Below are 72,089 nucleotides of genomic sequence, written 5' to 3'. Positions count from 1 at the left end.
TTGGGCCGTACAGGAGTGGGTCGTGGATGACGTCGAGGCTAGCGTGGCTACAGTGCCGAGCCGCACGGGAGACGTCCATCCCGTACGGCCTCCTGTAGCCATGCCCGCCTCGGGCTTCGGGGGTCGTGGGCCGCACTGTGGCCACACCCCGTCACGTCGCCGTTATGTAGGAGTGGTTGCGGTCTTGGCCGGCTCCTAGGAGTCGGCGTCCTTCTTGGCCGGCTTCTTGGAGTCGGCCACCCCGTAGTCACCCTAGGGAGGAGTCGGTGAGGCTGGGTCGCCTTCCGGGAGTCGGCTTTAGTGGTAGCCGGCCAGGGAAGACGGCCCAAATGCTTGGAGTGCTTGAAGGCCCAAAGGCTTGATAAATTTTCCGAAGAGCCAGGGGTAGTCGGTTAGGCTACCCGTGGCCATTTACTCCGACATTGGGTTTCTTCTCCTGAACAGCAACTTGCTTGCTGTTCTTCTTGAAGTTCCCCTTCTTCTTCCCTTTGCCCTTTTTCTTGAAACTAGTGGTCTTACTGACCATCAACACTTGATGCTCCTTTTTGATTTCTACCTCCGCTGCCTTTAGCATTGCGAAGAGCTCGGGAATTGTCTTATTCATCCCTTGCATATTGTAGTTCATCACGAAGCTCTTGTAGCTTGGTGGCAGTGATTGAAGAATTCTGTCAGTGACGCTATCATCTGGAAGATTAACTCCCAGTTGAATCAAGTGATTATTATACACAGACATTTTGAGTATATGCTCACTGACAGAACTATTCTCTTCCATCTTGCAGTTGTAGAACTTATTGGAGACTTCATATCTCTCAATCCGGGCATTTGCTTGAAATATTAACTTCAACTCCTGGAACATCTCATATGCTCCATGACGTTCAAAACGTCGTTGAAGACCCGGTTCTAAGCCGTAAAGCATGGCACACTGAACTATCGAGTAGTCATCAGCTTTGCTCTGCCAGACGTTCATAACTTCTGGTGTTGCTCTTGCAGGAGGCCTGGCACCCAACGGTGCTTCTAGGACGTAATTCTTCTGTGCAGCAATGAGGATAATCCTCAAGTTACGGACCCAGTCCGTGTAATTGCTACCATCATCTTTCAACTTTGCTTTCTCAAGGAACGCATTAAAATTCAACGGAACAACAACACGGGCCATTTATCTACAATTAACATAGACAAGCAAGATACTATCAGGTACTAAGTTCATGATAAATTTAAGTTCTATTAATCATATTACTTAAGAACTCCCACTTAGATAGACATCCCTCTAATCATCTAAGTGATTACGTGATCCAAATCAACTAAACCATGTCCGATCATCACGTGAGATGGAGTAGTTTCAATGGTGAACATCACTATGTTGATCATATCTACTAGATGATTCACGCTCGACCTTTCGGTCTCCGTGTTCCGAGGCCATATCTGCATATGCTAGGCTCGTCAAGTTTAACCTGAGTATTCCGCGTGTGCAACTGTTTTGCACCCGTTGTATTTGAACGTAGAGCCTATCACACCCGATCATCACGTGGTGTCTCAGCACGAAGAACTTTCGCAACGGTGCATACTCAGAGAGAACACTTTTATCTTGAAATTTTAGTGAGAGATCATCTTATAATGCTACCGTCAATCAAAGCAAGATAAGATGCATAAAAGATAAACATCACATGCAATCAATATAAGTGATATGATATGGCCATCATCATCTTGTGCTTGTGATCTCCATCTCCGAAGCACCGTCATGATCACCATCGTCACCGGCGCGACACCTTGATCTCCATCGTAGCATCGTTGTCGTCTCGCCAAATATTGCTTTTACGACTATCGCTACCGCTTAGTGATAAAGTAAAACAATTACATGGCGATTGCATTTCATACAATAAAGCGACAACCATATGGCTCCTGCCAGTTGCCGATAACTCGGTTACAAAACATGATCATCTCATACAATAAAATATAGCATCATGTCTTGACCATATCACATCACAACATGCCCTGCAAAAACAAGTTAGACGTCCTCTACTTTGTTGTTGCAAGTTTTACGTGGCTGCTACGGGCTTAGCAAGAACCGTTATTACCTACGCATCAAAACCACAATGATAGTTTGTCAAGTTGGTGTTGTTTTAACCTTCGCAAGGACCGGGCGTAGCCACACTTGGTTCAACTAAAGTGAGAGAGACAGACACCCGCCAGTCACCTTTAAGCAACGAGTGCTCGCAACGGTGAAACCAGTCTCGCGTAAGCGTACGCGTAATGTCGGTCCGGGCCGCTTCATCTCACAATACCGCCGAACCAAAATATGACATGCTGGTAAGCAGTATGACTTATATCGCCCACAACTCACTTGTGTTCTACTCGTGCATATAACATCAACGCATAAAACCTGGCTCTGATACCACTGTTGGGGAACGTAGTAATTTCAAAAAAATTCTACGCACACGCAAGATCATGGTGATGCATAGCAACGAGAGGGGAGAGTGTTGTCCACGTACCCTCGTAGACCGAAAGCGGAAGCGTTAACACAACGCGGTTAATGTAGTCGTACGTCTTCACGATCCGACCGATCAAGTACCGAACGCACGGCACCTCCAAGTTCAGAACACGTTCAGCTCGATGACGTCCCTCGAACTCCGATCCAGCCGAGTGTTGAGGGAGAGGTTCGTCAGCACGACGGCGTGGTGACGATGATGATGTTCTACCGACACAGGGCTTCGCCTAAGCTCTGCTACGATATTATCGAGGTGTAATATGGTGGAGGGAGCACCGCACACGGCTAAAAGATCGTTGATCAATTGTGTGTAGAGAGGTGCCCCCCTGCCCCCGTATATAAAGGAGCAAGGGGGAGGCCGCCGGCCAAGGAGGAGAGGCGCGCCTAGGAGGAGTCCTACTCCTACCGGGAGTAGGACTCCCCCCTTTTCCATGTTGGACTAGGAGAGAGGGGGAAGAGGTGGAGGGGAGGAAGGAAGGGGGGGCGCCGCCCCCCCTCTCCTTGTCCTATTAGGACTGGGGGGGGGGAGGGGCGCGCGGCCCTGCCCTGGCCTCCTCTCCTCTCTTCCACCTAGGCCCACTAAGGCCCATTAAGTTACCGGGGGGTTCCGGTAACCTCCCGGTACTCCGGAAAAATCCCGATTTCACCCGGAACACTTCCGATGTCCAAACATAGGCTTCCAATATATCAATCTTTATGTCTCGACCATTTCGAGACTCCTCGTCATGTCCGTGATCACATCCGGGACTCCGAACAACCTTCGGTACATCAAAACATATAAACTCATAATATAGCTGTCATCGTAACGTTAAGCGTGCGGACCCTACGGGTTCGAGAACTATGTAGACATGACCGAGACACCTCTCCGGTCAATAACCAATAGCGGAACCTGGATGCTCATATTGGTTCCCACATATTCTACGAAGATCTTTATCGGTCAGACCGCATAACAACATACGTTGTTCCCTTTGTCATCGGTATGTTACTTGCCCGAGATTCGATCGTCGGTATCTCGATACCTAGTTCAATCTTGTTACCGGCAAGTCTCTTTACTCGTTCCATAATACATCATCCCGCAACTAACTCATTAGTCACAATGCTTGCAAGGCTTATAGTGATCTGTATTACTGAGTGGGCCCAGAGATACCTCTCCGACAATCGGAGTGACAAATCCTAATCTCAAAATACGCCAACCCAACAAGTACCTTTGGAGACACCTGTAGAGCACCTTTATAATCACCCAGTTATGTTGTGACGTTTGGTAGCACACAAAGTGTTCCTCCGGTAAATGGGAGTTGCATAATCTCATAGTCATAGGAACATGTATAAGTCATGAAGAAAGCAATAGCAACATACTAAACGATCGAGTTCTAAGCTAATGGAATGGGTCAAGTCAATCACATCATTCTCCTAATGATGTGATCCCGTTAATCAAATGACAACTCATGTCTATGGCTAGGAAACATAACCATCTTTGATCAACGAGCTAGTCAAGTAGAGGCATACTAGTGACACTCTGTTTGTCTATGTATTCACACATGTATTATGTTTCCGGTTAATACAATTCTAGCATGAATAATAAACATTTATCATGATATAAGGAAATAAATAATAACTTTATTATTGCCTCTAGGGCATATTTCCTTCAGAGAGGTGTTCTTGAGCTCGGTGAGCTTGTGCGCTGAGGATGGTCTGAATGATCCGTCCTCTACTATGGTGGTGGCTAGTCCTATTTATAGAGGCTTTGGTCCTCTTCCCAAATATTAGGGAAGGGATCCCACAATGGCCAATTTGAAGGGGGACAACTAGTACAAGCTATCCTGACAAAAGGTGGTCTTCGCCTACCAAAGGCTCTGATCGTGACGCCGTCGTGGGCTCCATGGTGACCTCCGTCCTTCCTCGTGCTGGTCTTGGTCTCATTGCACCGATATGGAAATCTTTGCTTGATGCCTCGGGACTCCACGCCTGCGCCTGCCCCTTTAGCACCAAAGAGGCAACGAGTACTCTGCGCCCGCTGGCGCCCGCCTGGCCTTGGTCATCATGGCTCACGTCATGCGAACCTCGCGAGGTGCCCCTTGCATAGATCTTTCCGCTCCTCGCGAGCTAGCCTAGGGAGGCCTCCCTTGAGGAGGTCTTGCGTCGTCTGCCTCACGAGGGTCTTGAGTGGTTGTTGATGAAGATGGGCCGTACTAGGCCGCTGGATGAGCCACACCCTGGGCTGCAGGCAGGCAAGTCTGGGTACCCCCGTTCCCAGGACGCCGACATTGCGCCCCGATATGAAATAATGTGGGTGCGCCATCCGGCCCTCCCGAATATGATAGCAGATACTTGGAATAAATCAAAGCTGGATGGAAATCTTGGCAGTGTGTGTGTGTCATTGAAAGAGATGATGGATAGTTTATGAGATTAGAGCAAGGAGCACTTTGGTAATGTGACCAGGGACATAGAGCGTCTCCGTGGGGAGCTGGCAGCTCTACAAATTAATAATGCCGATCCTCATGTGATCCGACAGAAGATGAACCAGCTTGATGAACTATTATATCGCGAGGAGATGCTCTGGTTACAGCGTTTTAGGATTACGTGGCTAAAAGAGGGTGAGCGGAATACAAAATATTTTTTTAGGCGTGCTGTTTGGAGAGCGAGATGGAATTATATCCGAAGGCTGCGTAAGGTGGATGGTTCATGGTGCAACGTCCCTACTGAGATGGAACGGATGGCATCATCATATTTTCAGGAACTTTATACAAAGGACCCCACCCTCAATCCTGGGCCAGTATTGGATTGTATTGAGTCCAGGGTCACTGCTGACATGAATGAATCTTTATGTGCCCCGTTTTCTGAGAAGGAGATTTCAGATGCACTTTTTTAGATCGGTCCGTTAAAAGCACCTGGTGCGGATGGTTTTTCGGGAAGGCTCTATCAGCGTAACTGGGCGGTGCTGAAACAGGAAATTGTTGCTGCAATACTGGATTTTTTGCTACAGGTATTATGCCAGAAGGAGTTAATGATACGGCTATTGTTTTAATTCCCAAGCTTTCCCATCCTAGTGACTTGAAGGAATTCAGACCAATAAGCTTATGTAACGTCGTGTATAAGATTGTATCTAAGTGCTTGGTTAACCGGTTGCGGTCCATTCTCACGGATATTATATCGGAGAACCAGAGTGCTTTTATTCCTGGCAGACTTATTACAGGTAATTCAGTTATTGCCTTTGAGTGCATTCACTATATTCAATCACTAAAGGTAAACTCTCCGGCTGTTTGTGCTTATAAATTGGACCTGTCCAAGGCGTATGATCGTGTGGATTGGGATTTTCTGGAAAAGGCACTTCAGAAGTGGGGTTTTTCGTCACTATGGATTTCTCGTGTTATGGCTTGGGTGACATCGGTTAAGTACTCGGTGAAGTTTAATGGAAAATTATTACAATCTTTTTCTCCAACATGTGGGTTGCGTCAAGGCGACCCTTTGTCCCCGTTTTTATTTTTATTTGTTGCTGATGCGCTTTCTGCTCTAATCAACAATCAGTTGTCGAGGAGGGACTAGAAGGGGCCAAAATTTGCCGGAATGCCCCGGTGATTTCTCACCTACCGATTGCGGATGATTCCATGTTATTTTTTCGAGCTTCTAGTCAACAGGAAAATATTGTGAAAGGTTTGTTGAACATCTATGCATCGGCGACGGGTCTGTTAGGTTGATCTCTCTCCCGTTCGAACCAAACGGGTCGAACGGGCCCCTGACTCGCGCCCTGATCGGGGGCGCCCAACCAAACCATGGTTGGTGGGCCCCTGTGACCCGCGCTATATAAACAGAGGTGGGGGCCAGGGCACGACTCACGAGGTTAATCGCTGCCACAATCCCCACCTACAATCCCTACCGATCTAGGGTTAGCGCGGTGCTCACGGGAAGCTCCACCACCTCGCCCACTCTCCGCCATCGCCGTGCGCCCCAGCACCACGATGGCCTCCGGCTCGAGTTCATCCACTGCCGGAGAAGGTAGGTTCACCGGATCTACTAGCCTACTCCGATCCAAGGTCTATCAATGGTATCAGCCAGATCGGGCTAGTGGATTTTGGTACAAAGAAACAACAACAGAAAAAGAAAAAGAAAAAGAGATCCCCTCCCCCAAAGAACCCTAGAAGGGCAAAGAAATCTAAAAGAAAAGTTGTGCCGCCGTCATGGCCGCACCTGTTCCTCTCGATCCGGACGCGCATCGGCAAGCCGAGGCGTCGGACGAAGAACCACCCCGAAAGGGGCAAAGGGCACCGCAGCCTAACCGCTCGACGGCGGCGCGCTCACCGCGAGGTGGACGCATAGCCGGCGAAGGGGAAGGCAACGGCGCATGCTTCGTCGAAATCCATCAGGCGCAGAGGAGGAGAGGTGGTTCTCCCGTGTCTCTCTCTCTCTCTGTTGCAGTGGAGATGAAAAAGAAAATCAAGGGGGAAGATGAAATTGAGGGTCGCGCGCGTGGCGCGGTGGCTTCAGGTCGCCATCGCGGGCGGCCAAACCTAGCTCGCCGGTGGCCTCTGGCCCCGGCCGCGGAGACAGATCAGAGGACTGGCTCCGCCCTCTCTGCAACAGGAAGAAAAGGAAGGAGAGAAGGGGGAAGGGAGAGGAGGCGCGCGCGGCGCGGTGGCTTCTGGCGCCGCCGCCGGCGGCCGGGGCACAGCCCCGTGCTCACGCCAGCGGGAGCGGAGACAACGAGGCGAGCGGCGCGCGGGGGAGGAAATGAACTAGGGTTTCCCCCCGCTGCGAACTGATCTGTTTTGACCATGCGAGGGTCACGCTCGGGCGTCGGATCCGGCCTGCCCGCATCGGGCGGCTGGGATGAGCTCTGGCTCCCCACAGCCCGCGGCTGGGCTTTTCGGGCCGAAATTGTGGGCGGACCAGGCCGAGGCCAGGCTGCCTTGTGAGGCGCGGCGCGCCGAGTAGGCCGGGCCAGCTGCAATTTTCTCCGCTGCAGCTAATTCTGTTTATTCAGAAAATAGAATAGTAAACAGGAAAAAGTTTCTGGAAATGCAAAGAGAAAATTTTCAGAAAAGAAATGTTCATGAATTTTATAAAGAAAATTAAAAAGTTCATGATTTATTATTCGGTCAAGAAAAGTTTTTGTAAATAGTAAAAGTTCGTGAATTTTTATTCATGATTTTCCGCTGCGTAAATAATTAATGCTCTTTTACAAAGAAAATAAAAGTTTAAATAGAATTATTTTTAAGGGCATGTTAAAGTGATTATTAAAACGAATATGATTATGTTATTTTTATGACCAACGTTGTTAATACCATGATCATGTTTTATTATTGAAATTTAAAGGTGCATTTATTTCTAATTTTTTGCCCAACGGTAATATAGATTTAATTGCTTAGACAATTATATGTTTAATGTGACCAACGTTAGATTAATGCATATGATTGTTATATTGATGTCACTTAAATTGTGATTTCAGGAGGCTTTCACTTGATGAGTTGCCTAAAAGAAGTTCCGACACTCAGAGGTGACAACCACACTGAGTGGAGGAAGATAGTTGAATTGGCATTTGTTTGTGCTGATCTTGACTGGGTTGTGGAGAAACCACAGCCGGTCAGACCCACAGAGCCAGTAAGAGAGGCCACTGATGATGATGCTGCATGGGCTAAAAAGAAAGGGGACTATGCTCCTTTGGAGTAGTCCTACCTCATAGATAACCAAAAATGGGTCAATGCAAACAAAAAGTGCATGGCCTTTATAAAGAACACAATTGAGAGCGCCATTGTGGGCTCCATTGCAGAGTGCACTTCCGCAAGGGAGTTGCTTTCAAAGATAAAGAGCCAGTTCACTGGCTCTTCAAAGATATATGCCACCCAGGTGTTAGAGCAACTGGTGACAGAACGCTACACAGGTGGTAGTCATGGCATAAGAGAGCACATCCTCAGGATGAGCAATATGGCAGCAAAGCTCAAGCCCATGGATGGGGATCTGGAGATCAAACCAGCGCTCCTGGTCCACCTTGTCATGGCTTCACTGCCGAAGGAGTTTGAAGCTTTTGTTGTGAACTACAATATGTCACCTGGAACATGGGACATTGAAAAGACAATAGCAATGTGTGTCCAAGAAGAGGAGAGACTCAAAGCCTCACATGGTGGTACACTCAACTATGTGCAGGGTCACAAGAGAAAGAATTACAATCAAAACAAAAAAGTTCTCCTTCAAAGCCACAAGGAAAAGCTTCCTATCAGCATCAGCGTCAGCAACAGCCTTTCTAAGTGGACAAAGACACTTGTCTCCACTGTAAGAAGACCGGGCATTACAAGAAAGACTGTCCTGCTTGGCTAAAGTCGATCATGGCAAAAAGAGGTAACAATATAGTTTCATTTGTAAATGAATCCCTGTATGCACAGTTTTCAAAATCCACTTGGTGGATTGACTCAGGAGCAACTGTTCATGTTGCAAATTCTTTACAGGGATTCCATTCGACGCGGACTACGCTAAGAAGCGAAAGACGCATTAAAGTGGCGAACGGAGTTGAAGCAGAAGTTGAAGCTGTCGGTGATATCTCCTTGGAGTTAGCTGATGGATTCAATCTTCTACTTAGAGATGTTTTATTTGTTCCATCATGTCATAGAAACTTAATAAGTGTTTCTTGTTTGGACAAAGATAATTATGAATGTTATTTTGGACATGGCATGTGTGCCATTTGGTTAAATAATGCTTATGTGGGTGATGCTTTACTACATGATGAGCTTTATTTGTTATCACTTCGTGAAAAAGTTTATTCCGTTTGCAATGTGAAAGAACATGTTTCCGCGTCGAATAAAGAACAAAAGAAAAGAAAAAGAACATTTGACTCATCGAAATTATGGCACTGTCGCTTGGGCCATATTTCGAAGGGGAGAATAGAAAGATTAGTCAAAAGTGAAATTCTTCCTCCGTTAGAATTTTCAGACTTAGAACAATGCATAGATTGCGTAAAAGGGAAGTACGTAAAACAAATCAAAAAAGGTGCAATCCATAGCACAGGCACACTAGAAATCATTCACACTGATATTTGTGGACCATTTCCGGTGAAAAGTGTGGATGGATATGACTCGTTCATAACATTCATAGATGATTACTCTCGCTATGGTTATATTTATCCAATCAAAGAAAGATCGGAAGCGTTGGATAAATTTAAAATATTCAAAGCTGAAGTTGAAAATCAGCACGATAAAAGAATAAAGATAGTAAGGTCCGACCGTGGGGGAGAGTACTACGGTCGACACACTACATATGGCCAAGTCCCTGGACCTTTTGCGAAGTTCTTGCAGGAGACTGGCATAGTAGCCCAGTATTCAATGCCAGGAGAACCTCAGCAAAATGGAGTAGCTGAAAGGCGCAACCGCACCCTTATGGATATGGTGCGCAACATGATGAGTTATTCCAACTTGCCATTGGGATTATGGATGGAGGCGCTCAAAACCGCCATTCACATTCTCAATAGAGTACCAAGCAAGTCGGTGCCCAAAACACCGTACGAGCTATGGACAGGAAGGATGCCCTCCCTACAACACTTCAGGGTGTGGGGGTGCCATGCTGAGGCCAAAATGTTTAATCCAAACATTGCAAAGTTAGATCCCAAAACAGTAAATTGCCACTTCATTGGCTGTCCAGACAAATCAAAAGGTTTTCGTTTCTACTGCCCTAACAGATATACAAAGTTTGTAGAAACGAGACATGCAGTCTTCTTAGAGGACGAAATGATGAGGGGGAGCTTGGTAGCTCGGAAAATTGATCTTGAGGAGAAGAGGGTGCATGCACCTAATCCGATGATTCAGGAGCCATTTTTCTCACTACCAGTTGCAACTCCACCCATGAAAGCTATGGGGGAAGACCCGGAACCTGTCCGTCAGGAGCCGACTAAACCCGTTGTTGAGCATGAAAGGGAGGTGCAACAGCAAATTTTAGAAGAAGTGCTAGAAGTTGAGGCACAAAATGTGCCAGAAACTGAGGCCCTTAGAAGGTCTACAAGACCAAGAAAGTCAGCTATTTCTACTGACTTTAAAGTTTATAACACAGAAATGGTTCATATGGAAAAAGATCCCACCTCATATGAAGAAGCCATGAGAAGCCCTCATTCATCAAAGTGGATGAAGGCAATGGAAGACGAGATGAAATCGATGAGTTCCAAAGATGTTTGGGACTTAGAGGAAATTCCCAAAGGAGCCAAAACAGTAGGCTGTAAATGGGTCTACAAAATTAAGTATGACTCTAAAGGGAATATAGAAAAGTATAAAGCACGACTCGTGGCAAAAGGATTTACACAAAGAGAAGGGATAGATTACAATGAGACATTTTCTCCAGTCTCATGTAAGGATTCCTTCAGAATCATAATGGCATTAGTTGCTCTTTTTGATTTAGAGTTACATCAAATGGATGTTAAGACGACATTTCTAAATGGTGATTTAAAAGAAAAGGTCTAGATGAAACAACCCAAGGGTTTTATCATGGAAGGCAAGGAAAATATGGGATGCCGCCTGAAGAAATCCATTTATGGATTAAGACAAGCCTCTCGGCAGTGGTATCTAAAGTTTAATCAAACGATTAAAAGTTTTGGATTTAAAGAAAATATTGAGGATAATTGCATTTATGCAATGTTTAAAAATGGGAAATATATTTTCCTAATTTTGTATGTGGATGATATCCTGCTTGCTAGTAGTGATGTTAGTCTACTACAAGAAACAAAGAAATACTTATCCTCAAATTTTGACATAACAGATCTTGGTGAAGCATCATATGTTTTGGGCATAGAAATTCACCGAGATAGGAACAATGGAGTCTTAGGACTATCTCAGAAAGCATATTTAGAAAAGATTCTTAAAAAGTATAATATGCATGCGAGTAAAGCCACACCTGCTCCAATAGTCAAGGGCGATAGTTTTGGGAAATTCCAATATCCCAAGAACCAGTTTGAGATCGATCAAATGAAAGCAGTACCATATGCTTCGGCAGTTGGCAGCTTACAGTATGCACAAGTGTGCACTCGCCCTGACTTAGCTTTTATCACCGGGGTACTCGGTAGATATCAAGAGAATCCAGGCCTAGAGCACTGGAAGATGGTAAAGAAAGCATTGCGTTATGCGCAAGGCACGAAGGACTACATGCTAATATACATGAGAAGTGATCCCTAGAGATAAAAGGGTATTCAGACGCAGATTTTGCGGGGGACAGAGATGATAGAAAATCCACGTCAGGATACATATTCACCCTCGCTGGGGGAGCTATTTCGTGGAAAAGCTCCAAACAGTCAATAGTTGCATCATCCACGATGTATGCAGAATTCATAGCATGCTTCGAAGCCACGGGGCAGGCGATATGGCTAAAGAAATTTGTACCCGACTTGAAAGTGGTAGATTGCATTCACAAACCACTAAAGATGTACTGTGATAACCAGCCCGCAGTATTCTATGCTCACAACAACAAGTCGAGTAATGCTGCCAAAACAATAGAGATAAGGTATTATGTTGTGAAAGATAAAATCCAGGATCAAACTATAAGTCTCGAGCATATAAGGACAAAGGATATCCTTGCGGATCCGCTAACGAAAGGCTTACCACCCAATGTGTTCAAGGAACACTTAGCCGGCATGGGTTTAAGGGAAAGCCTTATGATTCCTGGATAGGCCCAAAAGGAACAGAATTTGTTTCTGAACATAACGTATGTTGTAGCTGTATGATTTAACGGCAATTAAGCCGTGACGATGAAACATGCTCTATGTACCAATATGTGATGAAACAGATAAACTAGAAAGTATAAAGTTAAAAGTAAAGTTGAGATCAAGGGGGAGAATGTTAGGTTGATCTCTCTCCCGTTCGAACCCAACGGGTCGAACGGGCCCCTGACTCACGCCCTGATCGGGGCGCCCAACCAAACCATGGTTGGTGGGCCCCTGTGACCCGCGCTATATAAACAGAGGTGGGGGCCGGGGCACGACTCACGAGGTTAATCGCTGCCACAATCCCCACCTACAATCCCTACCGATCTAGGGTTAGCGTGGTGCTCACGGGAAGCTCCACCACCTCGCCCACTCTCCGCCATCGCCGTGCGCCCCAGCACCACGATGGCCTCCGGCTCGAGTTCATCCACTGCCGGTGAAGGTAGGTTCACCGGATCTACTAGCCTACTCCGATCCAAGGTCTATCAGGGTCAACTCATTAATCCCGACAAGTGTTCCATCCTTTTTTCTGGTAATTGTCAGGAAGCTGTTGCGGATGAGGTAAAAAATGTTCTGGGAATTTCGCAGGTGGTCTTTGAGCCTAAGTATTTGGGTCTTCTGGTTCCTGATGGAAGAACGCATAAAGGAAAATTTGAATCTATTCAAGAACGTTTACGTAAGCGCCTCATTGACTGGAGTGAGCGTTACATGTCTTCTGGGAGTAAGGAGCTATTAATTAAGGTTGTGGCACAGGCAATACCGACATATGTTATGAGTGTGTTCAAATTACCAGCATCAGTCTATGATGATCTTACACGGATGGTGCGGCAGTATTGGTGGGGCGTTGAAAAAGGAAAGAGGAAGATGGCTTGGTTAAGCTGGGATAAGATGATGCTGCCAAAGGCTAGAGGTGGTATTGGATTTCGTGATATGAGAGCCTTTAACCAAGCTCTGCTGGCAAAGCAGGCTTGGAGATTGATTGACTGTCCTGACAGTTTATGTGCGAGGCTACTTCGGGCAAAGTACTACCCACATGGAAATATTTTGGACACTGTATTCTCAGGTAACGCTTCGACGGTATGGAGGGGAATCGAGCATGGTTTGGACCTTGTTAAACAAGGTATTATTTGGAGAGTCGGTGACGGATCGAGTATCAGAGTGTGGCGTGACCCATGGATCCCGCGCGGCCCTGGCTTCCGCTCCATTACGCCGAAGCAGAATTGTCGGTTTAACAAGGTGTCAGACTTCTTGGATGAGCACGGAGCGTGGAATCTGCAACGTCTTAATGATCATTTTTGGAATATGGATATTCATGAGATTGTCAAAATCCGGACTTCCCCAAGGAACAGGGAAGATTTCTTTGCTTGGTTCCCAGAGAAGGGCCGGATTTTCTCGGTGAAAAGTGCCTATAGGTTGGCAACAAGTGTGCATGATGAGGTGTTTGGCGGTGGGGCATCCAGTACCCACCCTGATGGTGCTAGACCAACATGGCGTTCAGTTTGGAATTCTTCTGTTCCACAAAAGATGAAGATCTCTGCTTGGAAATCAATTGCAAGTGCTTTAGCTACAAATAAATGCAAACTACATAGGCACATCTCACGTACAGACCTATGCCCCTTGTGTGGCTCTATGGTGGATGATTCTTTCCATGCGTTGGTGACTTGTGATTATGCTGCGCGTTTATGGAATCGTATGCGTGAGTGTTGGGTATTACCTGGTAATTCAATCCTTGTTAATTCTGGTGATGATTGGCTATTGAACGTACTGGCTGCATGTTCTGAAGTGGAACGCAACAACGTCCTAATGTTGACTTGACGTGTGTGGCAATTGCGGTCGGACGCTGTGCGCGGAAAGGAAATTGCGACTATTGAGGCATCAACGTTTGAAGAGTTACATGCAATCAATTACTCAGACTAAGTATTACGGTGTCGATGAAATAATTAAAGGAAAAATGCCCGTGGAGGGTCCTATCACTAGTAGAAAACAGGGCTTTGGTTCGGCCAGAAAAGAGCATTAATCCCGGTTGCATTACGAACCGGAACTAATGTGAGCATTAGTCCCGGTTCGAGCGGCTAGGGCACCGTATAGGCATTAGTCCCGGTTGGTGCCACGAACCGAGACTAAAGGGTGCGATGCCCATTAGTACCGGTTCGTGGCACCAACTGGTACTAAAGGTTAGACCTTTAGTCCCGGTTCGAGCCACCAACCGGTATTAATGGGGTTTGAGGCATTAGTACCGGTTCATGGCACCAACCGGTACTAAAGGTCCCATTTTCAAACTCTACCCCCCCATGGATCGCCTTTTCAGTTTTGTAAAGAGCAAAAGAAAATGATTAAAACTTCAAAAATTAAAATCCTTCCAGATGTAGTTATGTTACTACATGTACTAGTTAGGAAAATTTAAAAACTTAAATTTGGACATGTTTTGCAAAAAGTGTAGGGAAAATGTAAAACGGCTATAACTTTTGCATACGATGTCAGAAAAAACGTATAATATATCAAAATGTTCAGCACAAAAATCCGCATCCGATCTCAAATTTCTGTTTTTTTTGAATTTTTGATAAATCTGGTCAAACTATGGTCAAACTACTTATTCAAGAAGTATTAGTGTTACTAAATAATTATTCATGAACATTAGTGTTACTAAATAATTATTTCAGTTTTTTTGAATTTTGGTCAAATCTGGTCAAACTATGGTCAAACAATGGTCAAACTAATTATTCAAGAAATATTAGTGTTACTAAATAATTATTTCAGTTTTTTTGAATTTTGGTCAAACTGTGGTCAAACTGTGCTCAAACTATGGTCAAACTATTTATTCAAGAAATATTAGTGTTACTAAAAAATTATTGTTTTTTTAGAACAATAGTTTCAAACTCAAACAGTGAAATGTGTGACTTCATGCTCAAGCTAAATTTCTGAGGGTTAATAGGATTGACATCTTATTATTGTCAGGAAAACAACAAGTGCAGACTTGAAAACGAGGGAGAATAGAACCCGGAAGTTAAGCGTGCTCAGGCTAGAGTAGTGAGAGGATGGGTGACCGTTCGGGAAGTTAGATGATTTGGAATGATGAGGGGTGATTATAGATTAGAGGTTAAATTGAGCAGTGATGATGGGTGATTAGAGATTAGAGGTTAAAATAATTCAGAAATTTGAAAATAAAAAAAATTCAAAAAAATTCAAAAAAATCATAAAAATTCCTTTAGTACCGGTTGGTGTTACCAACCGGGACTAAAAAGGTGGACCTCCAGACAGCGGCCACGTGGAGGGCCTTTAGTCCCGGTTCGTGTAAGAATCGGGACTAAAGGGGGAGGCTTTAGTAACCTTTTTCTACTAGTGTATACTGTGTCGACCTGGGAGGGAGCAGCCTGCTACTGCTTGGCCTGCTCCGGCAGATAATAGACTTGCTCTTTCGGTGGACGGTCCTTATTCACCGACGGACGAAGCTGCGTCAGCAGGTATGATTCTGCGTCGTAATGATGGCAGTGTGGTGTTTGCCGCTTACCTATTTTTAATTGCAATGATGCTTTGGAGGCGGAGATTCACGCACTGATGCAGGGCATGGCTTTGGCAATCCAACACTTAGAGGGTTCTATTGTTGTTCAATCCGACTCTTCTGAAGCATTGTCATGTCTTTTCGATTCTAGACTAAGCAGGTCAGCGTATGGGCACTTAGTTGCAGAGATAAAAGCACACATGCTTATCCGGGAGTTTGTTCCCCAGAAGCTTACAAGAGAGCAAAATAGGGTACCAGATCGTTTGACATTATATAGTCGTGATGAGCGGGCCACAGCTGTGTGGCTTGGTCAAGGACCTTCTTGTATAGAGCAATTACTGCCTCTAAATTATAGCCCTATCAATATGGAATAAAACTCCCTTTTACCTCGCAAAAAAAGAGAGAAATATTAAAAACCTGTGTTCTGTAGGAATTGAACCCAAGTCATCTGGGTTAGAAATCGGCATCCAAAACAATACAGTACAAAGTGATTCTTGTACAAAAATGCAGCCTAATTTATATATCCACATAGAATCATGTGAAATATGTATGTATAATTAGTGGATTTCAGAGAATATTTAAAAGTGAATCATTTGCGGCTAGACAGCGCCGTGGTCAATTGCCGAGCTGCGTCGCAGTGATTGGCAAGTCACAGAAGACAAACCAGGAGGGAAGGGAACGCTATAATCTAGCAACAAACAGCGCAACAGTCAGCGCAACAGAAGGAAAGAAATCGCGTGGTTGGAAAACGATCGCGTGGGATCTTCGGTGTTTTTTTCTTTCCTGATTCTACGTGAATAACTACAATTTGTGCTGCATATTCTTTTTCACTCCAACGCCCTTAGGTGAAGAAGAACCCAACAAATTTACAAATAAATCCTTCTAAAAATAGCTAATTCATGATCGGTCAAAGGAACGATGACATGACATCCACATGGTCTGTTTCCCCCCTCTCGGGCCGGTTTTGGCCTTATTTGATCAAATTAACGAGTTTGTGGACGAAATACAATTGTTTGGTCTTATTTGATCAAATTAACGAGTTTGCGGATGAAATAGAATTGGTTGGTCTTATTTCCCCTCTCGGGCCACCGGTCCATAAACTCAAGCCGATTGCACATTTTAGGCTAATAGTGTTCGTTGTCCTTGAAGCATGCGCCACACAGCCGACTGATCATTATGAAGAAACTGAGAAAAGGACACGACGCTCCATACAATTTGTTCATTGAAGTTGGCAGCATTACTCAAACATTGACGTTCCATCAAAGAGACTGTGAGAGCGAAGGACATGTTGCAACTTTTCCTTGTTATAGAAAAATGATACGATGATGCAGGAGCGGTGAACAGAAGTACTCCGGGCGGATGTGTTACTTCTAGGTCCAAATAGTAGGAAAAAACTGAGAAGCAAAAGGGGAAATTTGCGGTACGTCCGAGTCGACCCTAACTCACACGATAACTGCATAAGTAAGAGAGAAAAGATTTGCATTGACTTAAATAGAATGAACAGGGTAAAAAAAACCCGTCATGACGATGAAAAGAAGACTGACGTCGCTCCGCACTTCTGGCCCCCAACATGCACGAGTTAACAGCGACCTAGGGTAACAGGCTGCTGGGCCAAACCCGGCCAGAAGTACGTCACGACCGCTTTTTGCCTCGGCAGGCCGGCATAGCTAGTGCTAGCCTTGCGTCGTCGGCGATACAATGGTTCCTCGTTTCGCTATTTAGGCCGCGAAGTGGCTACCGAAACGAGCGGTGTGGTAAATAGTAGCACGCAGCGTCGTCAACCGAGCGGTGTGCTCGTTTTCGGCCCACGGGTGGCTAAGCGCGCCCTCGTCTTCGCGTCTTCGGCCCACCGGCTGGTTCTCCAAAAAAGCGGAACGGTTTTTTTTTTTTAAATAGGGAACAAGCGGAACGGATTTCGCATAAGGAGCACTGCGCGAATGAGGTTTCGAACCAGGGAATGAACATGCTGAAGCCGTACGCAACTGAACAACTGAGCCAGCTACCGCTAATGTAATCTCACTGCCTCCTAGTGACCAATGGCGTTGCTACGTGAACTCATCTTCCCCGACGTGCATGCATAAGCTCATGTTCACGGCATGCACATTGCTCGGCTGTCTACTAGTATATTGATTATTATTATTTTTGCAACGAACTTGGGGAGCTTTATTGCATAGTTAACATATGATTACAATCTGTCCGTAGGCTGCTAAGGAGAAAGGATGGACAACCCTCCAGCCAACAGTCTGAAACCAATAAGGAACAGGCCCGTTTGGCACATAGGTCCGCCATAGTATTAGCATCCCTCGGGACATATCTAACAGAAAAAGAGATAAAACTTGAAGACTTCTCCCCAATATCATCTAGAATAGGCGCAACAATTGACCTTGAACTGTCACGCGACGATGAGAGGTTGACAACCTCTAAACAGTCAACTTCCATCAGCACATGTGAGAAACCACGCAGCTGAGCGAAGATGACTCTCTCCCGTAGAGCTAAGGCCTCCGCAATGAGGGGGTCTGTCACCCCCGGGAAAGGCTTACTCCATACTCCCATGAACGATAGGTGAGATCGAGCTATCGCACCCCCTCCCGCACACCGAGCCTCGTTGTTGATAGCACCGTCCGTGTTGATCTTGATCCACCCCACATCCGGCGTGCGCCACTGAGCTCCTGGCACACCACGAGTAGGCTTCGGCACCTCAAGCATAATAAGATCATCGCGAACTGTTTTTACCGCCTGCACCGGATCATATGACACCTTGTCATGAGTCCAGCGATTTCGATCAGACCATATCACATGCATAACAGTAATAAAACGAACTATTCCATCAATCCCTCTCTTCCTTCTAACATGGTATTAGCCTAACCGATCCAACCCTAGCCGTCGCCCACCGCTTCTGCACCGCGCGCCGCCCCCGGGGCGGTCGGCCTCCATGACTGCCGCCGGGGGCCGCGTCACCCGTACTTAGGGTTCATCCGCCGGTCGTGTTGATTGATCGGCTGCCCTAGAAAGTCTTTTTTCCGATCTGTTAATTGGGGTTTTCTCTCTCGTCGATCACTTGATCGGTGTTCTTTTTGGTTTTCCGATCTATAGATCGGTTTGCGTCTCCCACCCCGTCGACATCTTCGCGCGCCTCTACTTCAACCTCGGCTGAGAGTACATCGGTCACCGCCTCGTCGTCCCACGCGCCTCCACGATTTGTGCGACCACGACGCGGTTGGCCAGACTCTTCGTCTCCGTCCGCGTCCAGGCTGGCATCTGTGCCATGCTCAAGTGCATAGCTAGTTGCATGCATCGATGCAATGTCCTGGATGAGGACGTTTTGGACGTCACGAGCAGGATCCAATCTGCATGCGTTGTGCGCAGGTCCGGCTGCTTGCACGTGCCGCTTGTATGCCTGCGGCCTGTACAATGCGTCCTTGCATGTTCGTGCTCCTGCCAGGCTGCCACGTATGAGCCGCGTGACCACGTCGTGGATACCTCGTCATGGTTTGCGTTCACAGGATGCAGATCGTCATCGAGTGCCCGCACATATTACCGATCGAGCAACGAGCTGTAGTTGCGTGCGCCCCATCGGACTGCAGCGTCACCGACCCATGGTTTTTCCCCGGCTGCAACGATCCGCGCGCTGCCGCTGCGTTGCCCCTTCGAGCCGTAGTGCCGCAGCCCGCGGTCTACAGCTGCCTCGACGCCGTCTGCTCCAGGTCGTTCTCGTGGCTGCACCGACCCTCGCGCTGCCGCTGCGTCGCCCCGTCGAGCCGTAGGGAGCGTGACACGTGGTTCATGCCGTCGTCCCGTGGTTCTTTCCGCGCCTGCACCGACCCGCGCGCTGCCGCTGCGTCGCCCTTTCGGGCCGTAGTGGCGCGGCCCGCGGTCAATCGCCGCTCCGAGGCCGTCCCTGAGGCCGCTCGAGGCCGTCCCCGAGGCCGCACCGACCCTCGTGCTGCCACTGCGTCGCCCCGTCGGACCGTAGCGAGCGTGGCACGCGGTCCCTGCAACCGCCCTGAGGTCTTCCCCGCCGTCACCCCGACCCGCGCCCTGCCGCTGCGTCGCCCCTTCGGGCCGTAGCGTCGCGGCGCGCGGTCCACTTCGCCATCCCCGCGCGTCGACCTCTCATGGGTGCTCATAGATGTCGTCGACTGCATGAGCTCCGGCCTGCTGGCCACAGTCGTCGGCCGCCACATGCCGCACAATGTGATATTGATTCCTTCCATGTATTGTTGTATGTATATGCACTGATTCGTTCCAATAGTATGAGTAAAGAAAAAAAATCGGCCACCCTGTTCGCTCATGAACACGTCACCGTGTACCTCCAACGCCGAGGGTGATGCACCGCAACTTCGTCGAAAGAGACCCGTCCGGAAGCGCGGTACGCAAGCAATCCGACGGGTGCTTTTCAGGACCCGAAACCCTATGCGCCTGGGAGGGACCCTGCCTGGACGCGCGGCGGCTATGGGCTGCCCTAGGTCGGTTCGCCCGCCCCTAGAGCCTCGAGGATCGCTGCCCTTCAACATGAAGAACGAACGAATAACGAGAGAGAAAGAACCAGGGATAGATGTAAAACTAGGGTAAAAAATAGATGGGTTTTGCGATTGTGTGCTGTTGTTCAATCGGCCGTCACCCCTTAGGTATATAAGAGGCGGCTGGACTTCCCGTAAAAGGAAAAGGCTTGGATTCACGTCCAAAACCCTAGTCAAATTCGTATTGGTTTTATCCGAACTTTTCAAAACTGTTCGGTTTAAACTGACTGGACCTTGCGGTAAAAAGTAGATGGGTTTTGCGATTGTGTGTTGTTGTTCAATCGGCCGTCACCCCTTAGGTATATAAGAGGCGGCCGGACTTCCTGTGAAAGGAAAAGGCTTGGATTCACGTCCAAAACCCTAGTCAAATTCGTATTGGTTTTATCCGAACTTTTCAAAACTGTTTCTGTTTAAACTGACTGGACCTTGCGGGTAATTTTTGAGGTGGTAAACAACCTCGGATGGAAACTAGGCCAAAAGCAATTTTGACCGTTTCGACGAGACGAACAACTTTCATGTTGAATGTTTTTTGATCAGAGGTCATCTTGAGGGTCAAATCGTTTGCACAAAATAGGCTATTATTCGCGCTACCCATTAGACAGGGTGTCTGGTGAGGCGCGCCACTTTTAGCTCGTGATAGGGCTGTATTCGGATGGCTGTAACTTTTGCATACGAACTCGGATTGGAGCGATTTTGAAAAAATCGACCGTTTCGACGAGACGAAGAACTTTGCAGTTGTAACTTTTCCCATCCGATGTCATCTTGATAGGGTTTTATGCCATGCAAAAATCTGGTGTCAACACATGCCCCCCTGTTTTTCGGCAAAACTTGCGCGCCGAAAATAACTTGCAATACGTTGGTCTAAGGACGATGTCAACACTCCATCGGCCATTTATGTGCGCTTAGGACGATAATTTCTATATTGTCCATGTTTATGCTTAGGGCGATAATTTTATATCGGCCATTGATTTTAACTTCTTGTTCACATCATACCTTGTAACCGATTACCACCAATCGGCTTTAAAGAGATGGGAATGAACCCGTTCCTTGTAGCACTAAGGAAATCAAACTCCGAGAGGTCACGCCCTGTTAAGCAAGTAACATCAGGATGATTCCAATCCACCGATGCATCGGCCAAAGCAACACAAGCCGAATTATCCGCGTGAATGACTTCTACCTCATCATCGACCCATTGTATTAAGAATTGATGCATGGTAGATGGCACACATTGGTTAGCATGAACCCAATCGCGGCCTAATATAACATTATAGTTACCTTGCACCTCGGCGATGAAGAATGTGGTGGCCAAAGTTTTACTTCCCACGGTGAGTTCCATGCACATCACACCTTTGGCCTCTGTCTTTTCTTTACCCTCAAATCCATTAAGTACCATATTGGTCTTCATTAATGCATCATCATCTAACCCCAACTTCTTGAAGACCGAGTAGGGCATAAGATTTACCACGGCACCACCATCAACGAGCATCCTAGCAACCGGCGATCCGTTAATATGACCTTTGAGGTACAACGGCTTCAAGTGTTTCACCGGTTCTTTTGGCTTCTCTAAGATAGCATGCTTAGGACCAAAATCCAGTTGGGCTACCTCCCTTCTTCACCTATAGCACGAAACTCGGCAGGTAAGTAATATACCATATTAATATCCATACCTTCCGGAACCGGCGTAGATTCATAATCCACCATCTCATCTTCATCTCCCAGTGTGTATATTGGGCTTAAATATTCCTCAATTGAAGGGGATGTTTCAGGTGGTGTGGACGATGTAATAGGGGTCGCATCATCCTCTTTTGATGGTGAAGGTGTTGCTGGAGCTAATGTAGAAGCATATGTGTTTTGTTTTTGTTTAGGCCTCCACACTTGTTTTGTGAGTGCCATGGGTCAAATTTCACTTAACAATTCGTCCCTTTGCCTCTCCTCTTTGTGCTCTACCTTCTCATGGTTCCTCATGCGTTGTAATTTCCTTTTCATGGTCTTGGTTAAACCGGGAGGACACCACTTAGGTTGAGTATATTTGGGATCCTTTGATTTGGTCTTGCTTGTGCTCGCCTCATGATCACTTACCATGGAACCCTACTGAACAATAATAATATCACCATTAGAAGTAGCCAGATTACCAACAACCGGCTTTTCGATCTCCTTTTGCTTGTCGCATTCTGAAATTTCCGCATTAGATGACTTAACACGCCATACTTTTTTGTTGGCCTTACTTGGAGAAATTTTTGTTGGCCGATTAGCACCATAGCTCAAACGGCCTTGTGTGGGATAATAAAGCCTCTCGCGAGCAGGCCTTCTAGGTGCTGCCCACCCCATATGAAAAGCATAAGGAGCGATTGGGGGCTGCCCCCATCCTCCACTGAAGCCTCTCATGTAATATGGCGCATAGGAGGGTTGTGACATCCATGGTGTCGGTGCCCATGACCCATATGGCCTTGCATATCGTCGAAACTCTTGCTCCGGAGGCAATCTTGAACGCTTTGAATGTGATGACCGATTAGAGCTAGAACCGGCCGCTTGACTTGCATATTTGGATAGCAACATATCAAAAGTTGGCCTGATTCGCTTGCGCTTAGCTTCACTCTTTTCCCACTTGCCAACTTCTGAATTCTTGGGCTTGATAAATTTAACATGAGTATCTTCTTGCTTGTGGTTGCCCCCCGAGTGAAGGATTTTTTATGGTGATCTTAATACTTCTTTGCCATCGGGTTGCTTATCAAGCACAACCTCTCGTGCCAAGACTTTGTCGCCCTCCTTGCTTTTCCTGGGTTCACCAATAACAACATTATCTTTATTAGCAGATTCGGCTATGCTAGGCCGAATCAACATTTTCTTTCCCTCCAAGTCCATGGTGTTTATCGGGAAGGGTTGTTTATCAACTTGCATCTCAGCAAAATTCAATCTTCCGTCATTAATGGCCGATTGTATCTGTCGTCGAAAAACATTGCAATCGTTAGTAGAATGAGAAAATGAATTATGATATTTGCAATAAGCACGCCATTTCATCTCCTCAAACGGCGGTATGGTGTGTGATATTCTAATCATCTCATCTTGCAAGAGAGCATCAAATATTTTATCACACTTTGATATATCAAAAGTAAACCTCATCTCCTCATCACGATTCTTGCGTATCGGCTTAAGAGCATTGCACATATAGGGTTTGGCCTTCGAGGACCAAACAAATTCAGTAGTATAGACATCAACCTCATCGTCCGAATTATCATCATTGTGTTTAACCATATGCATTCTAGGACGATCGGTTGTAGACCTATGGATCTCTTTACTTCAACTCTCTTGGGCCAAAGCTTTTTGTAAGACTTGATTAATGCTCAAAAACTCATAACTTTCTAGCCTCTCTTTAATGTGAGTTTTCAAACCATTAAGAACAAGATCCGCCAAGTCTCTCTCAGTTATCATTAAGCTATAACATCGGTGTTTTAAATCTCTAAATCTCTTGACATAATCGGTGACCGATTCATCATGTTTCTGCCTAACCAATGTAAGATGTGACAACTTTAGCTCATTATCGCCGCTATAAAAGTGATCATGAGACTTTTGCTCTAATTGTGACCATAAGAGAATTGAGCCATGTGGTAAAGCAGCAAACCATGAAAATGCGGTACCAGTTAAAGATAATGAAAATAAACGCACTTTCAATTCTTCTATGGAACCTGCTTCACTCAACTGCGCTAGATACTGACTCGCATGCTCCCAAGTTGTTTTCATACCCTCACCACTAAATTTAACAAAATCAGGAACCTTATAACCTTGAGGGTAAGAAATTGCATCGAAGTGTTCAGGATAAGGCTTTTGGTACACACGACTCTTTACTTTCGGCTCGTTTCCAAAAGTTTCTAGAAACATCTTATGCAAATCCTCCCTTAATTTAGCTAAAACTGGATCCGAGGTAGATGAAGATGTTTGTGGAAATGACATAGGAGCAACCTGAGTACTAGCTATTGGTGCAACTTGTGGGATGGGCACCGAACCATAATTCGGCGGAAGACCAAACATGCTTGCGCCTATGGGTGGTGTGACAAAGTGATTCGGCGTTGACGCCAAATTGGGCACACTCATAATAGGATTAGGATATGCAGGTGCAGCCACAAGCTGGTTGGTTTGACTAGGGTAAAAATTCAACGGCATACTATATTGTTGTTGTATAGGAGGTGCCAATGAAATAGGTAAAGTTAGACTAGGGTTTTCAGATACACCAACAGTACCACTAGATGACGCACGCATATTTTTCTTAGCATTAGTATTTGCCATAAAAGAATTGTACGTCATCACATTACCCTTACTAACATGACTTTCAATCACAGCCACTTGCTCTGGAGAAAAAACTTTACTCACAGTGATTACATCTTGTTCGTCAATGAGGGGAGGAAAATTGACGTTCCCAACCGAAGTGATGTTGCCTTGACGGTCCTTCTTGAAACTTGCAAGAAACGCCTCCAAATCTTCCTCCTCGTGCTTCTTCTTGAGCGCTTCAAAAGCCTCTTCACGCTGCTTCTTGCGTGTTTCATAGGCTTGACGATGTTCGTCCGATAGTTTATCAAGATTGGGCTTAATGATGTTATCGGCGTCAACTTCAGAGGGCTTGGGGAGATTAGACATGGTTGATGATGATTCTCGATCTTTCTTTCCCAGCGGAGTCGCCAAAAAGTGTGTTCGCGCACGAACACGTCACCGTATACCTCCAACGCTGAGGGTGATGCACCGCAGCTCACGTCGAAGGAGACCCGTCCGGAAGCGCGGTACGCAAGCAATCCGGCGGGTGCTTTTCAGGACCCGAAACCCCACGCGCCCGGGAGGGACCCCGTCTAGACGCGCGGCGGCTATGGGCTGCCCTAGGTCGGTTCGCCCGCCCCTAGAGCCTCGAGGATCGCTGCCCTTCAACACGAAGAACGAACGAAGAACGAGAGAGAAAGAACCAGGGAGAGATGTAAAACTAGGGTAAAAACTAGATGGGTTTTGCGATTATGTGTTGTTGTTCAATCGACCGTCGCCCCTTAGGTATATAAGAGGAGGCTAGACTTCCCGTGCAAGGAAAAGGTTTGGATTCACGTCCAAAAACCTAGGCAAATTTGGATTGGTTTTATCCGAACTTTCCAAAACTGTTCGGTTTAAATTGACTGAACCTTGCTGATAAATTTTGAGGTGGTAAATGACCTCGGATGGAAACGAGCCCAAAAGAAATCTTGACCGTTTCGACGAGAAAAACAACTTTCATGTTGAATGTTTTTTTTATCAGAGGTCATCTTGAGGGTCAAATCGCTCGTGCAAAACAGGCTATTATTCGCGCTACCCATCAGACAGGGTGTCTGGTGGGGCGCGTCACTTTTGACTCGTGATAGGGTTGTATTCGGATGGCTGTAACTTTTGCATACGAACTCTTATTGGGACGATTTTTATATCAAAATCGACCGTTTCGACGAGACGAAGAACTTTGCAGTTGTAACTTTCCCCATCCGATCCGATGTCATCTTGATAGGGTTTTGTGCCATGCAAAAATCTGGTGTCAACACACCCCAGGCTTTTTTGTCAAGCTCCGCCACTGCTAGTGACCTCAATTGATAATTTCACGTAGTATAATTCTGACACGTATACATAACCAAGTTGAGTTCCCCTAAAAAAACAAGTTGAGATGTGTACTAAAGGTAGCAGGTTCACCAATCGATGCTCCTCATGGTATGAAACTTCAAAAAAAAAAAATCTTCCACCAACCAACAACCGACATGTAGCTACGGTTCCTCTGCCTCCCGTTGGCGCCGCCCCCGGTCCGTCTAGTCTCCGTTGCCCCTAAACCATTAGGACACGATGGATCTCGGCCCTTGTCGACGAGATGACTTTGTTTTTAGATGGTTCTTTCCATTTTGTTAGGGTTTCTGTCCTGCTCAGGAAGGCGGCGATGGCTCCTTGAAGATGGAATGATTTTCCCCGCCTAGGCTCCATTTCGGTGGTGCGTCTGGCATCGTCTGAAGACGTGTGGAGGTGTCTCTCCGAAATATCTCACATGATTCGTTCCGTGATTGTCTTTGGTGGATCTACTCAGATCTGGTCTTCATTCTACCTGTCTTCATGTTGGATCCTTTCAATCTATGCATCTTTTCATCGATGGTTGTTGCTGTTCTGGTGCGCTGGTCCTATGAGGCATTAGCATGACAAACCAAAATGTTAACTAGAGGCAGTTTCCTTTCTGATGAAGTCAAATACACAGCGATAAAATCAACAACAAAATATGCTTGGTATTGCCATTGATTTCATGAAATCAATAGTGAAACAACTCCATGCAAGGTTGGCACATTAGGTACTGGAGGCCTCCCCGCCAATACTCTGGCGACCGGGGGGGGGGGGGGGGGGGGTCTACATCAACTTTGCTGCTTCTCCGATGAGTAGTCCTCACATGACCTACGGGTCCATAGTAGTAGCTAGATGTCTCTCTCTTTGATCTTCGATACAATGTTCTCTTCGGAGTTCTATTCGATATAATCTTTTACGCTGCGTTTATTGGAATCCGATGAATTGTAAGTTTATAGTCAGATTGTTCATTGAAAGTAACTGGGTTATTTCTAAATTTTATTATATGTGATTTGTTAGCTTTGCATTTCTCTCCGATCTATACGTTTAATTTGGCCAACTAGATTTATTTATCTTCAGTGGAAGAGGTGCCTTGTAGCAGTGGCGGATTTAGGATCTGAAGTTACCCGGGGCGAATTTAAAAAAAAATGAATCAAGGCAACGTTGTAGTAAGAAATGTCAGACGAAAGTCACCAGACTAAGTCCAAGGTCAAGTCAATCATTCACAGAGTTCCATATTCAGCTCCTTTCTATGAATCATAGAGAATATATACTGTGTTGTACTAAGAATATCAGATCAAAATCGCCAAACATATTCAAGATGAGGTTAATCATACACATTGAGTAATTATGAGAAAAACATGAGCAGATCAAACAGGATTGAGCCAGGTACAGACCTGTTTCCGTGCACCAACATCATTGGTTCCATCTCCACGGTTCATTGTCATCCTCCCAACGGTCTTAAATGTTATTAGTACAGATTCTTTCTGTTCTTAAGCAACACGTGCAAAAACCTGAAACAACGACACTTACAGTTACAGGAGCCCTCAAGCATGCAAATGAGGACCTTCTTATTTTGAGAAGAAATGTAATAATTTCTCACTTACCTTCAGATGAGAGATGACTTGAAGAACAGCCTCAGTCCTTTGTAGCATTTCAAAGCAGTCCCACTAATGCAAAGATCGTGCGATTCTGATAATTCTTTAACCTCCACAGATGTACAAAAATAATAACGCAAGCCATTAGAAATGTCACCAAACAAGATGCTATGTTTACATAGTTCTCATGATAACAAAGTTTGAAGTCATAAAAGACATAGTTACATAGCACCCATTTATATGTGTAGTGGGACGAGATGATGTTTGGAATGCACGTGCTAATCATTTGGAAGTGCCTTTTCTTATTCTATAGAAGATGGAATTCCTTGGGTCTAATTTAGGACTTTCCGATCTATTTTATTTTACCTAATTCTATTCTATCTACGGTCCAGGGGCTTGTACCGAAACAAAACAGTCCTTTTCTTTTTCTGATCATAGAGAAGCCGTATGAAGCTAAGGTTTCATGTACAATTTTGAAATAGCGGTCAGGAAAACACCCTTGGCCCAGAGGCAATTAATTAAGACTAATGAGCAACAATCATCGGAGGAAATACGGGGTTTGGAGCTGGACTGGGCAGGGCTGGTCGTAGCCCAAGTCCTAGTTCACCAAGCGGATTTACTGAGCAAGAACAGCACTATGTACAGATACTAGAAACAGTGCACCCTGAATGGCTATGATTGTCAGGTAAGTAGTAGTGAAACATGTTATTAACCAGAACTCACTGTAAACTGCCGACCAGGTTTTGGTCCATTCCTCAGACACAACATTTCGACAAACTTTATTCAAGCACTTGCAATAAGCCTGCTAGTTAGAAAGCAGACTCGACCAAGCCACCTTCACTGAGATCAACCCAAACTCAGTCTTTATCTCTCGAGTAGCAAGCCCATGCGTGTCCGCCGTGAAGGAACAACGGTGCTCCGCTGAGCAGGATGGCTCCGAGGCAACCTCGAACTTCAAATCCATAGTGGAACCATCCACCACAGCAACCACAGACCTCTTTAAGCCACGTGACTCGCCAATGGCGCCATCGAAAAGCCGGATTTCCTTTTTATAACCACCAATGAAACACCGGAGACGCAGATTGAAACTGTTCTGCACCTCTGATATGACAACTTCCACATTCGCCAGGACCGCATCATGGATACGTGCTAAAACTAAGTCAACCGTGCCGCAATCGCCATGGATGCGTTTTCTGAATGCACGATTCCATGTGCCCTGCAGGTCGCTTAGTGCTGATACACCATCAATCAGCTGGTGATCATCATCTTCTACTTTGCCTGCCTTGATCCTCATGTCATATTCCAGTAGAATAGTGGAATACATATCTATCCCTCGCTTAGGGCCAACCATGTTGACGAGAGAACCCTACAAAATCATCATTGTTTAGTTGCTCTTCATATCAAAGTAGGAAACAGCTGAAGCTAAATATACTTCTCTTTGGCTGTTTTACTTGCAATAGCATTTACTTAAGCAATAGTTTACAATTGATGACCAAGATCTTTGTCATGTGTCAAACTGACTGGTTACATAGTGCACAACAGTGTTCGGGAGGGAAAATTGGTCCCCGGTATTTATTTGATATTATTTGAATCACAAATATTTACATAAGCCTGTTGAAATGACATGTTATGGTGTGATTATTCATGCTATGCATCTTCATATGCCTGTAAACAAAAGATGTGTGGTGTGCAGTGGAACCATGTACTACAGCAAACAAAGAGCCCAAACTATTCTGCTGATTTTGTTTGGAACAATTGATACTCAGTTCCATTATTTAGAAGCTTCTCGTAATAAATCATCATTTCACAACTTGGTACAGTAGTGGCTTATACAACCAAAATTACCATTCTGCTACTTCTGGACATATTAATCGCATAGACACATTTTTAATGATGCAACAGAAATTAAGTGTTTGTTCTATGTATGCGCTAGGTTTGGCCTTACAATGTGAAAAGAAGAATTTCCATACCGCATAAACCATTCCCTGGGGTGGTTTTGCCCACGTTGCAACATCCACTTAATGTGAGAACTTCCCCAGTGGGTGATTTATACCGTATGGAATACTTCATGCGGCCAAATGCCTAGTATTATACTTGAGGGGGTTAAGTAGACTTATTCCATGAAATAATTGCAGGTAAGTAAGGATTCGCACCTGCTCCACGATGATGGGATCGTCCCTGCTTATATTGACAACGTAATTAAGCAATGGATCCAGACCATCCCGCACTACTATGTATCCATACAACTCTACTGAGCCAACACCCACAGTAAGTTCAGCCAGCTTTACTGAGAAAAATTGTAACACACGATTGGGTTCATGCCGCGTGCATTTTCCATTGCGGATGACACAATCTGTCGGATCTGCCAACCGAGCTTCATAAAAAAAACAAGTTATATCGCAATGGAAATCAATACATACAGGAAACAATACTCACCATACAAAAAGTAAACATGCCACCTAGGATTCCATGGCCCTATTGGAAGTTTTCCTTTTCATCTAAGTGGAAATTATCGATGTTCTCTCTACTAGGAATTTTACTCCCTAAGGTTTTTGTTTTAGGAAACCCAAAGTAAAAGTGGGTAATTTGGTAACCCCCTAAACTATGTATTGGTTAAGTTTACCCCAAGAATTACGCAAAACAAGTCATTACAACCCTTGATGAAAATATTCTTTACTTTTGCTTTCTAGAAGTCCTCTTGTAAGTTATTTTTTTATTCTGATAGTAGATAACATCATTACCCTATATAATAAAAAAACATAAGTTTCCATGGCTTGGATAGGTTGAGCAACTAGACCTATTTTGACGGAGGGAGTACCTGCTAAGAAACGAACGTTTATGTACATGTTTCCATAGCATAGGGCATGATGCCAACATATAGGATAAAAATCATTATGGAGTGAACTGAAACCATTCTACTTGCAGAGATGAACCAAACTAGTTCAGGCAGGTATCTGGACAATTTCCTCTAATTCGTTTGCAAAACCAAACAAATGCAACACCTGAGTGCTAATGCATCGGAATTTAACTTGTAAAAGTAAACAAAGCAAAGAAAAATAGGCACAAGATTTCAGCAGAGAATATATCAGTTGACCCCATAGCTTGAAAAAGATGCTCATAAAAAATTAAAATAACATATGTAAAGAGAGATTGATCACTAACTCTCATTACGGTCGGCAACATGATACTCCACTTTCCAGCACTGAGCGCCCCTGAACAAAGAACGATCACGGTGTCTGCTTTCTGGAAGTATTTCCATGGGAATCACACGACCTTTTTTGTCAGCCCTCTTTCTATCCTTGGTTGTGCTCCTAGTTGCTTCACAACCATAGATGTCCCCAAGTTTTCCCAATGCATCATGTTTGCCAGCTACAACATCTATAACCTCCAAGGTTGTGCCACCGTTTTCCATGCCTTGGCTGATGGCAGAGTGATCGTTGGCAGAAGAGATGGGCAATCCCTTGCCTGGCTCACCAGACTCGTCAGCTTTGAATCCACCGGTGCTGGCCATGCTCCGAAATTCAGGAGGAAATCTATCGGCAAAGAGCATATAAAAAAGCAATTTCAGCATCCGACACATTTTTGTACGTATTCTTTTTTGGTTCCTTTTTTCTGGGATACCCAAAGTTGAACATACCGGGAAACACGACGGGCAGCTGGATCGGGGGCCAGCATGAGAGGGGGAACTCGTCATGCAAGCGCTGGTGGCGACCGGCAAGGTGGAGCAGAGGCCATGAAAGAGAGAAGAGATCGCGAGGTAGAGGAGAGGCGGCGCATTCGGTCATGAGAGGTGTCGACGCCAGGTCGTCGGAGGAGACGAAGAATCGGGCGGAGAATTGGCATCTCAGCGCGCGGCGGCGGCGGCAGAGACGCGGTGAGAATGGGGAGAGAATCATAGGATTTTCTCATAGGAAAAAAAGACCCGGTCTCATAGGATTTTCTTTCCGGCCCGTGGCTTCGCGGGTGAGATGAGATCAGGGTCGACGGCCTCGATCGATGGCGTGGCATCCACCATCGAGGGAGATGCCAGTTTTTGAGCTGGAGCAACGGCCCCCGCGTCGTCCGGGCCTGCTGCATCGTCGCGCTCCACATACTCCGCTCCTGCTTGTCCGCCACCGCCCACCGCCTGGATGCAAACCCTCCACTCGATTCTTCCTCTCCTGACCCAATGCGCCGCCTCTCCTCCACCTCGCGACCTCTCCTCTCGTCCATGGCCTCTGCTCCGCCTCGCCATTGCTGGCCGCCACGAGCGCTTGCACGACGAGCTTTGCCGCTCATGGTGGCTCACAGTCTAGCCGCCCCTCATGTTTCCAGGTATGTTTAATTTTCTTTATCCTATGTGCGCGCCCTTTATCGAAATGGTCTTTCACCCCGCTTTATATATAAAGCACCAACCACCAACAAACGGATCCGATACAAACCACGACACACGACACGAGAACCACACTCTACCAGGGCCAGATATATAGGGTGCCAAAGGGCTACAACAACACCACATTGACAGACTCGACGTAGACAACAAGAGAAGACAGTCACTACGAAGCCGCCGGCGCCCTTCCGATGAGATCACGAAGAGGTGAAGTTGAGAATCGTCGACACCGTGCATACCAAGACGGTGCCTTCAGGAAGGGCACGATACCGTAGCGCCGCCACCGCCCGATCCATGGATCGGATTTTCATCCGGAGCACGACGAAGGGAGGGAGCAACCACAACAGAGACTTCAGGAAGATGACGACGCCCACAGACGCCGCCTCCGTCGGTCTGGCCTAAACCAGACAAGGTTTTCACCCCGGTAAGCATACTCCGCCTTCGTTAGGACGACGAAACGCCTACCACCACACCGCCCACGCGGCCATGGCGGCTAGCCGCCCACACCTGAGTCGCGGCCTCAGCCCACGAGCACCGCGGCTCCCACCACCTGGGCCGCCGCCCAAGAAACAAGACGCTTGAAAGGTCCTCCATGGCTGTAGGCGATGAGCCGACCGGCAAGCACCGACCACCGACAGAGCCGCCAGCGACAGGAACGGCCAAATCGATCAGGGAGCGACCAGGTCGGAGAAGAGGCGAGGCGGGAGCGGACTACGTCAACGTCCGGCACCCCTACCGGTGACGGGTGGCCCGACCGCATCGGCGCCACCCATCTCTCCAAACGTCACCCGTGACGACCAACCCGGACTCCCAGCCTGGATCAGCACCTGGCCCAAACCAGCCACCCTCTCAACGGCGCGAGGAGCCGGACCGGCCACAACCTGCATCCACGAGAGAGACCAACAGCATCCCCAAGGGCCGCACGCAGACGAGCCGACGCCGGAGAGCCCAGCCGCCGCTGCGCCACGACCTGTACACTACCATGAGCTGAACCACGCCGACGCAACACCGCCGCCATGAGCCGACCCATGCCACCACCATGGGCTCCCACCACGCTGTGGCCGCCCAAATCCACCGAGGACCACCGCAGCACCGGAAGCAGCAGCTGGCCGCGCGCCACCGCGGTCCACGCCCCGCGCCACAACCACGCCCGGTCGTGGCCAGCCCCCGCACCGCCAGCCAGAGGAGAGCCTTCAGATCCAGATCAATTTGGGCCTCCGCCGCTGCCAAGCCCGCACCGCCGCCTCTCCCACCACCGCAACCCCGACAACCACCGCACGTAGCCCACCACGCCGGGGCAGCAGCCACCTTCACCGCCGTGCCCCACGAAGCACTGCGTCCCCGACCGGCGAGGTCGTCCCGCGCCGCCCACCACCGTTCGGGAAGGAGAGGAGGCCCCGCCGCCGCTGCGGCCGGCTGGGCTTTGCCCGCCAGCGAGTGCGGCGGCGGCGAGGAGAGACGAGGAGGGGAGGGGGCTAGGACCGGCGGCGGCGAGGGTTTCCCCCCGGCGCTCGCGGGAGCGACGCGGGGGGTTGGGGGGACAGAGAGATCTTAGTTCTGTGCGCGCCCTTTATAGTTAGTTGCCACAGTTTTGGATCTGGATCCTGACCAGATTGCCTTCTTATGCTCTTTGGTGATAGATTATTTCCTCATGGATCTCGGGGCATGGCCAGCACCAGCGGATTCAAAGGCGGCGAATCTGCTAAACCAGACGCGCGATCGCTCATCTCTTCTACCAAGGATCAGCCTGCCATCAGCCAAGGCATGAAAGACGTGGAGACGATTGGCACAACCTTGGAGGTTACAGATGCTACAGCCGGCAAACACGACGCATTTGCGAAAACTGTGGACATCTCTGGTTGTGAGGAAAACGGAAGGAGTTCAACCAACAAGGATACAAAGAGGGCATCGGTAGCAAGCGATGGCCAAGAAGATGATGTACTCTCCATGGGAATGTTGCCAAAAAGCACACACCGTGATCGTTCGCTATACAGACCTAATCATTCGTGGAAAAGGGACTATAATGTTGCGGACCGTAATGAGAGTAAGCGATCAATCTCTCTTTACCTATTTCGATTTGTTACGATCACCTTTTTCAAGCAATAAAGTCAACCGATGCGTTCTATGTTGAAATCTTGTGGCTAATTTTCTATGCATCGGCATTCAGCCTCCTCCCCCGCCCCCGCGCGCACACCCCATGAGCAAGTTTCTTTTCCAGTAGAATGAGTTCAGTTCAGTGCATAAACATTCATTTTTAGCACATATTTTGTACCATGAGTGGTGAAATAGGTTTAGTTGCTCCCAACTATGCAAGATGGAAAATTATGATTTATTACTATTATATAGGGTATGATGTTATCTACCATCAGAATAAAAAAATCTACTTGCAAGGGGGCTTCTAGAAGGTGAAACAAAAGAATATTTTTCAACAAGGGTTAAAATGACTTGTTTTAGTAATTATTGGGGTATACTTAACCAATAAATAGTTTAGGGGGTTATGAAATAAAATCTGGGAGAGTAAAATGGACCTTTATTTATTGATGTAATGAGACGCTAGCCGCTTTTTCTTTGGGTTTCTAGACAAAAACCTTTGAGGGATTAAAATTCCTACTAAAAGGAACATCGATAATCCACTTGGAAGAAAATGAAAACTTCCAATAGGGCCATGGAATCCTCTAGTGACACGCATACTTTTTGTATGACGACTATTGTTTCATGTATTGTTTTTCATTACAATTTAACTTATTTCTTTTACTTTTTTTGTGAAGCTCGGCTAGCAGAACCCACAGATTGTGACATCCGCAACGGAAAATGCATTCGGCATATACCTAATCGCGTATTACAAATTTTGTCATTAAAGTTGGCTAAACTTACTGTGGATCCTGGCCCAGTAGAGTTGTATGGATACATAGCAGTGCGGGATTATATGGATACATTGCTTAATTATGTTGTCAATATAAGCAGGGATGATCCCATCACCGTGAAGCAGGTGCAAATCCTTACTTACATGTGATTATTTCAAGCAATAAGTCTACTTAACCCCCTCAAGTATAAAACAAGGTATTTGTTCGCTTGAAGCATTCCATATGGTTTAAAGTACCCACTGGGGGAGTTCTCACATTAGGTGGATGTTGCAGTGTGGGCGAAACCATCCGAGGGAATGATTTATACGGTATGGAATAAGGGGGGTGTGGGGTGGGGGTCAAGTACCTGATTTATGTCAAATCTAATCATTTCACATTGTAAGGCCAAACCTAGTGTATGCATGGAACAACAAGCACTCAAGTCTTGTGAGTTATCTATACACACGTAGCAGAATGGTAGTTTGGATTGTATAGGCCACCATTATATTGCACCAAGTTTTTTGTGGAAAGGTGATTTACTATGAGAAACTTATAAATTATGGAACTGAGTGAGTATATCATGTATTCCAAACAAAATCAAATAGAATAGTTTGCGCTCTTGGTTGCTGCTTAACACACCAGCATGAATCATTGCATCACTATAATTCATTTTGTTTTCTCTTCCCATTTCTACATGCTTATGTAAAAATTGGGATTCAAACACTGTTGTGCAACATGTACGTAAGCAATCAGTTTGATATGTGGCAGAGATGTTGGTCAGCAATTGTAAACTATCACAAAATTAATGTTGTTCCAAGTAAAACAGCTTAGAGAAGTACACCATCTGTTCCTAAATGTAAGATGTGCGGGGCCTACTGAAGCTTAAAAAAAGGCATAGGCAAGAGACTGCTGGGGGCGAGCGGCTCCCCTAGGGTTTTCCCGCGCCGCCGTCGGCTCCCCAGCCGCGCGTCGCCGCCGCCGCGGCCTGCCCCCGCCGCCGCTTGCCCTCCCCCGCTCCCCCACCCCACCTCCCCCCTCCCTCCCCTGTAACCCCCACGTCGCCTCCCCGAGCGGGGCTACCGGGGGCCTCGACCTGTCTCCCCTCCGCGCCCTCCTCGCTCCTCCCTTCCCCCACCGCCGGGCCTTGCCCGCGTAGTGCTGCTGGCGGCGGCGGGCCTGTCCTTCCCCGCGCGCTGACCCTCCTGCTCGGGCAGTGGTGGCCGGCGGCGGTGCCCTTCGGCCGACGACGGTGTGGCAAGGCGGCGGCGGTACTGCATGCCACGGTGGCCCTCGACACGCCGGCACGGCCGTTGGTCGTGGGGCGGCACAGTGGCGCTGTTGGCCGGCGGCGCCCACCGAGCCCAAATCTGGACCCGTTTGGGCCCTGTCTGGGTTGGGTCGGGCCGGTGGCACGGCGCTCGACGGCGTCGCTTCCTGGTGGCAGTGGCGAGGCGGCGGCAGTCTAGGGGCGGCGAGTACTTTGTTGGTCGGCGTGTTGCAGGTCCGGACCCACGTGGGTCCAGCCGGGCCGTAGGGCCCGACAAGTCATCGTCGCCGCGTCCGGTCGGCTTCGCTCTTGCGATGGAGGCTGTTCCCTCCCACCGGTCGAGTAGTGCCCGCTCTCGTGGGCGTTGTCTCCTTTCCCTCTCCAGGCCTCGTGTTGGCAGCTCCAGAGAGATGGCGAGGGTGGTCCGGTAACCGTGGTGGCACACGCTGATGGGCGGCTGCGTGGGTGGTGCACTACGAAGTGTCTGGAGTGGTGGTGGTGGTTGTGGATCGGGAGAAATCCCTGTCGGCCTGTCGGCACCGATGCGATGACGCCTGCGGGCGCCATCGGACCTTCCTGAGGGGCATCGGGTATATCCCTTCCCCACTATCCCTCGCGTACCGGGGGCAACAGCGGCGGCATCGTCGCATTCCTTCTTGAAAGTGTGCGCGGCGCTTCGGGATGCTGGGAACGTGGTGGTACTTCTTTGAAGGGTGCAGCGGTTGCCGGTCTTCCTTTCTTCGTTGATCTGCCGGTGTCGGCATTTATTTCTCTTTTTTTTTTGGGCTTTTATGTGCTGCAGCCCCAGCAAGCTGGATGTATCGGGTGTTTGCTTTATAATATAAAGCGGGGGAAAACCCTTTATCTTAATGTAAGATGTGCCTTGGTAGTTCAATTTGAATTGCTAAGACGCCTTAGATTTAGAAACAGACGTAGTATAAAGCTTTAGGTGTTTCTTACTTCCATATGAAGAGCTACTAAACAGTAACCATTTTTATAGGGCTCTCTCATCGACATGGCTGGCCCTAAGCGAGGGATGAATATGCTTTCCACTATTCTAGTGGAATTTGACATGAGGATCAAGGTAGGCAAGGAAGAAAGGGATGACTGCCAGCTGATCAAGGTAGGCAAGGATCAAGGCGGGCACGCATGGGCTTGATACTCGAGAGATGAAGACTGAATTCGGGTTGATCTCAGTGAAGGTGACTTGGTCGACTCTGCTTTCCGTCTAGTAGGCTTATTGCAGCGGTTGAATGAAGTTTGTCGAAAAGTTGTGTCTGAGGAATGGGCCAAGAGCCGGTCAACAGTCTAGAGTGAGTCGTACGTGGACACTGTTGAACTGTTTAGGGTATCTTTACATGTTTCACTACTATTACCTGACAATCCTAGCCATTTGGGGTACACTGGTCCTGATATATGTATCTAGTGCTCTTTTTGCTTAGCAAATCTGCTTGGTGAACTAGGGCTAGGAGGAACCTGCCCTGTCCGTTCCAGCTCTAATCCTAGTCTGAATCCTAATCCTCTCTAGTTGGACGTACTGATGCTTTTTTTCGTCTCTTAAACTCACAGTTGATTTCCTTTTATAAAAAGAAATATGTGTCCAGTGCTTAATTTTTATTGGGAAAGATGGTGCTTACATTTTGTGAGGCGTACAGAGTTGCCTTGGATACAATGAAGAACCTATCCACCCTCCAAGAGTTGCCTTGGGTGTGCATAGGGGATTTTAATGAGGTCCTGAAGCATGATGAGCACGATGGCATTGGCTCGAGGAGTCAGGCACAAATCTAGGGCTTTGGAGATGCTATTGATATTTGCGGTTTGGTCGATCTGGGCTTCAAAGGAACAAGATGGACATATGAGAAGAGAGTAACCGGCGACACTTATACCCGCGTCAGGTTAGATAGAGCATTGGGCTCGGTTGAGTGGTGTGGGATGTTTCCGTCTGCCGTTGTTGAACATATCACGGCTGCTACGTCTGACCATTCAGGCGTTCTGCTACACTTAGCACAACCAAGGGGGGGGGGGGGAGGAAAGAAAGCAAAACAATTTCGCTATGAGGTAATGTGGGATACCCACCCCGACCTCAAAGCTGCAGTTCAGGTAGGGTGGGAGTTGAACAGCCACAATCCGCGGGTGAGTGAAGTGTGCGCGAACCTGGAGGCGCTGGCACGTAACCTGGGTGCATGGTCTCGATCCACTTTTGAAAGTGTCAAGGGTGAGATTCGCTGCCTGAAGAAGGAACTGGATCGTTTGCGCAATGATAGGATGCGGGAGGGCCCGTCGCATGCGGAAGTGAAGATTAATGATCGCTTGATCGAGCTTTACCTGACGGAAGAGTTGATGTGGAGACAACGATCTCGGGTGGAGTGGTTATCGGCTGGAGACCGAAACTCACATTTTTTCCATATGAGAGCTTCGATGCGCCGGAGGAAGAATCTGATTAAGGCGCTGGAACGTCCAAGTGGGCAAGTAACTAATGACCCAACGGAAATGCAGCAAATGGCGCTTGAGTTTTATAAACAGCTCTACACCTCGGAAGGAGTTCAGGGGGTAGACGAGGTTCTCCAGCATGTACCGGTGAAAGTTACTCCGGCGATGAACGAAATTCTGCTGGCCCCTTACGAAGCTAAGGAGGTCAAGACTGCGTTGTTCCAAATGTTCCCAACAAAAGCTCCAGGTCCTGACGGTTTCCCTGCTCACTTCTTTTAGAAACATTGGGATGTCTGTGGAGATGCGGTGACAAAGGCAGTGCAAGCTATTGTGAAGGGGGAGGAAAGCCATGCCTCCGTGAATGATACATTGTTGGTACTAATTCCGAAGGTATCAAATCGAACGTTACTAGCTCAATTTCGTCCTATAAGCTTATGTAACGTGTTTTATAAGATAGCCTCGAAGGTGTTGGCAAACCATCTAAAGATGATCCTCCCGGAGATAATATCAGCTGAGCAGTCGGCATTCATCCCTGGTAGGCTGATTACCGACAACATAATCTCGGCGTATGAGGGTTTGCATTTTATGAAGCGGAAGATATCAAAGAACAATGTTTTTGCGGCACTGAAACTTGACATGATGAAGGCATATGACCGCGTGGAGTGGTCTTACTTGAAGTCAATCATGGAGAAACTGGGCTTTGCTGCACCTTGAGTGAATGTAGTGATGGATATGGTGAGCTCAGTATCTTTTTCTGTCATGTTTAATGGTGTGAAGTCAGAAGATTTTAAACCCACAAGAGGTATTCGACAGGGAGATCCAATCTCTCCTTACCTTTTCTTGATAGCAGCGGAGGGCCTTTCGTGCCTCTTAAATTCTCAAAATGAATCATCCCAGCTCAGCGGCATTAAGGTGGCACCGTCGGCACCGGCGGTGAATCATCTTTTATTCGCGGATGATAGCCTACTGTTTTTCAGGGCAAGTGTTAATGGAGCAGAGGAAGTTTCAAACCTATTGAATACTTATTGCATGGCATCGGGACAGCGAATAAATAAAGAGAAATCATCAATATTTTTCAGCAAGGGCTTCCCCGAGATAGTGCGAGATGCTGTCAAGGGATTTCTGCAGGTTCAAACGAGTCTTTGAGCGGCAGATATTTGGGTATGCCAACTAATGTTGGTCACTCAAAGAAGGGGACTGATACGTCCATTTTGCATCATGCTTTTATATCGATATTTATTGCATTATGGGCTATTATTACATGTTATGTCACAATACTTATGCCTATTCTCTCTTATTTTACAAGGTTTAAATGAAGAGGGAGAATGCCGACAGCTGGAATTCTGGGCTGGAAAAAGAGCAAATATTATAGACCTATTCTTCACAACTCCAAAAGTCCTGAAACTTCACGGAAGTTATTTTTGGAATTAATAAAAAATACTGGCGAAAGAATCCACCAGAGGGGGCCCACACCCTGGCCACAAGGGTGGGGGCGCGCCCTACCCCTCTGGGCGCGCCCCTTGCCTCGTGGGCCCACTGGCAGGCCTCCGGTGACCATCTTCTGCTATATGAAGTCTTTTACCCTGGAAAAAATCATAAGCAAGCTTTCGGGAAGAAACTCCGCCGCCACGAGGCGGAACCTTGGCGGAACCAATCTAGGGCTCCGGCAGAGCTGTTCTGTCGGGGAAACCTCCCTCCGGGAGGGGGAAATCATCGCCATCGTCATCACCAACGATCCTCTCATCGGGAGGGGGTCAATCTCCATCAACATCTTCACCAGCACCATCTCCTCTAAAACCCTAGTTCATCTCTTGTATCCAATCTTTGTCCCAAAGCCTCAGATTGGTACCTGTGGGTTGCTAGTAGTGTTGATTACTCCTTGTAGTTGATGCTAGTTGGTTTATTTGGTGGAAGATCATATGTTCAGATCCTTTATGCATATTAATACCCCTCTGATTATGAACATGAATATGATTTGTGAGTAGTTGTGTTTGTTCTGAGGACATGGGAGAAGTCTTGCTATAAGTAGTCATGTGAATTTGGTATTCGTTCGATATTTTGATGAGATGTATGTTGTCTCTCCTCTAGTGGTGTTATGTGAACGTCGACTACATGACACTTCACCATTATTTGGGCCTAGAGGAAGGCATTGGGAAGTAATAATTAGATGATGGGTTGCTAGAGTGACAGAAGCTTAAACCCTAGTTTATGTGTTGCTTCGTAAGGGGCTGATTTGGATCCACATGTTTCATGCTATGGTTAGGTTTACCTTAATACTTCTTTTGTAGTTGCAGATGCTTGCAATAGGGGTTAATCATAAGTGGGATGCTTGTCCAAGAAAGGGCAGCACCCAAGCACCGGTCCACCCACATACCAAATTATCAAAGTAACAAACGCGAATCATATGAGCGTGATGAAAACTAGCTTGACGATAATTCCCATGTGTCCTCGGGAGCGCTTTTCTCTATATAAGAGTTTGTCCAGGCTTGTCCTTTGCTACAAAAAGGATTGGGCCATCTTGCTGCACCTTATTTACTTTCATTACTTGTTACCCGTTACAAATTACCTTATCACAAAACTATTTGTTACCGATAATTTCAGTGCTTGCAGAGAATACCTTACTGCAAACCGCTTGTCATTTCCTTCTGCTCCTCGTTGGGTTCAACACTCTTACTTATCGAAAGGACTATGATAGATCCCCTATACTTGTGGGTCATCAAGACTCTTTTCTGGCGCCATTGCCGGGGAGTGAAGCGCCTTTGGTAGGTGGAATTTGGTAAGGAAAAATTTATATAGTGTGCTGAAATTTACTGTCACTTGTTACTATGGAAAGTAATCCTTTGAGGGGCTTGTTCGGGGTAGCTTCACCCTGACCAGTATAGCAAAGAGTTGCTCCTCAACCTACTGAACCTACTGAAAATGTTTACTTTGAAATACCTTCGGTTATGATATAGAAACTGCAAGCTAATCCTTTTACAGGAGATGGAACATTACATCCCGATTTGCACCTAATCTATGTGGATGAAGTTTGTGGATTATTTATACTTGCAGATATGCCCGAGGATGTTATCAAGAAGAAGGTCTTCCCTTTATCTTTGAAGGGAGAGGCATTGACACATGGTTTAGGCTATGTGATGATATGGGATCATGGAACTACAACCGATTGAAATTGCAATTTCATCAGAAGTTTTATCCTATGCATCTTGTTCATCGTGATCGTAATTATATACATATTTTTTGGCCTCGCGAAGGAGAAAGCATCGCTCAAGCTTGGGGGAGGCTTAAGTCAATGTTATATTCATGCCCCAATCATGAGCTCTCAAGAGAAATGATTATTCAAAATTTTTATGCTCGGCTTTCTCTCAATAATCACACCATGCTTGATACTTCTTGTACTGGCTCTTTTATGATGAAGACTATTGAATTCAAATGTGATTTATTGGAAAGAATTAAATGCAACTATGAAGATTGGGATATCGACGAAGGTAAGGAGTCAGGTATAACACCCAAGTTTGATTGTGTTAAATCTTTTGTGGATACCGATGTTTTCCGTGAATTTAGCACTAAATATGGACTTGACTCTGAGATAGTAGCTTCTTTCTGTGAATCCTTTGCTACTCATGTTGATCTCCCTAAGGAGAAGTGGTTTAAATATAATCCTCTCACTGAAGTAAAAGTAGTTGCACCTATTAAAGTTGAAGAAAATACTATCACTTATAATGATCATGTCGTTCCTACTGCTTATATTGAGAAATCACCTTTCCCTGTTAGAATAAAGGATCATGCTAAAGCTTCAACTGTGGTCAACAAAAGTAACATTAAGACACCCAAACCCCCTGAGCAAATTAAAGTTGAACCTAGTGTTGCTATGGTTAAAGATCTCTTGGCTGATAATATTGATGGGCATGTTATTTACTTCTGTGATGAAGCTGCTAGAATTGCTAGACCTGATACTAAAAATAAACATAGACCTGTTGTAGGCATGCCTGTTATTTCTGTTAAAATAGGAGATCATTGCTATCATGGCTTATGTGATATGGGTGCTAGTGCAAGTGCAATACCTCATTCCTTATACAAAGAAATTATGCACGATATTTCACGTACTGAGATAGAGGAAATTGATGTTACAATTAAGCTTGCCAATAGAGACACTATTTCACCAGTTGGGATTGTTAGAGATATTGAAGTCTTGTGTGGGAAAGTTAAATATCCTGCTGATTCTCTTGTTCTTGGTTCCCCACAAGATAACTTTTCTCCCATTATATTTGGTAGACCCTTCCTGAATACAGTTAATGCTAGGATAGATTGCAAAAAGGATGTTGTTACTATTGGTTTGGGGGATATGTCTCATGAGTTTAACTTTGCTAAATTTCGTAGACAACCCCGTGATGAGGAATTGCCTAGTAAAGATGGAATTATTGGTCTTGCTTCTATTGCCGTGCCTCCAAATGATCCTTTAGAACAATATTTGCTCGACCATGAAAATGATATGTTTATGGATGAAAGAAGGGAAATAGATGAAATATTCTTTAAACAAGGACCTATCTTGAAACACAACTTGCCTGTTGAAATCCTAGGGGATCCTCCTCCACCCAAGGGTGATCCCGTGTTTGAGCTTAAACCGTTACCTGATACTCATAAATATGCTTATTGATAACCCACAAGTATAGGGGATCGCAACAATTTTCGAGGGTAGAGTATTGAACCCAAATTTATTGATTCGACACAAGGGGAGCCAAAGAATATTCTCAAGTATTAGCGGTTGAGTTGTCAATTCAACCACACCTGGATAACTTAATATCTGCAGCAAAGTATTTACTAGCAAAGTAATATGATAGTAGTGGTGACGGTAACAAAGGTAACAGTAACAAAAGTAATATTTTTGGTGTTTTGTAGTGATTGTAACAGTAGCAACGGAAAAGTAAATAACCGAAGAACAATATGTGAAAAGCTCGTAGGCATTGGATCGATGATGGAGAATTATGCCGGATGCGGTTCATCATGTAACAATCATAACATAGGGTGACACAGAACTAGCTCCAATTCATCAATGTAATGTAGGCATGTATTCCGAATATAGTCATACGTGCTTATGGAAAAGAACTTGCATGACATCTTTTGTCCTACCCTCCCGTGGCAGCGGGGTCCTAATGGAAACTAAGGGATATTAAGGCCTCCTTTTAATAGAGTACCGGAACAAAGCATTAACACATAGTGAATACATGAACTGCTCAAACTATGGTCATCACCGGGAGTGGTCCCGATTATTGTCACTTCGGGGTTGCCGGATCATAACACATAGTAGGTGACTATAGAATCGCAAGATAGGATCAAGAACTCACATATATTCATGAAAACATAATAGGTTCAGATCTGAAATCATGGCACTCGGGCCCTAGTGACAAGCATTAAGCATAGCAAAGTCATAGCAACATCAATCTCAGAACATAGTGGATACTAGGGATCAAACCCTAACAAAACTCACTCGATTACATGATAGATCTCATCCAACCCATCACCGTCCAGCAAGCCTACGATGGAATTACTCACGCACGGCGGTGAGCATCATGAAATTGGTGATGGAGGATGGTTGATGATGACGATGGTGATGGATTCCCCTCTCCGGAGCCCCGAACGGACTCCAGATCAGCCCTCCCGAGAGGTTTTAGGGCTTGGCGGCGGCTCCGTATCGTAAAACGATCAAAGAAGGCAGGAGCAGGGAGAGTAATACGGACAGCACGACGTCTGTCAAAGATTAAGCGATACCGGAGAGGTGATTCATTCCTCTCGACAAACTGGTGGTGAACCGTAGCATTAAAGTCTAAATAAGTAGGATGCAACTCAATATCATCCTCGCGTATGTCCACCAAGAAAATCAGCTAAGCGGGTTGCATAAATTCCACCGAAGAAATCTCCATTAAATCTATTATTATGCAGCCTACGTGCAACAATGGCTCCCAGATTATAAGATTTGTCTCCTAATACAGCACTCCTAAGAATACTGAGGTCAGGGACACACATATGACATGCTTCATCCTTACCATTTATGCACCTACCTATGAAGAGAGCAAAATAATGTATAGCAGGAAAATGAATGCTCCCTATGGTAGCTTGAGCTATATCTCTAGATTCCCCCACAGTTATACTAGCAAGAAAATTTCTAAATTCAGATTTGCGGGGTTCACTAGCACTACCCCATTGTGGAAGTTTGCAAGCAGTGGTAAAATCCTCTAAGTCCATCGTATAAGATTTTTCATAAAGATCAAACAGGACAGTTGGAGAATTACGTGAAGTTGAAAATTCAAACCTCCTCACAAATGAACTAGTGAGATAGTGGTATTGGCGGCACTTCTCTGCCTCGAAGCTCACAAGATCAGCGTTATGCAAACACGCGTTAAATTCTTCCTTAATTCCCGCTCGATCCATAAAGTTTTCTGAAGGCCGTTCACAAGGCCGCACTGGAGCGTCCCTTGGTGGCTCATCGTCAGCATCACGCATTGCAAGCCTGGGTCCTTGCTTCCTTGAAGAACCACCTTGGAACATTTTCCTAAGCATATTTCTTCCTCTGAAAAATTTCTGAAATTTTTAGTAACTTCAAATAAAAGTGAACCAAGCTCAGCAAAATGGATAGCAACTACTCCTACAAGTGCCTAGAGCCTATATCAAGCATTAGAACTACTTGGAACCATATAAATTTGACATGCAAGCTCAAGAACATGGTCACCTAGGCAGCACAAATTTGCAATGAATAAAGCACTAGAACAAAAATTAATTGGACCAATGGAGGAGTCACATACCAAGGAACAATCTCCCCAAGCAGTTTTGTGAGAGGTGCTTTGAGCAAGGAGATCGAAAATCGCAGCAAAATGAGCTAGAACTCGTGCTTGAGCTGGATATTGGTGTTTGTGGGAGGAAGAAGGAATGTGTGGGTGCAGGAATAAGTGGAGGAGGGCCACCGTGGGCCCACGAGGCAGGGGGCGCGCCCTCCACCCACGTGGCCAGGTGCTTGCCCCTCCTGCTGTGTTCTCAGTGCCAGATATTCTCAAATATTCTAGAAAAAATCGTATTCCTTTTTCAGGGCATTTGGAGAACTTTTATTTTTAGGGTATTTTTATATTGCACGGATAAATCAGAAAACAGACAGAAAAATACTATTTTTACTTTATTTCAACTAAATAACAGAAAGTAGAGAGGGGGTACAGAAGGTTGTGCTTCTAGTTTCATCCATCTCATGCTCATCAAAAGGAATCCACTAACAAGGTTGATCAAGTCTTGTTAACAAACTCATTCCGAATAACATGGAACCGGAGAAATTTTGAATAACACTATGTTACCTCAACGGGGATATGCACAATCCCAATAATAAGAATATCATATTTCTTCTTGACAGTAGGAAGAGGAAATTCGAAACCTCCAAAAATAATTGATGGAATTTTTCCAATAGAATTGATACTATGAACTTGAGGTTGTTTCCTCGGAAAGTGTACCGTATGCTCATTACCATTAACATGAAAAGTGACATTGCCTTTGTTGCAATCAATAACAGCCCCTGTTGTATTCAAAAAGGGTCTTCCAAGAATAATAGACATACTATCGTCCTCGGGAATATCAAGAATAACAAAGTCCGTTAAAATAGTAACGTTTGCAACCACAACAGGCACATCCTCACAAATACCGACAGGTATAGCAGTTGATTTATCAGCCATTTGCAAAGATATTTCAGTAGGTGTCAACTTATTCAAATCAAGTCTACGATATAAAGAGAGAGGCATAACACTAACACCGGCTCCAAGATCACATAAAGCAGTTTTAACATAGTTTCTTTTAATGGAGCATGGTATAGTTGGTTCTCCTGGATCTCCAAGTTTCTTCGGTATTCTACCCTTAAAAGTATAATTAGCAAGCATGGTGGAAATTTCAGCTTCCGGTATCTTTCTTTTATTAGTGACAATATCTTTCATATACTTAGTATAAGGATTCATTTTGAGCATATGAGTTAATCGCATACGCAAAAAGATAGGTCTAATCATTTCAGTAAAGCGCTCAAAATCCTCATCATCCTTTTTCTTGGTTGGTTTGGGAGGGCAAGGCATGGGTTTCTGAACCCAAGGTTCTCTTTCTTTACCGTGTTTCCTAGCAACAAAGTCTCTCTTATCATAACGTTGATTCTTTGATTGTGGGTTATCAAGATCAACAGCAGGTTCAATTTCTACATCATTATCATTAATAGGTTGAGCATCATCATTAACATTTTCACTAGGTTCATGTTCATTACCAGATTGTGTTTCAGCATCAGAAATAGAAATATCATTGGGATTCTCAGGTGGTTCAGCAATAGGTTCACTAGAAGCATGCAAAGTCCTATAATTTTTCTTTTTCTTCTTTTTAGAAGGACTAGGTGCATCTAAATTATTTCCTGAGTCATCTTACCAGTTCTAGTAGCCACTCTAACAGCATAATCATTATTCTCACTATTTAATTCATTGAGCAAATCATTCTGAGCTTTAAGTACTTGTTCTACTTGAGTGGTAACCATAGAAGCATGTTTACTAATGAGTTTAAGTTCACCCTTAACATTAGCCATGTAATTACTAAAGTGTTCAAGCGTATCGGAATTGTATTTCAATTGTCTACCAAAATAAGCATTGAAGTTTTCTTGTTTGACAATAAAATTATCAAACTCTTCTAAGCATTGTCTAGCAGACTTATAGTGAGGAATATCACCTTCATCAAATCTATAGAGAGAATTTACCTTTACTACCTGTGTCGGGTTATCAAGACCATGAGTTTCTTCAATAGGTAATGGATTAAGATCATATGTTTCTTCAACAGGTGGTAAATTAAGACCATGTATTTCTTCAATAGGAGGTAAATTCTTAACATCTTCAGCTTTAATACCCTTTTCTTTCATAGATTTCTTTGCCTCTTTCATATCTTCAGGACTGAGAAATAGAACACCTCTCTTCTTCGGAGTTGGTTTAGGAATAGGCTCAGGAATTGGCTCAGGAAGTGTCCAATTATTTTCATTTGTCAACATATTATTCAATAGAATTTCAGCTTCATCCGGTGTTCTTTCCCTGAAAACAGAACCAGCACAACTATCCAGGTAATCTCTGGAAGCATCGGTTAGTCCATTATAAAATATATCAAGTATTTCATTTTTCTTAAGAGGATGATCAGGCAAGGCATTAAGTAATTGGAGAAGCATCCCCCAAGCTTGTGGGATACTCTCTTCTTCAATTTGCACAAAATTATATATATCCCTTAAAGCAGCTTGTTTCTTATGAGCAGGGAAATATTTAGCAGAGAAGTAATAAATCATATCCTGGGGACTGCGCACACAACCGGGATCAAGAGAATTAAACCATATCTTAGCATCACCCTTTAATGAGAACGGAAATATTTTAAGGATATAAAAGTAGCGGGTTCTCTCATCATTAGTGAACAGGGGGGCTATATCATTTAATTTAGTAAGATGTGCCACAACAGTTTCAGATTCATAGCCATAAAAAGGATCAGATTCAACCAAAGTAATTATATCAGGATCAACAAAGAATTCATAATCCTTATCAGTAACACAGATATGAGAAGTAGCAAAAGCAGGATCAGGTTTCATTCTAGCATTAAGAGATTGCTGCTTCCATTTAGCTAATAACTTCTTAACATCATATCTATCTTTGCAGGCAAAAATTTCATTAGCAATTGCTTCATCCATAACATGGCCCTCATGCACAACAGGCAATTTATATTTATTAGGGGAAGAGTCTTCATCATCACTTTCATAAATATTATCAATAATTTCATCCTCTCTAACCCTAGCAAGTTGTTCATCAAGAAATTCACCAAGTGGCACAGTAGTATCAAGCATAGAAGTAGTTTCATCATAAGTATCATGCAGAGCAGAAGTGGCATCATCAATAACATGCGACATATCAGAACGAATAGCAGAAGCATGTTTAGGTGTCGCAAGCTTACTCAAAACAGAAGGTGAATCAAGTGCAGAGCTAGATGGCAGTTCCTTACCTCCCCTCGTAGTTGAGGGATAAATTGTTGTCTTAGCGTCTTTCAAGTTCTTCATAGTGACCAGTAGATTTAAATCCCAAGTGACTCAAAGAATAGAGCTATGCTCCCCGGCAACGGCGCCAGAAAATAGTCTTGATAACCCACAAGTATAGGGGATCGCAACAGTTTTTGAGGGTAGAGTATTCAACCCAAATTTATTGATTCAACACAAGGGGAGCCAAAGAATATTCTCAAGTATTAGCAGTTGAGTTGTCAATTCAACCACACCTGGATAACTTAATATCTGCAGCAAAGTATTTAGTAGCAAAGTAATATGATAGTAGTGGTAACGGTAACAAAGCTAACAGTAACAAAAGTAATATTTTTGGTGTTTTGTAGTGATTGTAACAGTAGCAACAGAAAAGTAAATAAGCGGAGAACAATATGTAAAAAGCTCTTAGGCATTGGATCAGTGATGGAGAATTATGCCGGATGCGGTTCATCATGTAACAATCATAACATAGGGTGGCACAGAACTAGCTCCAATTCATCAATGTAATGTAGGCATGTATTCCGAATATAGTCATACGTGCTTATGGAAAAGAACTTGCATGACATCTTTTGTCCTACCCTCTCGTGGCAGCGGGGTCCTAATGGAAACTAAGGGATATTAAGGCCTCCTTTTAATAGAGTACCGGAACAAAGCATTAACACATAGTGAATACATGAACTCCTCAAACTATGGTCATCACCGGGAGTGGTCCCGATTATTGTCGCTTCGGGGTTGCCGGATCATAACACATAGTAGGTGACATACACTCGCAAGATAGGATCAAGAACTCACATATATTCATGAAAACATAATAGGTTAAGATCCGAAATCATGGCACTCGGGCCCTAGTGACAGGCATTAAGCATAGCAAAGTCATAGCAACATCAATCTCAGAACATAGTGGATACTAGGGATCAAACCCTAACAAAACTAACTCGATTACATGATAGATCTCATCCAACCCATCACCGTCCAGCAAGCCTACAATGGAATTACTCACGCACGGCGGTGAGCATCATGAAATTGGTGATGGAGGATGGTTGATGATGACGATGGCGACGGATTCCCCTCTCCGGAGCCCCGAACGGACTCCAGATCAGCCCTCCCGAGAGGTTTTAGGGCTTGGCGGCGGCTCCGTATCGTAAAACGCGATGAATCCTTCTCTCTGATTTTTTTCTCCCACAAAGTGAATATATGGAGTTGGAGTTGAGGTCGGTGGAGCGTCAGGGGGCGCGCCCTCCACCCTCGTGGACAGGGTGTGGGCCCCCTGACGTGGATTTTTCTTCCAGTATTTTTCTTATTTTCCAAATAGATGTTTCGTGGAGTTTCAGGTCATTCCGAGAACTTTTGTTTCTGCACATAAATAACACCATGGAAAGTCTGCTGAAAACAGCGCCAGTCCGGGTTAGTTCCATTCAAATCATGCAAGTTAGAGTCCAAAACAAGGGCAAAAGTGTTTGGAAAAGTAGATACGACAGAGACGTATCACTTATCTTGATGAGAAAAAGATATATCTTGTTATTATTAGTGCTAACCTTTCAGAGCATGAAGAAAAGAAATTATTGAAAACTCTGAAGAAGCACCGTGCTGCTATCGGATATACTCTTGATGATCTTAGGGGCATTAGTCCCACTCTATGCCAGCACAAAATAAAATTGGAGAAAGACGCTAAACCAGTTGTTGATCACCAACGACGGTTAAATCCTAAGATGAAAGAACTGGTAAGGAAAGAAATACTAAAGCTTCTGGAGGCAGGTATAATTTATCCCGTTGATGATAGTCAGTGGGTAAGTCCTGTCCATTGTGTCCCTAAGAAGGGAGGTATTACTGTTGTTCCTAATGATAAAGATGAATTGATCCCACAAAGAATTATTACAGGTTATAGAATGGTAATTGATTTCTGCCAATTAAATAAAGCTACTAAAAAGGATCATTACCCTTTACCTTTTATTGATCAAATGCTAGAAAGATTATCCAAACATACACATTTTTGCTTTCTAGATGGTTATTCCGGTTTCTCTCAAATACCTGTGTCAAAAGAGGATCAAGAAAAGACCACTTTTACTTGCCCTTTCGGTACCTTTGCTTATAGATGTATGCCTTTTGGTTTATGTAACGCGCCTGCTACCTTTCAAAGATGCATGATGGCTATATTCTCTGATTTTTTGTGAAAAGATTGTTGAGGTTTTCATGGATGATTTCTCCGTATATGGAACTTCTTTTGATGATTGCTTGAGCAACCTTGATCGAGTTTTGCCGAGATGTGAAGAAACTAATCTTGTCTTGAATTGGGAGAAGTGCCACTTTATGGTTAATGAAGGTATTGTCTTGGGGCATAAAATTTCTGAAAGAGGTATTGAAGTTGATAAAGCTAAAGTTGATGCTATTGAAAAGATGTCGTGTCCCAAGGACATTAAAGGTATAAGAAGTTTCCTTGGTCATGCCGGTTTTTATAGAAGGTCCATTAAGGACTTCTCTAAAATCTCCAGGCCTCTGACCAATCTCTTACAAAAAGATATTCCTTTTATCGTTGATGATGATTGTGTAGAAGCATTTGAAATACTTAAAAAAGCTTTGATTTCTGCACCTATTGTTCAGCCACCTGATTGGAATTTACCCTTTGAAATCATGTGTGATGCTAGCGATTATGCTGTAGGTGTTGTTCTAGGACAAAGAGTTGATAAGAAATTAAATGTTATACAATATGCTAGTAAACTCTAGATAATGCCCAGAGAAATTATGCTACTACTGAAAAAGATTTTTTAGCAGTTGTATTTGCTGGTGATAAGTTCATACCTTATATTGTAGACTCTAAAGTAACTGTTCACACTGATCATGCTGCTATTAAATATCTTATGGAAAAGAAAGATGCTAAACCTAGACTTATTACATGGGTTCTCCTACTACAAGAATTTGATTTGCATATTATTGATAGAAAGGGAGCTGAGAACCCCGTTGCAGACAACTTGTCTAGGTTAGAGAATGTTCTTGATGACCCACTACCTATTGATGATAGCTTTCCTGATGAACAATTGGCTGTCATAAATGCTTCTCGCACTGCTCCATGGTATGCTGATTATGCTAATTATATTGTTGCTAAATTTATACCACCTAGTTTCACATACCAGCAAAAGAAAAAGTTTTTCTATGATTTAAGACATTACTTTTGGGATGACCCACACCTTTATAAAGAAGGAGTAGATGGTGCTATTAGACGTTGTATACCTGAGCATGAACAGGAACAGATCCTACGCAAGTGTCACTCCGAAGCTTATGGAGGACACCACGGTGGAGATAGAACTGCACATAAGGTATTGCAATCCGGTTTTTATTGGCCTACTCTCTTCAAAGATTCCCATAAGTATGTCTTATCTTGTGATGAATGTCAAAGAATTGGTAATATTAGCAGACGTCAAGAAATGCCTATGAATTATTCACTCGTTATTGAACCATTTGATGTTTGGGGCTTTGATTATATGGGACCGTTTCCTTCCTCTAACGGGTATACACATATTTTAGTTGCTGTTGATTACGTTACTAAGTGGGTAGAAGCTATTCCAACTACTAGTGTTGATCATAACACCTCTATTAAGATGCTTAAAGAAGTTATTTTTCCGAGGTTTGGAGTCCCTAGATATTTAATGACTGATGGTGGTTCACATTTTATTCATGGTGCCTTTCGTAAAATGCTTGCTAAGTATGATGTTAATCATAGAATTGCATCTCCATATCACCCGCAGTCTAGTGGTCAAGTAGAATTGAGTAACAGAGAGCTCAAATTAATTTTGCAAAAGATTGTTAATAGATCTAGAAAGAATTGGTCCAAGAAACTTGATGATGCATTATGAGCCTATAGAACTGCATATAAAAATCCTATGGGTATGTCTCCGTATAAAATGGTTTATGGAAAAGGATGTCACTTACCTCTCGAACTAGAACATAAGGCATATTGGGCAATTAAAGAGCTCAATTATGATTTCAAACTTGCCGGTGAGAAGAGGTTATTTGACATAAGCTCACTTGATGAATGGAGAACCCAAGCCTATGAGAATGCCAAACTATTTAAAGAAAAAGTTAAAAGATGGCATGACAAAAGAATACAAAAGCGTGAGTTTAATGTAGGTGATTATGTGTTGCTATTCAACTCTTGTTTAAGATTTTTTGCAGGAAAACTTCTCTCTAAATGGGAAGGTCCTTACGTTATCGAGGAGGTCTATCGTTCTGGTGCCATAAAAATCAACAACTTCAAAGGCACAAATCCGAAGGTGGTAAACGGTCAAAGAATCAAACATTATATCTCAGGTAATCCTATAAATGTTGAAACTAATGTTATGGAAACCGTAACCCCAGAGGAATACATAAGAGACACTTTCCAGATGTTTCAGACTCCAAAAAGGAATAGGTACGTGGTACGGTAAGTAAACCGACACCAAAATAGTTCTAATGGCAATTTTTTCGTTTTGGAATATTTAAGAAAATAGGAAAATAAGAAGTAGTCCGGGAAGGACACGTGGCGTCCACGAGGGTGGAGGGCGCGCCCTACCCCCCTGGGCACGCCCCCTGCCTCGTGGGCACCTCGTGTGCTCTCCGGACTCCGTTTTCTTGCACGATATTTCTTTTGGTCGGTAAAATTCATTATATAATCTCCCGAAGGTTTTGACCACCGTACCACGCGAATATCCCCTGTTTTTGTTTCGAGCAGTTTCTGTAGCAGGTTTGGAGCAAGATGTCATCTCAGGATTCCGACGGAGAGAGCTATGTCTCACATCTCGTTGCTAATCCAAAGACCTATGGGGATCTATCTCCTTGTGATCAAACTACGAATGATGAAGAGGATACTCATTTGATGAGGATCAATGATTCAAGTTCGGAGGAGGAGGATGTCCCTCTACCTCAACCTGGGGATATGCACGTGAAGTTCAAGAAGTCTAGTCTTCCTAAGAGGGCTAAACTGTCTAACAACCGATCTATTCCTTCTTGTTTTCGGCAGAAAAGCAAAGGAGATTCATGTGACAAGATCTTGAAGCTAGAAACGTAAGTCGATGTATTAAAGGAGGAAATTGCTCTTCTCAGATACAATATGAAAAAGCAGAAGATACAATTAACTCCATCGTCACCACCCCCGAAGAAAGAGACATAATCACATGGGTATGGGCACTCCCCTTGGCAACTGCCAAGCTTGGGGGAGGTGCCCCGGTATCGTATCACCATCACACTCCTATCTTTACCGTTTTTCTTAGTTCGATCCTTTTGGTAATATCTTGATCTAGTAGAATAAAGTTTTAGTATGATTTAGTTTTGAGTTTTGCTTCATGATCCTTCTATGTAATCGAGTCCGTGAGCTATATATAATAAAGATTAGTGTTGAGTCAAGGGCTTGATTATCTTGCTATGATCGAGAGGGAATAAAAGAAAAGAGAAAGAATTAAAAGAAATAAAGAGATCATATTAATCTTATGGAGAGTAATGACTTCACATATAAGGAGTATGATGAATAAAAGTTGTTGAGAGTTGACAAACATAGTTTTGGTCATCGTTGCAATTAATAGGAAGTAATTAAGAAAGAAAGGTTTTCACATATAAATATACTATCTTGGACATCTTTTATGATTGTGAGCACTCATTAAAATATGACATGCTAAAGAGTTGATGTTGGACAAGGAAGACAACGTAATGGGTTATGTTTTCTTATATCCGAAATAAAGTATATTGTCATGGATCATCCAACATGTTGAGCTAGCCTTTCCCTCTCATGCTAGCCAAATTCTTTGCACCAAGTAGAGATACTACTTGTGCTTCCGAATACCCTTAAACCCAGTTTTGCCATGAGAGTCCACCATATCTACCTATGGATTGAGTAAGATCCTTCAAGTAAGTTGTCATGTTGCATGCAATAAAAATTGCTCTCTAAATATGTATGATTTATTAGTGTGGAGAAAATAAACTTTACACGATCTTGTGATATGGAAGTCTTTTACCCTGGAAAAAATCATAAGCAAGCTTTCGGGAAGAAACTCCGCCGCCACGAGGCGGAACCTTGGCGGAACCAATCTAGGGCTCCGGCAGAGCTGTTCTGTCGGGGAAACTTCCCTCCGGGAGGGGGAAATCATCGCCATCGTCATCACCAACGATCCTCTCATCGGGAGGGGGTCAATCTCCATCAACATCTTCACCAGCACCATCTCCTCTAAAACCCTAGTTCATCTCTTGTATCCAATCTTTGTCCCAAAGCCTCAGATTGGTACCTGTGGGTTGCTATTAGTGTTGATTACTCCTTGTAGTTGATGCTAGTTGGTTTATTTAGTGGAAGATCATATGTTCAGATCCTTTATGCATATTAATACCCCTCTGATTATGAACATGAATATGATTTGTGAGTAGTTGCGTTTGTTCCTGAGGACATGGGAGAAGTCTTGCTATAAGTAGTCATGTGAATTTGGTATTTGTTCGATATTTTTATGAGATGTATGTTGTCTCTCCTCTAGTGGTGTTATGTGAACGTCGACTACATGACACTTCACCATTATTTGGGCCTAGAGGAAGGCATTGGGAAGTAATAATTAGATGATGGGTTGCTAGAGTGACAGAAGCTTAAACCCTAGTTTATGTGTTGCTTCGTAAGGGGCTGATTTGGATCCACATGTTTCATGCTATGGTTAGGTTTACCTTAATACTTCTTTTGTAGTTGCGGATGCTTGCAATAGGGGTTAATCATAAGTGGGATGCTTGTCCAAGAAAGGGCAGCACCCAAGCACCGGTCCACCCACATATCAAATTATCAAAGTAACGAACGCGAATCATATGAGCGTGATGAAAACTAGCTTGACGATAATTCCCATGTGTCCTCGGGAGCGCTTTTCTCTATATAAGAGTTTGTCCAGGCTTGTCCTTTGCTACAAAAAGGATTGGGCCATCTTGCTGCACCTTATTTACTTTCATTACTTGTTACCCGTTACAAATTACCTTATCACAAAACTATCTGTTACCGATAATTTCAGTGCTTGCAAAGAATACCTTACTGAAAACCGCTTGTCATTTCCTTCTGCTCCTCGTTGGGTTCGACGCTCTTACTTATCGAAAGGACTACGATAGATCCCCTATACTTGTGGGTCATTAGGGACGTTCAAATATTTGAGTGACAGGGTGTGGGACAAGGTTAAGGGTTGGATGAGCAAGTGCCTTTCGGCTGGCGGCAAAGATGTTCTTATTAAGTCAGTAGCCCAATCCATCCCGGTTTACTCTATGTCATGCTTTAAGCTCCCTAGGGGATTGTGTGATCACATCAAGACTATTATCAGGAAATTCTGGTGGGGCTGTAAGCAAGGCGAGCGAAAGCCGGCTTGGGTATCTTGGGACGTGATGACTCGGCCAAAACATTTGGGAGGCCTTGGCTTTAGGGATCTCGAGATTTTTAATCTGGCTTTGCTTGCTAGACAAGCATGGAGGCTTCTCCAGGAACCATCAAGTTTGAGTGCAAGAATTCTGAAAGCTGTTTACTATCCGGATAAGTTAATTCTTAATGTGGAGTTTGGAGCCGGACCCTCACAGATTTGGCATGCTATCTTGGAAGGGAGAGATCTACTACAGCAAGGCATTATAGGGCGGATTGGTAATGGGCAATCGACAGATATTTGGGTTGACAATTGGATACTGAAGGAGATGACACCACGGCCGATCACGTCACTTGTGGCAAACCCTCCAAGGTACGTGTCGGAGCTCCTAATCCTGGTGAAAGCATCATGGAATGAGGCCCTGATACGTAATGTTTTTCTTCCTATTGATGCCAATGCTATATTAAAAATCCTTGTTTGCACTCGCAACATACCAGACTTCTAGGCATGGCATCCAGAGAAGAAAGGAAACTTCACTGTTAGTTCGGCTTATAAATTCCTTCAAAAAACTAAGCTACAGAGGGAAGAGTGGCTCAAAGGAAGGAGTGGATCCTCTAACGTTGAGCAGGAGGAAAAATCATGGTGTTCGTTATGGAAGCTAAAAGTGCCGTCGAAGGTCAGGATATTTCTCTGGAGGCTTGCTCATCACTCGCTACCAACGACAGACACTTTACATAGGCGTAACATGGCAGTACAGTCTACGTGCCCTCTGTGCGACTGTGTTGACTCATGGAGACATGCGCTGGTGTCGTGCACGATGTCCCGCTGCGTGTGGGCTCTATCAGATGAGGTACTTGTTTCCAAAATGTCGGAGAACTTGGAAGCTAATGCTCGGATTTGGTTGTTTCAGTTGAGTGAATCCCTGGACCATGCAAGCTTCACATGGCTGGTAATCACACTATGGTCTATATGGTATGCAAGGAGGAAGGCTATATATGAATCAATCTTTCAAAGCCCGCAACAGACCACATCTTTTGTGAACAAATACATTGATGAGCTGGGCCAGTTGAATGCCAGGAAGGAGCACCAGATAACACAAACAGCATCATCTGCCCAGCAGAAGAGGTGGCTGCCACCTCCGAATGGCAAGGTAAAGTTTAATGTGGACGGAGCGGTGGCCAGGTCTTGGCGTGGAGGGGCTGCTGCAGCGATATGCCGGGATCAGGACGGCCTATACCTGGGATCATCGGCGGTCGTTTTTCAAGGAATCACTGATCTAGCGATGCTTGAGACTTATGCGTGCAGGGAAGCTTTGGCATTAGCAGAAGATCTTGCGACAACCAACATATGTGTGGCCTCTGATTGCCAAGAAGTGATCAATGATATCAACAGGGAGATAGGAGGTCCCAACGCCGCACTTGTACATGAAATAATGCTTCGTTGTAATAGTTTTACTTCTTACTCTTTTATTCATGAGCGTAGAAACCACAATTATGAGGCTCACAATCTCGCCAAGTATGCTTGTAGCCTAGGACTAGGTAGACATGTCTGGTTGGGCAACCCTCATGACCCAAATCTTGTACCTATGTCACTTGTTCTTGAATGAATAAAGTTTGGCGAGAGTTCTCAAAAAAATCTCTTGGATAGCTCTTCTGGCTGGTTTTCTTCCCACTTGATTATCTCTTTGCATGGTAGACTTTTATGGCGTCAATTAGGATGATTTCCACCCAAGAAATGGGTGTGTTCAAATCAATGCGCAGAACCCTCTGGTCCTTTGAGAAGTTGATCCGATGAAAAATCCTATGACTACGATGCAAAAAAATATGGTAAAAGGTGATGTAAAATGGACTCATCAATGACGAGAAATCCTAACATCGCCGCCCAAAGAAGCCGACATAAATCTACTGTAGAGTTTCGTTTGATCTATCTTGATGGACAAACATGAGGAGGATTGGAGCCCATAAGACTTACCTCAAAGATGAAGCGTCACTATTTGTTCAAGCGCTAAGCCCTAATTATTTACTAGTCGGAGCTGAGACACCGCCACCATCGATCGTCGAAGATGTTGGTAGATGGGAGGCGAATTCACGGGCTCACCTATGGAGATTGAGGTTAGGAAGGTTTCACCCCCTTGCTTTCACCTTTTCTCGTTCTCTTCCCATATCTAGATGCCTGCTCTCTGTCGGTGGAAATCATGCGCGCACCTCTCTCTCCTAAGAAGCTAATTTTTATCTCTCTAACAAAAAAGATGCTAATTTTTAGGCATATGAAGTCTCCTAGAGTTGTTCAACAGCAAAACGGCCCATCAAGAAAAACAGAGGGCGCTTTCCCTATGACAAATCAGTTTCTAAATATAGCATCCACGTAAGCAAGGCCTATGGTGGAAGGTGTACCTACACATTGGTCGAAGGTTTTGGATTGAGGAGCAAAATCCCATGAGGCCCATCAGAGTACAACGCCTCTTTGGTCCACGGTATTTCCTATTCCACGCGTGGGTCACTGGATAGCGCCCACATATACACCCTCCCGGGCGTTCGTTCGGCCTATATGGGCCGGCCCAATTTTTGGTTTCTACTTTATTTTGGTTTCCACCGGTTTTGGAAAGTTCTACCTTCTCTGACATGTTTTTCTTTTGGTTTGCTTCTATTTTTATATTTTTATTTTTATTTTTTCCTTTTCCTTTTTTATTTTTTTCCATTTATGCATTTTTGGATTCATGGATTTTTTATTTAAATTTACTACATTGTTTGACTTTGTGAAGTTTTTTAGGATAGTTGCATGGATTTGTCAGGACAGTTGCTTGGTTTTGTTATTGAAATTGTTTGTTTTTTGTTAAGATGGTTGCTTGGTTTGCTTAGACATTATGCATTGTGTGTTTTGATAATGTAGTTGCATGGATTTGCGAGGACAGTTGCTTGGTTTTGTTAGGATAGTTGCTTAGTTTTGTTAGGACAGTTGCTTGATTTATTAGGACAATCGATTGTTTTTGTTATGACAGTTGATTGGTTTACTAGGACAGTTGCTTGGTTTACTAGGACAGATGCTTGGTTTGTTAGGTCAGTTGTTTGGTTTTTACACAAACCAAGATGATAAGAAGTCATATTAGACAAACAAGAAGAGTTGCTTACTGATAACACTAAAGTTGCCTATATACCACACAGAGTTGCTCAAAAAAAAAGTTCATCGAAACCTATCCATATGGGGATCTAGTTTTGAAGAACTCGTCGCAAGAAACCCAATAGTGAAAACGGATCTGAATTTCGATACTCGAATCAAAAGTTATGGCTTTTTAAATTTTTTGAAACTCAAATTAATGCATGCGAACTGACGTGGCAGAGCATCTTCCTAATCACGCGGGGGACAGCAGAGTGTGATTGTTTTCGCGCGGGGTGGCTGATTTTCCGTTTCTGGCTGTCTGATCGCGCACGCGGGTGGCTCCTTTCTTTTCTGGGAGAACGCTCGGGGCTGCGATCGGGCGCCCGTGCGCCCGCGAGCCACGTCCATTATTTTTTTATACGTGCTAGTGCTAGTATTAAAAAAAAAAGCAGGCCGTTCCGGAGCACTCGGCCGGGCTTGAGGCTAGGGTTTACTGATTCTAAAATCTACAACAACACTGAAGGGGGGAACACCAACCCAAAAAAAACAGATTCGCCTACCTCATCTCTCGCCATGGCAACGGTGGCATCGAGGCTCCTGCGGGCCGCCCGCAACGCATCCCTCGCATCTCGCACCGCTGCTGCTGCCGCATCTCGCGCCTCCCGGTCAGCGCGTGCGCCCGCCGCCGCCGCCGCTCGCGCCGCCCGCTTAGCCTCGGCCTCAGACACCGTAGCTCTCCGCGACAGCTGCCCAACTCGCGGCGATGCCTCCGGCACGAAGCCCCGTGGCCGTGACGCTCCCCGCTTCTGCCTCGTCGAATACCTTTCCAGCGCCGAGTACAAGCGCTTGCCAGGTAATTAAACTTACCAATCCCACCCATAAATTCTTTGACAAACCAAATTGCATGCGATTCTCTATGACGCTAGCTATTGACGCTTATAAAACTGTCTGGCATAGATGATGTCAAGTACCCGACGGAGCCCTATGGGCCATGTATGAGTGCTGGTGCAAGGCTCATAACGAGGAACGCGACCGTGCCGACATGGCTCGCCGGTTCAAAATATTCAGATGCAATGCAGAGGATGCGCACCACTGGAACAGCCATCTTCCTCCAGACCCAGAGGAAGCGGCCGTTCTCCTTCGGAAAAGAGAAGAGGTCAAATTACTTCTTTCAAAAGGCGAGGACGTCTCGCACTTCGATGAGTGGCATCTGCCGACGGAATTAGGTCCGTTTGCCGATGGCGGGGACCCGTTCATTACCGAAAGCAATATGCGCTTGTTGAAGGAAATCGAAGAGACGGATGGATCCGTTCAGTGATGCTGAAGATGCCTGTGTTCTAAGTTAGGCTTTGCGGTGTACGGAATTATGCCTGTGCAAAGGCTAATTTTTTTAAATAATATAATTTTTTTATTAATTTGCACAAATATTACGCCTAAAAAATGATTTTCAAAAATAATACACCGTCGGCCCACAGCAGGCCGATTGGTCCTAGTCGGCCCACAGCAGGCCGACTGGGGGCCTATCCGCTTGCTGCTGGCCGATTGGCCTATCGGCCACCAGGTAAAGTCCAGTCGGCCAACTGGGGGCTGACAAGGTCCAGCAACTAATTGGCCTGCTGTGGGCCCACAGGAACTAATTGGCCTGCTGTGGCCCGACTGGTGCATGCATACCATATTACAGTTTTTTTGCCCCGTACGATATTACAGATTTTTTTTTCAAAACTATGACGTATTTTCGCGCAACCCTTTCCCCTCAATATTTTCCCGCCAACTCTTTCCCGCCACCCGTTTCTCATCCACCGTTTCCCGCCATATGTTTCCGCCAACTCTTTCCCGCCACCCGTTTCCTGCCATATGTTCCCGCCAACTCTTTCCCGCCACCCGTTTCCCGCCATATGTTCCCGCCAACTCTTTCCCGCCATACTGCAGTCGTTCTTTCCCGCCATTTTCTCATCTCTACCTATAAAACCCCCTTCATACGGAGGTGGATAAGCATTCCAGTGTAGTGTAGTTGAGATGTCGCATTATCCTTTCGATCGTAGTTTTCACCCTGGGATGAGCAGGACTCTTCTGAGGCTAGCTACCGATTTTAGGATGGACAATAGGATAGTTCCATGGGACGAACTCACCGGTAGTGACACCATAATGAATGAGTTGGCTCACGAATTACGTAGGTCTGGGTGGCCTGAAAGGACCTATGAGGAGGTACGTAAAGAACTTAGGTTGCATGAAAGGTGGAAGAAGGTAGTGGTACCGAAGAGTGAAACTTTCAGAAGGATTGCAGCAAATAATCCATGTTTATGGACTGAGGAGAGCGAGGACGAAGATGATATCTTCATGCCGCCGCTTTCGGGTTCTGCATTGTCGAAGGGCAAGGTTTCTGCATCGTCTAAGGGCAAGATTTCTGCATCGTCGAAGGGCACGACTTCTTCATCGTCGAAGGGCAAGAGTTCTTCACCGTCGAAGGGCAGGAGTTCTGCATCGATCGAGAATGACGATGATGACTTCATGTAGTTTTTATGTTGTATGTTGCAAGTTCAGTCGTACGTACCGTTTAATTTAGATGTAGTTCTATCTAGTTGTTTGTAATGTCTTGTTGTATGAGCATTATGTTCTATCTAAATATGATCTTGTAGTTCAGATAACAGAGTAATAAAATAAGTAGGCATATGTCTCATACATAAGTACATAGTCATTTGTCTCATACATAGAATAGACATAAGTCTCACACAGAAATAGATGGTAATGTCTGTACGGATAGATAGAAGCGTCAGTGACGACGTCTGGCCTGGCGGGGAGGCGGATCTGGAAGCGGCGACCATCCCCACCTGTCGGGTGGCCTAATGTGACGAGGAGGAATCTCAGACTCTTCCTGGTCATGCTATGTATCCTGTGTGGGGCCTGGTGGAGGAGTCGAAAACATGTTCATCCACTGGGTGTGCTACGACATCTGAGCCTGTATGTTCTCCTCGGGATGTTGATCACTCCCCCACGTATCATGTGATGCCAACATAGATGCCTAATATCCGTATGCTCCTGCGCGATGGAACGTTTCATCATGAAGAATGAGGTCGCGTCAATTAATATTGAAAACAATAAATATGAAGACACATACCTGCTGGATGTGACGGCTGCTCTGGCTCAAACACGAAGCTGGACGAGGGACCGTGCTGCTGTGGCTGTGGAGAAAACACGAAGCTCGACGAGGGACCGTGTTGCTGTGGCTGTGGAGAAAACACGAAGCTCGACGTGGGACCATAGTGCTGTGGTTGCTGCCACGTTGAACTGCCAGGTTGGTCAGGACGGGGTGGCCTGGTTGTCGGCTGATGTGCTAGACGTGGACGTGGTTGATGTCGGTGCGTGGAGTGACGCGGCTGCTGCTGCTGGTGCTGAACAACGTCGGTTCTCCGGGTGCACGTGATAGCCTCGTACACAGTCCCTATCTTATTCTGAATTCTTTCCAAGAAGGGTTGTAGCACTGGACGGTGCTGAAGAAGAGGTCCAGACGACAGTGATCGTCCAAAGGTGGTCACGTCTTCGTAGAGTTCGTGTGTCAAGGTAGCCTGCAAATTTCCATGACGATTAATAATGTCTGTCTCTTGCACGTCAAAGTATGTGACAACATTACTTAAAGAAAATATATCTTACCGCGTACTGCCTAGAGCCCGAAGTGTCATAGCTCGGGTACATATCCGACGGAGTAGGATCCGGTATCTCCTCTGGGTGGGAGTGCTCAACGATGCGTAACCGTGTTCCGGTCATGTAGCGCCGCAAATAGAGGTTGAATTGATTGAGATCAAAAACGCGCGTCTCATGTCATAGATTTGTGTTTGCTGTCTCCCATTCTATAACATACGGCTCTAGTCTAACTAGCCAGTCAGCAGTTGTCCTGGTCATGCCCTTCCTTGTCGTCCTAAAATTGTGGTGTGTGTTCAACAATTACCTAAAGCTTCGAATGGAGTACTATGAAAGATAATGCAACATTGAAAAACTGGTTAATACCTGTGGATGTGTGCTGGCGCCGGGTTCTCTATAGGGGGAGGCAGCTCCAACTACAGAAGACCAAATTGCCTCATAACTCTCTGTTGTGCCATCTCCTCGACGAAGACATCGAAGATGATCTTTGATTTTGTCATCCAATAATCTCGGTCCCTTGTGCATAGCACAGACATACCACCAGGGTATCTCGCTTGTATGGCTGCTTCCGTGTAGGGCTGCCAGATGACCCCGGTGTATGCATCGAACTGCTCGTTCAATGTTGTGTATGCCTTCCTGGTCTGATCACTAGCAAAGCGTCTCTGCAGAAAACAAAAGTTAGTAGCCGCTAGCATCGAACTATCTCTTGTGCAGAAAAAAGTTGCATTAAACTACAACACTGTGCATACCTCGCGACATGTCCAACACAGACCGAAAGTAGGCATGTCGATGCCGTCAACATCAAACATGGCGTCTATAGGCTCACGAACACGTACATCTGGTCGCCCTATAGAGAACCTCTCCCACGACCATAGCTGTAGGAATAGAGGGCATCCAAGAAGGGCTGGCTTTCTCGATGTAAGCTGGCAACCGTTGCACATACCTCGGTATGTAGTCGCCAAGACGGCCGAACCCCAACTCCTCTGTCTGATCTGATCAGCCGTCTGAGTGCTCGCTATCTCGAGTGCCATAAGGATGTAGAGCGCGCTAATAGTGGTGACATGGTTCTCTGTGAACATCACCTTGCCGAAAAGCCACATTAAGTAGGCCTCCAGGCTCCGAGTGATCTGTTCCGCAGTCAACGGCGTCCAGAAGTTCTGGATCTGCATTAAGCAAAGAGAAAGTTTTAGTAAGCCGCAGTTATTTTTTGTAAAACCGTATGCACGATAACTTGAAGATAAGAGATAGGGGAAATTACCCGGAAATTGAGCAACCACTCATACTTAGGTCCGTGATGCTCCCATCCGGATCCGGAGCATCCGGAAAAACACCATGAAAACGTTGTGTAAGAGCTCGCTCCCAACCAGCCGGTGCGTCCAACGGTCCTACTGCATGACCTGCCAACGGTAGTCCGAGCAAAAGTGACACATCCTCCAGAGTAGGAGCCATCTCTCCCCATCTGAAGTGAAACGTGTGGGTCTCTGGCCTCCAACGGTCCACTAAGCAGCTCAGCAAGGACCCGTCGATGGCGAGGCGTTTCTCACCCGGGATAGACTCAATCAGACGCGCGAAAGGTAAAAGGCCGGCCCATTTCAACCTTCATCAGAGAACACTTCAGTTAGTGTCTCCCATTAATATGCATGTCAGTGTGCAAATTAATAAAGCACGTACCGCAGAAGCCATCCTGGGTGTATCATCCAGTTTTCCTTAGGAGTGCGAGTGGCCAGAGGCTCAAGCTTGCGCCCATACCATATCGCAGTATGATGACCCCTATCAATGTCCCCATTCAGCAACCACAATCCCGACATTCCTGCACATAAAAAATTCAGAACATAGTGTCACACTTAATACAAATCTCCTCTCAAGCGCCGCATGCATACAAATTCAGAACATAGTGTCACACTTAATAAAAATTCAGAACATAGTGTCACACTTAATACAAATTCAGAATATAGTGCCACACTTAATAAAAATTCAGAACATAGTGCCACACTTAATACAAATTCAGAACATAGTGCCACACTTAATAAAAATTCAGAACATAGTGCCACACTTAATACAAATTCAGAACATAGTGCCACACTTAATACAAATTCAGAACATACTACTGCTAGCTTAGCTTCTTCCTCTCGCCCTTACTCCTCTACTGCCTCTACCTCCTCTTCTCCCCCGGTTGCCTCGTCCACGCCCAGTGACGAAAGTGGGACAATTAGTGTCCCTATGGCCAAATTCATTGCATAGAATGCATTGCCTAGTCGGACCTCCTGCTTCAGATTCATCCATATCATTCCGGATGCGCTGACACTACCGTCTGCCTCTACTTGTACGCATATGCTCTGGGTTTGAAATGTAATGCCTTTCAGCGGGGTTGACGCTGTTGAAATTACCCATTGATCGAAAACCCATCAGCTCACCTGTCCAGGTATTGAGGACAGACTCTTTAAGAAAAAATGGAGACACAAACGATATTGCGTCCATTCCAAGCTGCCCGCAAGCAGCAAGTACATGTGAGCAAGGTAGGTGAAGCAATTTTGGTTTGTTGCATGTGCACTCACACGTTGGCTAGGCTTCATTACCAATTTTCACCTCATGCGTCCTCAACTCATTTGCACATCCGAATTTGTTGTTGGCTAAGCGGACCTCAAACCTTCTTTCTTGATTACCGATGGCGACTACAGTGTGTGACCTAGCTTTTTGCATCTTGTTGTCCATGTACTTCGTGACTCTTTCACAGTACCGTGTATTTGGGTTGTTTAAGATATGCTGCTCTGCTTTTTGACGTCTATCTCTGAAATACTTGACGGTGCCATAGAAAATACCCTCAACGATGGCTGTAAGTGGCAATGCCCGGTTTCCTCTGAGGACAAAGTTGTATGTTTCCGCGAGGTTCGTTGTCATGACACCGTACCTTGCTCCATGTGTGTCATGTAGCAAAGACCACCTCTCCAGAGGCTCATGCTCTATCCACTGCTCGAAGGTTTTAATCGACCTCCCGAGCCTTCTCCTAGTACCAGGTGGGTCAAAGCCTGGCAGGTCACATAGCCCAACAGGCTCCTCCTCCACGGCCGCTGTTCCTGTTGCCAACTGTGCAGCTACTGCTTCAACATGTGCCCTCACCGCTGCATCTCTTGCAGCTTTCCTGTCCCTCACGTGTCTCTGTGTGCACACATTAAGTCTGTCGCGTATCAAATTGTACTTCCCTAACTGGTTCTGCTTGCAGAGTTTTTTGAACAGATTCATCAGGTTCTTATTTCTAAACTGCGAGAAGAAATTAGCCCCCAGATGGCGCATGCACCAACGGCTCTGCAAGTCCTGCCATGGAACTTGTTCCTCAGGGCCTGGGTTTGTCAGTGTCCTTATCGCACTGAGTATACCTGCATGCCTGTCATGAAGGATGAACACATTAAGCTTCTCCTTCACAATTGATATTTTCAACTGCCTGAAGAACCATGTCCAACTTTCAATGTTCTCACTCTCCACAAAAGCAAATGCCAGTGGGACGACTTGATTTTGGCCGTCTTGACCTATGGCTGTCAGGATCTGACCCTTGTACTTGCCTATGAGAAAAGTACCGTCAACACATATCACCGGTCGGCAATGCCTGAAAGCTTCGATGCATACACCGAAAGAGAAGAAGAGACGATGCAACACCCTCACAGTTGGGAACTCTGGCATGAACATGTCTTGGATATCGATATAGGTGCCTGGATTCCACTGCTGCAGGGTGTGGAGGAGGTGGACAACAGAGTCATATGCATCAAAATAAGAACCAAATCTCCTCTCAAGCGCCGCATGCTTAGCCCTCCAAGCCTTGCCATAAGAAATTCTGTACTTGAACCTGGCGAAGACTTTTGTCTGGACTGCCTTCACTTCCATAGCTTTGCCCTGCACTATCTCATCGTAAAACAACCGAGCAATAAGCGTGGATGAAAGGTTGGCATGATCTTGAGGGATGCAGGGAATAAGACAAGTGTGATTAACTAAGTCACTTATCACCCAACTTGTGCCATACTTAGGGAGAAAGCCGTGCACCCTGGTGGGACAATCTGCTTTCTTGCATACCATTGTCAGGAATTTCTGACTGGACACCTGAGATGTGAAAACCCTTTGCGTGGACATTGCCCAATTAATTATTGCATCCTTCAAGGCTTGCTTGTTCGGATACATAGCACCCGTAGCAATATTGTTCTGGTGATATTGCCAGGCTGAATCATGTCCATCATTCACGGTCATTGCAGATGAGAAGTCATGATTCCACGATGCAGGATTCGGGACCTCCTCTGCATTTTCTTCTTCATCTAACTCGTCAGAATCATCGGCATGACCCCTTTCAACATCGGTGACTTCTTCTTCCATCTGGTCCTGCATGTGCCCATCTACCTCGTCAGCGTCCACCTCGCCATTGTAATCACCATCGGCATTTCCTCCTTGTACCTGACTACTCTGCCCTGATTCATAACCATAAGCATTTCCTCCTTCTACCTGACTGCTCTGTCCTTGTTCATAACCATCATCTCCAGCATTTGACATAGATAACTGCCTCCCTACACTGCTATGACCAGGATCGTAGCCACCCTCGCCTTCATGTGCAGTGACCTCCTTCACGACGGGAAGCACTAAAGCAACAGGATTGCATCCCCTTCGTTCACAACCTTGTAACCACCGCACCCAATCGGAGTCTCGCTCTATCGGCCTCAAATAAAAGTAAATTATTGTACTTGACCGTGTCCATAATGCATGAACACTGACGGTGTGTGTTTCAGTATCAAGACCTAAACTTACCGCAATCCATTCTTTCAACTGACTGACAGACCATGTTTGAGGTGCGCTCATTGGCACCTCTATGTGAGTAAATTCACTCAGATCTGCTCCCATCTCAGTTGTTTGGACAGTACCAGGACCATAGTAAAATCTGAACTTCACTACATCAGACATCTCGGCTCACCTATTTTTTTTAACAACGAAATACAATTCACTAAAAAATATTAGACATGTCTATATATATATTACAGAATATTAACGGAGCAACTAATACAATTCACACACCTACAAGTATATTACAAATATTTGCCGGAGCAACTACAAATATTTACAGATTTTAATATTTGACTACCTATGTTACGGATTTTACCGGAGCTACTCCAAATACTGACACTCCTAAATACTTCACATCCACATATAGTACGGAATATTTCCGGAGCAACTACACATTTTTACACAAATAATTAGTTGACATCTAAATATATTTACGTATACTACCGGGGCAAATAACAATAATCGCACACCTAATTTATTTCACATCCAAACATATTAACAAATACTACCGGAGCACCTACGAAAAATAAAATGTTTGCTAAAATATACCCTTGAAGCGTGCGTGCGAACGAAGAACGACGAACGGCGGCCACCAAACTGCCGGTGCTCCGCCTCCAACGAAGAACGACGAACGACGAGCTTCACCTCCACCACCTCCACCACACTGCCCCAACATCACCACCACCACCTTCACCTCCACGAGCTACCAAAATGCTCACCACGACCACCACGAGCTACCCCATCAGTAGATCGAGGACTCTTTTGGCTGCCCTAACTAAGTTGAATCCATTCACGGTGCCAAATCCGCAAAAAACTGGCTCATTTAGGTGTAGAAATTGAAGGCATTTTCGTGTACAGAAGGGAGAAGGAAAGAACAGAGGAAGAACAGATATGCTCGAGTGGGATAGCGAACAGATATGCTCGAGCCGCAGGGAGCCGGGCGTGCTACAGGTGGGGCCGCACCCTGTCGGCCCGCAGCTGGCCGATCGGCCCGCAGTAGGCTGACAGGGGCTCACCCCGTGACCGCCACGCCGACAGCTCCCTCTCCCCACCCCGCGACGTGGCCTGCCCAATGCGCGTGCGACAAGTGGCAGGCGGGCCAGCTGTCGGCCTGCTACTGGCCGAGTACGCCCAGTCGGCCTGCTGTGGGCTGACTAGGCCCAGTCGACCTGCAGCGGGCCGACGGTGTATTATTTTTGAAAATTATTTTTTCAGCATAATATTTGTGCAAATTAATAAAAAAAAATGTATTGTTTAAAAAAAATTAGCTGTGCAAAGTGTGTATTTCAGTCTTTTGTGTTTAGGGCACAAGAGTTCAAACCGATCAACTGTTATATATGGCAGCTGTTTTTCCATTAATTCCTTGATCATTAGGACAAAACTAAAGGTGAGTATTCATTGCCATGTCCAAAATATTTATCTCTATCGTTCATGCATTGTTCGTCAATGTTAAGCTACCGATTATATCCAGTATTAGCAAGAACCTATACATCAATCTTACTTGAATATATATAAAGAGGATGGAACTAAACATTGCTATTTGGATTAGCTGCCTCACTGAACAAACAGCCGTTTATTACCTGTGTGAAAAACTAGTTACATTGACCATTAGAGTTTTCATTGAGTTTGTCTTGAAAAATATTTTCGCAAATTGTTTGTTAGGTGCTTCTTTGCCAATTCAGTGAGCAAGCCCTAGCTGAGTAGCCTTGATTTACATGTCCTTTTAGTAGTAGTTGTAGCCTCAAGGTGCCATGTTTAATTAATGCACAAACCAAAGCAAAATTTCGTAATACAACTTGAATAACTTCAGGCACACTCCTTCAGGGGAAAGTTCTTCAGATAGATTCATGCTATAGTTCTTTCGACGAGGAAATCATGTCGGTGATACAAGAAATCAATGCCAACAGAGGGAAGCCCACATATACTTATGTTCCATAGGGAAAAAAATCTTGGGAAAACAAAGATCGGGTTGGTCAGTCACGGTCTCATGGACATGTCGGCACGACACATGATCGAGGTCAATGAGAGTTTGAAGATCAAGTGCTCCCTAGTCCTTGTGATCCAAGTGGATTTACTGAACAAGAACATACAAAAAATAGCACAAGTGTCGCACATTTTTACCCCAAATAACTAGGATGGTTGTGAGGTAAGTTTCTTGGTTCCGCCCAGTTTCCCTTTATAAAATGAACAACTCTAGTTCTTCTAACGAGAAAGGCAGTGCTCCTGCCAATTCCTCAAATAATTTTCTGATAATAGAAGTGAAACTTGCCATGTTTCATACATGCCGCAACTCCACAACTAACTCAGGACTGCTAACCAGGTCTTGGTCCATTCCTCAGACACAACTTTTGACAAACTTTATTCAAGCTTGAGATACACTGCAATAAGCATACCAGGAGGGAAGAAGAGCGAAAACAACCACGTCCTTTTTGCTCGGCGCCAGTCTTGGGGTCTCGTCCAATTTTCATCCATGCTTCGCAAATCAACTTGTCCTCGTCTTGCGTGTATCCTACCACCTGGATGCTTTTCCGCCTCCTTTGTGCATTTGCTTGGTGAGAGAGCTCCTCGTGGAACAATGGCTCATCGTTAGTGTCCACACCATCTTCTTGCCCTTGGTTGTCGTGGTCGTCTATGTACACATCATCTTCTTGCCCTTGGTTGCTGTGGATGTCGGTATCTTCTTTCCCTTGGACGTCCATGCCCTCTTGCCCTTCCATGTACTAGCTGTAGCCGTCTTGGCTTTGGGTCTTGTCGTCATCGATATCGTACGCTTGGCGACCCTTGTTGATTGTGCACTCCATGAATTCATTGTAGTAGGCCGGGTCTTCATGAGTCGGCGGGGTCAGCGGCTCGTCGAACAACTTGCGGGCATCGGGATAGCTGCTCGTAAGGATCTCCCACGGACGCTTCCTTTGCGTCCCGGTGGACTGGCCAGCCACTGGTGCGACGTTGAGGTCAAGGGCCGCCAGCACGGGGAATGCCAGCGCAATTTCACTCAGTACCTGGGAGCCGTCCCGAGGCGACACGAAGAAACGGGGCGCCCCCATGTCGTGTTGAGGATGGAACCCGTACGACGGCGGTGTCGTTGAGGTGCGCTGCCGCGCCTCCGGATGTGGCAGGCAGCCAACTGACGAGCCCGTGCTGGCTGAGGCCGCAGCTGCGGCGACGAGAATGACCGGCTCTACGAATCCCTAGCATGAGAAGGGCACATTGCGGACGATGCGACTAGTCTCCGCATCGCGTCCTTGCCCCACGCAGCCTCGATTGCGGCGCGGGCGGCGGCGACATCTTTTTGTTCTGCCGCCACATTCATCCGGTCAGCTCTCTTCGCTGTTTCGGCGGCGCTCTACTTCGGCGTGAGCTTCTTCTTTGGGCGCATGGCATGGGCGGCCACGCTGTTGCCCGTGGCGTCTAGGGTGGAGGCGGTGACGGGGTTGGGCGCGTCGCCTATGGGGCAAGTGCGGGAGAGTTTTGGGGGAGAGGGGGGAAATGGGGTGGACGTCCCACCGACGAACGGGTCATGAGAGGACATGGGAGGGCGTCACGGCCATCTGCGCCGATACAAACCCGGCTCAAATTTGGGCCGGAAATGAATCACCGCGGACAAAAAATAACATAGGTTGGTTTGTGTCTCCGCGTTTAGCTGCGTTTTTATCCGCGCGGAGCCAACCGGACGCGGCTGATGAAATGAGTCGGCACCTTTGAGCTGACCTTGTCGGGAGAGGAAGAATCTGGTGGAGGATTTGCATCTCAGCGCCCTGCGAAAACTGGTACTACTAGCGAAGATGGACGCTGGATGGTAAGTTTTCGTGGCGCTCGCGCAACACATCCTGGCCCTGGCCGGACGGATTCCGGACGCGCTTCCTTAATCCGAGTTGGAGTGGAGCTCGACTTCCGCAGCAGAATCTATATAAGCGTACTACATCCACAAGAGGATTCATAGCTTTCCTTGATCGCCCAACCTTCTGCCTACACCCGCGAGACAAGAGCACCACCGCTAGGTCAATAGAGAACAGAGCTCGCGTCCGCCGCCACGCCATGGCCGCGCCCACGCAGAGCAGCCCGCTCCGCCGATGGAAGCGTTTCTTCCGCGCCTTCGACTCTGTGGATGCCGCCATCAAGCCCTCCGACCCTGACCACTCGCGCGACGAGCTCCGGCGCGCCAGGGTCGACATCGTGGAGCAGCTCTGCGACGCCGCGGACGACGACCAGGCGGAGCGCCTCTGCGGGATGCTCGACGACCACATGGCGGAGTCCCTGGAGACGCTGCGGCTGGTTCCGGTGATGCCCAGTGTGTTGGCTTCCACGGACCTCGCCAAGTCCGTCTGCGCGCTGCGCAGGCACGAGTCGGAGCGCGTCCGCGTCCTGGCCAGAGGCCTCGTGAGCGGGTGGAGGGCGTCGATGAAGGACGAGCTCGGCAAGGTCAGAGATGCCCTGCACAAGCTTGACAACATCAACGTGCCGCAGAACAAGGAGGTCACCGTCGATCAACAGCAACATGTCTCCGCCAATTCTGACATCGTCATGAAGACGGTGGGAATCAGCAAGAAGGCGTTCGATTCCGCCGCCGGTGACCGTGCTGGGCTCTGCTCAGAGGAGAAGATGGCAGCCGCAAAACGCAAGTTCCACCAAGCTTACCAAGAAGCAGAGGACGCGAAGCGGCAGCGCAGGACGCGGTTCGTGCAGGTGCCCAAGATGATGCAGCCAATCAGGAGGTGCACCAGCTCCATGGTCAAGAACACCTTCTCGATCACGAGCCAGCTTCACATGGCTTAGGGCTCTAGAGCTCAAACAGTTGGAAAAATCTAAACTAATGTTTCTGTATCCTTCTTTTCGAACATGCAGTACTGCAGTTGTAACTTGCACTACTGCAATGCAGTTGCTTGCTTGCCT

General features: G+C 45.7%; 3 protein-coding genes across 3 annotated transcripts; 2 read left to right on the top strand and 1 right to left on the bottom strand.

The window, feature by feature from the left end:
- Positions 1-27,153: 27,153 nt before the first annotated feature.
- On the bottom strand, positions 27,154-31,305 carry LOC123168561 (uncharacterized). The gene is made up of 5 exons (XM_044586451.1): positions 30,993-31,305; positions 30,518-30,888; positions 29,509-29,729; positions 27,365-28,721; positions 27,154-27,271 (listed from the first exon to the last, which is right to left on the bottom strand). The coding sequence occupies exons 1-4, from the start codon at positions 31,028-31,030 to the stop codon at positions 28,161-28,163; spliced, it is 1,191 nt and encodes a 396-aa protein (XP_044442386.1). The 5' UTR covers positions 31,031-31,305; the 3' UTR covers positions 27,154-27,271; positions 27,365-28,160.
- A 100-nt stretch (positions 31,306-31,405) lies between these two features.
- Positions 31,406-37,341, top strand: LOC123169254 (uncharacterized). Its single transcript, XM_044587088.1, has 4 exons — positions 31,406-31,669; positions 33,365-33,768; positions 34,493-34,713; positions 36,835-37,341. The coding sequence occupies exons 1-4, from the start codon at positions 31,524-31,526 to the stop codon at positions 36,991-36,993; spliced, it is 930 nt and encodes a 309-aa protein (XP_044443023.1). The 5' UTR covers positions 31,406-31,523; the 3' UTR covers positions 36,994-37,341.
- Positions 37,342-59,291: 21,950 nt separating this feature from the next.
- Positions 59,292-59,990, top strand: LOC123164872 (uncharacterized). The gene is made up of 2 exons (XM_044582479.1): positions 59,292-59,598; positions 59,703-59,990. Exons 1-2 carry the CDS (start codon positions 59,319-59,321, stop codon positions 59,969-59,971), a joined length of 549 nt encoding a protein of 182 aa, XP_044438414.1. The 5' UTR covers positions 59,292-59,318; the 3' UTR covers positions 59,972-59,990.
- Positions 59,991-72,089: the final 12,099 nt, after the last annotated feature.

The sequence above is a fragment of the Triticum aestivum genome, chromosome 7D, assembly GCF_018294505.1.
Source record: "Triticum aestivum cultivar Chinese Spring chromosome 7D, IWGSC CS RefSeq v2.1, whole genome shotgun sequence".
Taxonomy (NCBI): Eukaryota; Viridiplantae; Streptophyta; class Magnoliopsida; order Poales; family Poaceae; genus Triticum; species Triticum aestivum.
This window is presented reverse-complemented; position numbering and strand designations above follow the sequence as displayed.

Excerpts from the sequence above, each read along its gene's own strand:
- LOC123169254 (XM_044587088.1), top strand. The coding sequence starts at position 31,524 with ATGCGCCGCCTCTCCTCCACCTCGCGACCTCTCCTCTCGTCCATGGCC. Across the intron at positions 33,769-34,492 it reads TGTTGCGGACCGTAATGAGA|CTCGGCTAGCAGAACCCACA; the intron begins GTAAGCGATCAA and ends TTTTTTGTGAAG. Across the intron at positions 34,714-36,834 it reads ATCCCATCACCGTGAAGCAG|GGCTCTCTCATCGACATGGC; the intron begins GTGCAAATCCTT and ends CCATTTTTATAG.
- LOC123168561 (XM_044586451.1), bottom strand. The coding sequence starts at position 31,030 with ATGCTGGCCCCCGATCCAGCTGCCCGTCGTGTTTCCCG. Across the intron at positions 29,730-30,517 it reads TGTTGCCGACCGTAATGAGA|CTCGGTTGGCAGATCCGACA; the intron begins GTTAGTGATCAA and ends TTTTTTATGAAG. Across the intron at positions 28,722-29,508 it reads ATCCCATCATCGTGGAGCAG|GGTTCTCTCGTCAACATGGT; the intron begins GTGCGAATCCTT and ends ATGATTTTGTAG.
- LOC123164872 (XM_044582479.1), top strand. The coding sequence starts at position 59,319 with ATGGCAACGGTGGCATCGAGGCTCCTGCGGGCCGCCCGCAACGCATCC. Across the intron at positions 59,599-59,702 it reads CGAGTACAAGCGCTTGCCAG|ATGATGTCAAGTACCCGACG; the intron begins GTAATTAAACTT and ends TGTCTGGCATAG.